The sequence below is a fragment of the Crinia signifera genome, chromosome 4, assembly GCF_055691185.1.
Source record: "Crinia signifera chromosome 4, ASM5569118v1, whole genome shotgun sequence".
Taxonomy (NCBI): domain Eukaryota; kingdom Metazoa; phylum Chordata; class Amphibia; order Anura; family Myobatrachidae; genus Crinia; species Crinia signifera.
The window spans coordinates 21,573,573-21,631,877 of NC_139220.1; the positions used below are offsets into that span (position 1 = coordinate 21,573,573).

General features: G+C 48.2%; 2 protein-coding genes across 3 annotated transcripts; one reads left to right on the forward strand and one right to left on the reverse strand.

Moving 5' to 3' along the window:
- Positions 1 to 3,795: 3,795 nt before the first annotated feature.
- C1QTNF2 (C1q and TNF related 2) lies at positions 3,796 to 34,170 on the reverse strand. Of its 2 annotated transcripts, none has more exons than XM_083181396.1 (3): positions 34,098 to 34,170; positions 6,426 to 6,687; positions 3,796 to 4,711 (listed from the first exon to the last, which is right to left on the reverse strand). In XM_083181396.1, exons 2-3 carry the CDS (start codon positions 6,667 to 6,669, stop codon positions 4,056 to 4,058), a joined length of 900 nt encoding a protein of 299 aa, XP_083037522.1. In that variant the 5' UTR covers positions 6,670 to 6,687; positions 34,098 to 34,170; the 3' UTR covers positions 3,796 to 4,055. The 2 variants fall into 2 exon arrangements, with proteins under 2 accessions (XP_083037522.1, XP_083037523.1); XM_083181397.1 differs by lacking the exon at positions 34,098 to 34,170 and adding an exon at positions 25,384 to 25,442.
- A 9-nt stretch (positions 34,171 to 34,179) lies between these two features.
- On the forward strand, positions 34,180 to 55,531 carry SLU7 (spliceosome associated SLU7). Its single transcript, XM_083181398.1, has 16 exons — positions 34,180 to 34,271; positions 36,282 to 36,461; positions 37,817 to 37,970; positions 39,526 to 39,606; positions 39,888 to 40,052; positions 40,393 to 40,461; positions 41,551 to 41,598; positions 42,633 to 42,758; positions 42,951 to 43,048; positions 43,815 to 43,882; positions 44,948 to 45,087; positions 45,197 to 45,358; positions 46,465 to 46,569; positions 46,670 to 46,720; positions 53,431 to 53,529; positions 54,739 to 55,531. Exons 2-16 carry the CDS (start codon positions 36,295 to 36,297, stop codon positions 54,916 to 54,918), a joined length of 1,713 nt encoding a protein of 570 aa, XP_083037524.1. The 5' UTR covers positions 34,180 to 34,271; positions 36,282 to 36,294; the 3' UTR covers positions 54,919 to 55,531.
- Positions 55,532 to 58,305: the final 2,774 nt, after the last annotated feature.

The window sequence follows — 58,305 nt, forward strand, 5'->3', positions numbered from 1 at the left end:
TGGAGGCGGGGCGGGAAGCGCTGCTGAATTTGAAAACCTAATCAAAATACTGACCAGACGCTCTCAGCCAATCAGCATCCGGGTAGTCTTTTAAAAAAAATTCACATTCAGCGGCGCTTCCCGCGCTCCCGTCCGGCAAATAGCGCTACAAGCTCCCAGACGCCGCTGCTGCAAATAGTTGTGTGTGTTGGGAGGGGGGGGGGGGGGGGTCCAGGGACTGGCAGCAGCGGGATGCATGGGCACAGTGCCACAGGCACCCTCCCAGGGCTGTCTCTCCCCCCCTCACACCAGAAAATGCAGGGACTAGGCTGGTGTGAAACGGGCAAACCCGGTAATGTCCCTGCTTGATCCCTTGATTGTATTCCCGGGTAAGTTCCTGCATTTTCTGGTGTGAAAGGGGTATTACTTCAACAGAACTACTATATTAGTAAATTTATCCCATTCATTCTACCAATTATACACATTTTATTTATGACTATGACCTCTATGACCATGACCATTTATTATGCAGATTATTTATCTGCTAACCTTCACAGCTTGGGACATGATTAATATCGCCTACAGACATATTCAGTTGATGATTTTAAGTTGCTTTATCACGGGCTCTTCATTTGTTCGTTTACTCAACCCAAGATATGTAAATAATGAGCCAGTGATACGTGATTTCCTTCTCTAAGCTTTAAAAGTGATAAATTTGAGAGTGATAAACAGCCAGCCAATCAGCTCCTGTCTGACATTTTTCAAACAGTCTGTGACATGGCAGGTAGGAGCTGATTGGCTGGCTGTTTATCACTCTCCTTTTTATCACTTTTGAAGCTTAGAGAATCTGGCCCCTTAGATCTATCCATCTATTTCTTCTCTCCTTAAGTCTGGTCAGGAGAAGAAGTGCTGCAGCAGGCTGCTTCCTGTAGTAGCAATGGCTGCTGGGATCAGGGGTGTAGAGTGAAGGATAAGGTCGCTATTAGGCAATGTATAGGTGACATATTGGCCTCATTCAGCTGTGGTTGGAGAAGCTATCGTTGCTGCTACCTCTGTGTGGCAATGCAGCATGAGGCATCTATTACAAGTAGACCTGTCCTGCTTTAGTGATCTGAGTTAGGTCCCCAGGACACAGCACTAAATTACTATTACTGCCCCCAAACAGCATCAGACTGACAATAATGGACATGCAGGCATGCCTTTGGGAGGTACGGATGGTGTAGTGATTGGCATTACTGCCTCACAGCACTGACGTCATGGGTTTGATTCCCACCATGGCCCTAACTGTGCGGAGTTTGTATATTCTCCCCGTGCTTGCGTGGGTTTCCTCCGGGTACTCCGGTTTCCTCCCACAATCCAAAAATATACTGGTAGGTCAATTGGCTCCTAACAAATTAACCCCAGAATGTCTGTGTGTGCGTGTACATGTGGTGGGGAATATAGATTGTAAGCTCCACTGGGCCAGGGACTAATGTGAATGTTCAAATATTCTCTACAGCGCTGCGGAATATGTGTGCGTTACTGTATATAAGAAACTGGTAATAAATAAATAATCGGCAAACTGCATGTGGTATTATCGCATTGCACATGTGCCGCTTTAATCCCACTCACAATGAGGTTTTCAGTTAAAGCGATCGTCAGGAAGTGACCGCTTGGAGGGTAAACAGGGAGTTTACAATAAGTGGTTTGAAAAACGCAGGTGTTTTGGGGATGTGTATCTGCCCACAGCTGAGAGTTTGTACAAAAACATGGCACCTGCGTCGCTACTGCTGTGTCCAATCTGTGTAGCCATACACCAACTCTTAGGCCTGATGTTCCTTTCTATTTCAAATAGGCTGACAACAGTGGCATAATCCCCCGCAGACCCCAAGGTGCCTCACAGCAGAAAGTTATTGATGCTAGAGGAGGCGGTGGTCTCCTCTAGCATCTTTCATAATGGTCTGCCGTGAGGCGGCGGCCATTGTGTGAGAGACCTTTGTAATGCGAGCAGGTCTGCAGATTGCGGTCAGAGAGGAAACAACAAGCAGGTAGGGAGGAGGTGGCAAACTTTTTTGGGCAGGGGCGCAGTCTGGGTGGGAATGTGTACGCATCCCCTTACCACCTCTTCCTGTCTCACAATCTCTCATCTGTCTCCGTGTATTTCATTTCTGTCCCCCTTGCTACCTCTTCTCCACCTATCATCTCTGCCCCTCACCTTCTTTCCCTTAACTCAATACCCCTACCACCTTATGTCTGCCAGCTTCTGATCTATGCTCCAATCACCATCTCCCTGTCTCTCATCTCTGTCCCCATCAACATTTTATCTCCGTCTCTCATCGCTTTCCCTCCACCCCATCTCCCCCCTCTGTACTCCTCTCCGTCCCAGTCTTTTTTCATAGTCTGCCTGCCTCCCCCCGTTCTTTCCTTCAGCAACTGTGGGTGGTGGAAGGGAGGAAAAGGGGACTTCCGGTGGGGTGGAGCAGTTGCAAATGCTGACAGAATGGAAGAGTCCTGTCCAAACAGAGGGCCTTATCACTCGTTCCAGAGGGCCTTATCACTCGTTCCAGAGGGCCTTATCACTCGTTCCAGAGGGCCTTATCACTCGTTCCAGAGGGCCTTATCGAGGGTTCACTCATTCGTATGTGCGTTAATTTGGATAGGACTGGGCGCACCACACATCCATGCGATGAGCCTACAAGGCCACCGCGTCTGTACAGATGGACGATCTCGTAAGAGGGAGTGGCGAGGTTCTGCATCAACACCACCGTGTGCGGATGGAACTCACCAACTTCACATGGTCTTTCTGCGACCAAGCGGCCGGACAGCCGACCGAACGCCCTCTGTTGTATTTTTTACAAATCCGAACGGAACTCATGCTTCAAACCCATTAAACAACTAGCCAAACTCTATGGTCTCAATTCCTTTCAATTAAATGCTTGTACACCCAAATTTCACTTTACATTAACCCTTACAACATTACAATGTATTTTGTAAGAATGTGGCAGTTTCCAAACTATACCTGCGTTTATGTGTCCCAAAATTTTGCATTCTGCAATGACTGGGTTAATGCATGAAATCTCAGTAGAGGAATGGGGTAATTAAAAGAAATTGACCAGAGGACTCAGTTAATATTGTGTTCAGCGGAAAGTAAATTTGGGGCTGTGCGTACTGATTGCCCCACCGAACGCGGTGCACATGAACTACTGCCCTCCGAGACGTGGAAACTACTTGTTTGGTCCGAAGATCTTGTGAGTGTTGTGTGACGGCCGCTCGGTGAAACCGCACCCATATATACGCCCACATTACGCCCATATTGTCCGAGAGTGTTCGGTGGACATTTTTTGTGTGTAGCGATCCGTCCGAGTGCGGAGTGCCACCATTGCACATGCGCATTGCGTAGTTTACGCACGCGCAATTAGCAGGAATACGTAATCCGAACTAATGTGTACCTGTCAGTCAATCAGAATAACCCCCAGAGTGTACATCTCACACTGTGGAAATATACACCTGACCTGTGCTGCTAATGGTAATCAAAGATCTTGAGGACAGATTGAAGAGGGAATGGAACCTTTGACCTTGCAGGTAATAGTAACATATTGCATAATTGTGGGAAGTATACTTAGCATTATTTATTACTATTACAGTACAATGTAAACAACACCCTTCTTTTCTGTTATCAGCACGCATTCATCAAGGCCAGGCCTGGCCAACCTGTGTCTCTCCAGATGTTGTGAAACTACAAATCCAATGCTTTGCCACAGTTTTAACACTACTTTATAGGAAAACTGTGGTAAGGCATGATGGGATTTGTCGTTTCACAACATCTGGAGAGCCACAGGTTGACCAGGCCTGATCTAGGCACAACGTGGATTTACGTGGGAGGAAAGGGTCCACTTTCCATTTATGGAAGGCCCAAAGTTGTCCTTGAACTACAAGAGCATGGTGGACCTTGTGAACATCTGGAGATCCACAGGTGTCCTAGACATGCCATACAGATTTACAAAATATCATATTATTCTCATTTGTTTTTTAATAGGAGGTAAGTGTGAGCACACGTCCAGAGTTCTAGAGGACAACGAATGTCCAAGGTACTCTTCTCAACTCACATCTGTTGTTTCCTTGGCCTTGACCATCTTCTCCTTCGTTTCATCGATATACTCTTGCTCAGGGTAGATAAGAAAGCCGGTAAAGATACTGTCCGTCCAGTACGGATCATAAAAAAGTCCATTCTGTTCCGAGTAAAAGATCTGCAACCACACTTCGTCTCCTGCTTTCAGAGGAAGGATGGTGGAGCCGGAGGCGATGTCATGGTTCCCCGTGTTAGCGTCAAAAGTCTTTATCCTGTACTGGCCGTTGTGAACCAGGCCGATGGCCAAGTGCTTGTTGGCCAACGTAATGTCATACGTGAAGAAATAAATACCCGGTATGCTACATACGTATTTCCCGCTTGACGTATTGTAATGTCTTCCTTCATTCATCAGGACTTTGTCAAATTTGATGGGCAAGCGCTCTTTGGGGTAACTCTTTGTGACCGCGACAGAAAATGCGGACTTTGCTTTCTTTGTGCCGCAGCTGCATGGGCCTGCCATTCCTGTGTCGCCTTTCTTTCCCTTTGGTCCCTTAGTTCCTCCTTCTCCTGCCTTGCCAGTGTCACCACGAATACCTTTTGGACCCCTTGGCCCAGCTCTTCCTATTGCGCCTTGCTTCCCCTTGAATCCTTGTTTTCCAGGATTTCCAACTCTGCCAGGTGTACCTATGGGAGAAGTATATTCACATGTTTGGTGTGTACTTATACAAAAGATATATCATCGATGTAACGAGGACCATTCATGTATAACTCAACTTTTGGCGATATGCCACTGGACATAACCACATCATCTAACTGGGCATGAGACCATTCAATAAGGAAGGTGACAATTTGCTCATTTTCCTGCGAGGTGCAAGGGAAAATGAATGAGGATATTGTTTGCAATTCCATTGGCACACCGCGCACATAACAAACAAGGGAGTTGCTATTGCATTTATGTAAGAATGGATTGACTGACAAACTTCACCATATTATTTATACATCTGCCAATGCGTCTGCTGATACCAAAGACAACACCCATATAAGATTGGGTAAATCGCTACTTAATTGTATCAGTTTGGCCCTTTGAAAGTAATGGTTATTGCAAGCAAAGGCTTCAGAGGTGGTGCTGCAGCACAGTTCAAAATTCAAATAGTGGAACTGCACCAACTCATTCCAAACTGGCAGTGGGTGTGGCTCCCCTATTTGAATTGTGCTGCAGCCCCCCCTCTGGAGCCGCCAATGGTTATTACTGTATAAGTGATATCACTGGTATTTTTGCACATGCGGACTTATTCTGAATCACACAAAACTGTGGATCCATGTTATATTAATGGTGTAGCTGATTTTATTGATACTGATGCACCCATTCACTAGTTGATTTGAGCCCTTTTCATCCGATTCTGAGGCAGAAATTGAAATTGAATTAAAAGGACCCAAATCGCAATTCTGATCTGATGCGCGGTCCTGTGCGCATTGGATCGGAGACGGGAATTGGCACTGCTGCACCAAGGATCCATTGGACCCCGCAGCCAGGAAAAGGATTACAAACTATACATTGTATGCAAAGGACCGCATACTCCATCCTAAACTCATACCTCCCAACAGTCCCGATTTTATCGGGACAGTCCCGATTGTCAGGGCCTGTCCCGCTGTCCCACCCGCGGGCAGCAGTGTCCCGCGGTGTGGGGGGGCTGTTGGGATTCCCCCCTGTCAGCTGCTAAGCAGCGGGGAATAAACGCTGTGCGCATGCGCACAGCGTCTATTCCCGCAGCCAGGGGGCTGGGGGCATGGCTAAAGGCTCACAGAGCCTCTGGGTCATGCCCCCATAGCGGCAAAATGGGGGCGTGGCCTCGCGGGGAGCCGTGAGTATAGGCCACGCCCCAACTTAGGCCACGCCCCCGAAAATTTCGACGCGCCTGCGGCGCGCAGCAGCAGCATCCCGCCTGCTGGGCATCCAAAGTTGGAAGGTATGTAAACTGAAGGAACTTGGATGGATCTGCGTTTCTGAGTGCCACCAATGCAGGCTCAAATGAGAACGCCCTGACTTTTCCGGAGTAGTGCGTATGCGGAAGGGAAGACTGTTTATGACAGATCTCCTGCTCTTGTAATTTGGTAAAATAAATGGGGGTCATAGCATCCCACTTGCAGCAACATCAGCCACTGCGTGTGACACAGAATCAGCCCGTTTGCTGTTACCCATGCCTGTTCCAAATTTTGGCGGCAGAACAGTTTGTGTGAACAAATTGCCTGATGTCTCACAGATATCATTTTTTCAGCTGACAAAATGGCTGCCACCACCTCATGCAAGTCAAAACCACAGTTCAGACAACCTCTGGATGGAAGTTCTACAGTACCTCCCAAGGTTCACATATCCATGCTTCTGGAACAGATCAGTTACCTTCCTCTCCTTGTTCTCCTTTATCCCCGTCTTTTCCATCTTTCCCGTCTTTTCCCGGAAAACCCATCCTTCCTATGGTGCCAGTATTTCCAGGGTGTCCTGGAATTCCCGGTGGTCCCGGAGGACCGGGTAAGCTGCAGAAAAGCTGTGAGGTGTCTTTGTGGGACTCTCCCTTAGCGGCACTGGTGAGCAGGTTATCAGCGGCGCACTGGGCGGCCCAAACTAGGAGCATCAGAGCGATCATCGCTGAACCTATAGTGAGCTGATAGGGGAAAAAATATTTTTAGAATATGTACGAGTTAAAAAAAAAAGGTTAAAAAAAGGAAAACAACCTTAATGCATCTGACAAAATAAGCTTTCCTGCACTATATTGCTTACTTGTCCAAAACTGATTTGTCTGTCAAAATTAGGGGGTGTGGTCTCGCAGCTAGTGGAAATGCCACTTTCGTGAGACACGCCCCCAAGTTCCATCACTGTGGGGGGATATTCACAGCTCTGGGTCCCTCTCCCATGAAGAAATACTGTGCGCAGGTATGCATGCGGTGGGGGGGTCTGGACTCCTGTGTCACTTGACCCTGCCCTTTACCCAGGGTTGCCTACCCGGAATGACCCGGGAGTCTCCCAAAATTGGGTCCCCCTCCAAGCCCCCCAGAAAAGTGGGCAACACTCCCAAATACTACAAATTGCATCATTTAGCCCCGCCCCTTCCCCGAAGACTCGTGAATTGCTGGATTTTCAGTGCCGGGGGGTGGGGCTTGACATCTCCATCAGGCCACGCCCCCAAAGTGCTGCTGACAGTCTCCTCTCCAGCCGGCTTCTCCCGGAGAGGAGACTTTAAAATGAGGGGGCGGGGCTATAAAGGATGCAATTCACCACATTATCTCCCACATCAAGTCTGCTTCACTAGGAAGCATATGGGATGTGGGAGATCCAGATACTGTTTTGGGGGTGTAGGGCTCAGGTCTCCGAGAACATGGCGCATGCATCGCGTTTCTGGGAACACCTCTATTGTGCATATGCGAACCACCGGAAAATAGTTGCGGTGGCCATTTTACCAGTGTTAGTTGCCGTGGTGCTGCTGGCATCGGACGGAGAGAGAGAGTTGAGTATGACTAAATGAGTGCAGGATGTGCGTTGAGTCGGCCCTCATGGGCAGTGCCGTCTTTCCCATTGGGCACGATGGGCAGTTGCCCAGGGGCCCTAGGACCTAGGGGCCCAGCCCAATGGGAAAGATGGTGGCCGGGGTCCGAGAATCCGCTCACCCTCGCTGGGGGATCCGGGCAGGGGGATCAGGGCGGTGGCGGTAGCTAGAAGCCTGATTCGGCGAAGCTCTATTTGCCGGCGGGGCGGGAAGCGCTGTTGCATTTGAATAGACTGGACGCTGATTGGCTGAATTCAGAAAATCAGCATCCGGCCAGTCTTTGAAAAGGCAACAGCGCTTCCCACCCCGCCGGCAAATAGCGCTTCACCTCCTAGCTAGCAGTGAATTTAATTTCGGAGGTCCGTGTGCCGGGGTTCTGATCACCCTCACTGGGTGATCCGGCAGGGGGATCAGGGCATCGGTGGCGGTAGCTAGGAGCCCGAAGCGGCGAAGCGCTATTTGCCAGCAGGGGGGGCGAGAAGCGCTGCTGCATTTAAAATGACTGGCTGAATGCTGATTGGCTGAATTCAGCCAATCAGCATCCGGCCAGTCTTTTCAAATTCAACAGCGCTTCCCGCCCCCGCCGACAAATAGTGCTTTGCCGCTTCGGGCTCCTAGCTACCGCCACCCTGATCCCCTTCCCCAGCGAGGATGGTCGGATCCCCGCCACCCGGCCACCATCTTTCCCATTAGTGCTATTTGCCGGTGGGGCGGGAAGCGCTGCTGCATTTGAAAAGACTGGCCGAATGCTGATTGGCTGAATTCAGCCAATCAGCGTCTGGCCAGTCTTTTCAAATGCAACAGCGCTTCCCGCCCCGCCAGTTAATAGCGCCTTGCCACTTCAGGGCAGGCTCCTAGCTACCGCCGCTGCCCTGATCCCGCTGCCCGGATCCCCCAGCGAAGATGATCGGATCCCCGGCCGCCGGAAGCTGACTGGCTGCCGCACGGAGCCAGAGAGGTGAGGGTTGGGGAGGTGACTGTGGGCTCCTGGGCAAACTAATTGGGGGGGGGGGTCCAGTGAACTAGGTTGCCCAGGGGCCCTTCCTAATGTTAAGACGGCCCTGCTCATGGACTGCTGTAACTAGATTTCTAACTATATTTAAGCTTTCCTGCTTCCAGTGAAAACGTTATGATATAAGTCCGTTTCCAGACGACCTAGACTTGTCTTATTCCGCAAGTTATTATTGTATTTCCGTTTCCTGAAATATATGGGAACATTCCATCATGAATTCCTCTATCTCTTTATTTGCTTACAGCTTTTAGAATTTGTAATTTCCTGTGGCCGATGTTGTGTCTCTGTCTGTGAGTAGCATCAGTGATGGCTTGCTCGTAGCGACCCAGATGTGCTGTGACTGGCTGCAGCCTTTTTCTACTTAACTCTCATTGGAGTAAATTTACTAACACAGGAATTCTATTGTGGATGGTATGTTGCTACGGGCAACCAATCAGATTCTATTATCTTCTAGATCAGGGATGGGCAACCTTCGGCCCTCCAGCTGTTGTTGAACTACACATCCCAGTTTTAGCGTAGCCAAATAGCAAACCTGTAGCAGGGCATGCTGGGATGTGTAGTTCAACAACAGCTGGAGGACCAAAGGTTCCCCATCCCTGTTCTAGATGGTGCTAAATAAATAAAAATGGCTTGAGGGCTGCAGTCAATTTTCAAATAGGGGAGCCACGCCCACTGCCAGTGAGTCAGTTTGATGGCAGTGGGTGTGGCTCCCCAGGAAGGGGAGGGAGGACAGGCTGCCGCTGTAGCTGCCTCTCTCCCCAGCTCAGCACACAGTACTGAGCTGCTTGTGCTGAGCTGGGGGAGAGAGGCTGTGCTGCACCAGCAGCCTGTCCTCTCTCTCTCCCACTGCTCAGCTCTACAACTGGGGAGGAGGGAGCAGGATCCGACACCCTCCATTAGACCCGGACCCAGGCAAAAAGTACCTGCTCCTCCCCCCCCCCCCGCCTATCCTCCCTTCATGACTTCATCAAACCCGTTTCCAAAGGTAACAGTAGACAGCACAGTGTCTCTATGATTAATGTAATGCCAGCACTAGGCATGGAATAGGTTAAACATACCAGGCTGTGTGTGTGACCCTTGGGGAGCATGTGACTCCGGGATCCAATATCGTGCTTGGGAATGGCAGAGTTAGCTGAATATTGGGTCAGGAAAGGGAGGAGTCTTCCCTCTTTCCTGCTGAAATTTTGGTGAGTGGACGTTTTTCCCTTGAGCTCCCACTTTAGCACCTTTCCCTGCTAGACATGTCCTCGCGGTCCCCGCGCCCACGGCGTTCTGCCAGGCTGCCTGCCCGCTTTGCGGCAGAGGACGCCCAGCTGCCCGCCGCCACGCCGACCGCGCGGCGCCTCACGCAGGTCGGCGTGTGAGGAGGGCCGTGTCTGCTAGACCCAGCCCCCGGGTCGGCTGGTGGGTGGCGTGGAGCCGCGTCGCGGCATGTGTCTGCGGGGGGGGCCTAATGCTGCCTCTGCATCCCCGGCCTCTCCTAGGAGTCGGCGGGGGGGTCCCGGGAGGGGTGACGCAGCGAGGTCACAGAGGAGCGCGTCTCCTCTGTCTGATAGGGGCCTCATTCAAAACCCCCAACCTGCTGCTGGGGCTCAGAGGGCACCGCTTATGCACACGCCAGCCAGGGCATGGGGAGGTGAGGGGGCACGTCAATACCTGGGGATAGCGAGGGATTCCCCGCCGGGGTCCCCGAGGCCACTTCTGCCCACCTTGCTGGGCAATAGGTCCCGGCTTGCCGGGGGTGACGCTGCGGGTGGGGGGCCCAGGGGTTCAGGACATGCTCGGGGCAGAAGCTCTTCCCGCGGGGGTCGACACGGTCGGAGGACTAGTCGTGGCCCTGCGGCGGGATCTGCCGACGTGGCCTTTGACCCCGAGGTGCTCTCTGCTGCTTTGTCCTCGGTTGCTGGGGCTCTGGCTCCCCTGGTGCTGGCAATGCCACGGGACGCGGGTGGTGACGGTGCTAGTGGGAGGTCACCGGCCTCGGCCAGAGGGGTGTCACCCGGGGTTGCTCCCAATTCATGCGGGCCATCCAAGATATGGGCGACGCAGTAGCGGTGATGGAGGGGAGGTCTCCCCGAAACCCTGACACCGTTGAACCCACCCCATGGCGGGCCAGTAGGTGGGGTCCCTCACGCCGGGCCTCGGGCCGCTCAGTCCCCGTCCCTGACGAGTATGATACTGCCATGGCAGAGGATTTCCCTGATGCCGACGGTGTCGACGGTGAGGAGGTCGACACGGCTGACGGTGCTGACACGGACAATGCCACATGGGCTGCTCAGCCAGAGTCGTCAGGTGAGGCCTCTGATGAGGAGGGGGCAGGGTCTGCTTCTGGGGGGTCTTCAGGTAGCTCCCAGGGCACCCGATCTACTTCTTCCTCTTCTTCTGCCAGTGGGTCTGACCACGGCAGCGCGGCAAAGGCCCGCAAGCGGGCTGCTAAGTATGCTAAAAAGGCCGCTGGGCGATTGGCACAGGGGACCAAATGGAGGAAGAAGGCGGCCTTATCGCGTAGGGAACGCAAGAGGCGTAACCTTCCCGGGGTGGTTCACTGCGACTACACGGCAGTGTTGAGGGGCCTTAGAGAGAGCTGTAGGGTTAAAATTCAAAAGGGGGATTTTGTGGATGTATTCAGCCTAACAGAGGAGTCCAAGAAGGCGTTCAAAGAAGCCAAGGGTAAAGGGGGGATAGGCGCGGAGGCATACCGCTCCTATGATAACTGGCTGGCAGGTTTGTGCGTTTTCGCAGCCTGCTACCTTGAGGACAGACCTGAGGAGCATATGAATGTCATAAGGAACATCCATATGGTCCATGACATGCACCTCAAATATGGTGGCACTGCTTGGCGTACCTACGACGAGCAGTTACGATGCAAGCAGGATTGCTTGCACATATTAGATCTGGGGTGTAAGGATGTCGAGGTGTGGATGGAAGTGGTCAGGGTCCATCTGAGCGCAGTCGAGGGTGTAGCTATGGCGGCTGCGGCGGCTGCGGCCCCCTCCACTGTGCCCAGGGTTTCACCGGGCACCCCGCAGGCATAACGCCCTACGCCTGGGCAGGGCCAGCGCCACCACTAGGCAGCTCTAGGCATTTGCCTAGGGCGCCGGCACCTGGAGGGCGGCAGTTCGCCCTCACCCCCAGCATTTAGCGAACGGTACCTGTGAAAAAACGTGCGTCCCCGGCGTCCCTGCTGAGCGCTGGTGCGTGCAGGGGTGTCCGTGCCGCCGGGGGAACCTGCGGCGCTGTTATTGTGTGTAAGCTGGCCGCGGCCGGCGGGGTCCCTACAGTGAATAGGAAATAACTAGCGCGGGTAGCGATAGTTATTTTCTATTCACTGTAGGGACCCCGCCGGCCGCGGCCAGCTTACACACAATAACAGCGCCGCAGGTTCCCCCGGCGGCACGGACACCCCTGCACGCACCAGCGCTCAGCAGGGACGCCGGGGACGCACGTTTTTTCACAGGTACCACCCCCCCCCGGCACCGGGGCGCCCCCACCCCGACTCGCCTGGGGCGCTCCGGTGCCTTGCACCGGCCCTGCGCCTGGGGCCCGGCCTGCTGGTACAGGACAAGCGAAAGGGAAATGTTTTGCCTATAACAAGTCCTCTTGCCAGCTGGGAAAGAAGTGCAGGTTTAAACATGTCTGCATCAATTGTTCAGGGAACCATCCTGCCTCCAACTGCTTTCGGGGCGGCCGCCCCGGCAGAGGGGCAGGCGCAGGTTCCTCCTCCAAGGCGGGTCCCTACGGGAATCCTCGATAGGGCTCATACACCGGTTAGGGTTGAGGCGATGGCCGGCTGGCTTAGCCGATACCCAGATAGGGCGACTGCAGAGTTTTTGTTTCAGGGTTTTAGTCAGGGGTTCCAGTTGCCAGTTCAGGGCGTAGTTAGAGTGGGCTCCTTCAGAAACCTGCAGTCTGCTCGTTCACTCCCTGAGGGAAAAAGTGGACAAGGAATTACAGTTGGGGGGGTATGGCCGGCCCCTTTGCCCAGCCCCCGGTAGATGGCTTGGTTATCTCCCTGGTAGGAGTCGTGCCCAAGAAGGTCCCTGGCAAATTCCGTCTAATTCAACATCTGTCTTACCCTGCGGGTTTCTCTGTCAATGACGCCATCCCGGAGGCATGCTGTTCAGTGGCTTATCAGTCATTTGTCGATGCTCTGGCTATGGTTAGGTCATACGGTACAGGGGCCCATATGGCTAAGATCGATGTTGAATCTGCATTCAGGCTGCTTCCATTACACCCCAATGCTTTCAGGTTAATGGGCTTTCGCATAGGAGAGGAATATTTAATCGACAAATGCTTACCGATGGGGTGTTCGGTATCCTGTGCCTTTTTCGAGAGGTTCAGTACCTTTTTGCTTTGGTGTGTGGAGCAGTCGTCGGGGGAGAGCGGGATCGCTCATTACCTTGACGACTTTCTGTGTGTAGGGCCGGCTAGGTCCACTCGTTGTGCGGCCATCCTGGATTGTATCCGTTTTCTTTTCCGTCACTTCGGGGTCCCGATTGCGGAAGAAAAGACGGAGGGCCCTGTCTGTGCAGGGGCTTTGCTCGCTACCGCGGGATAAGGTCACGAAGCTCGAGGCCATAGACGTTTGTCGCCGAGCCAGGAAAGTCCCATTACGTCAAGCTCAGTCTTTGCTGGGGCAGCTGAATTTTGCTTGTAAAGTTAACCCTATGGGCAGGTTATTTTGTAGAAAGTTGGAACGCGCCACTGCTGGGGTGGCCAGAGCGCATCACCTAGTCCGCCTGTCGAGCGAGATCAGGCGAGACCTGGAGGTTTGGGCGGCATTCCTCCAGCATTTCAATGGTGTGCGGATCTGGTTGGCCCCGGTTGTGGACAATCTCCAGTTGCAGTTGTTCACTGATGCCGCAGGTTCCACTGGTTTTGGTTGTTTTTTAGCGAGTAGCTGGTGTGTTGCTCCTTGGCCCCCTGGTTGGTTTGAGTCGGGCCTGACACGAGACTTGCTGCTGTTGGAGTTGTTCCCCATTATGGTTTCCATGGAGATCTGGGGACCTCGTCTGGCGAACAGGAGTCTGCTTTTCTGGTGTGATAATTTAGGGGCGGTGCACGCCATTAACAACCAGAGGGCCAAATCGCTTGTTGTGTTGCGCGTGTTGAGTCACCTGTTTCTCCAATGTTTGCACTTCAACATATTGTTCAGGGCGCGGCACGTGCCCGGGGTCGAGAACGAGGTGGCTGATGCCCTTTCTCGCTTACAGTGGCAACGCTTTCGGGAACTGGCTCCCGATGCTGACTCTGTGGGGGTTCCCTGCCCCTCTTCTGTTTGGCAGGTGATCGGGCCGGAATGGAGGGGTTAGCCGAGTCCTCCCTGACGCCTGCTACCCTTAGGACATATCGGCAGGCTTGGACGGAGTGGGAGGAGTTCTCTGGAGGGGCCGTGCGTTCAGGTAGGCAGGGGTACAAGCGCTTGTCGTCCTTCTTGTGGCATTTGTACAGCTCTTGCAGGTCCAGGGCAGTGGCGTCCCGCTGTTTAGCAGGGATTTCCTTTTTCTGTAGACTTAAGGGCTATCCTGACTACACAAAAAGTTTCTTAGTTACCAGAGCAATGAAAGGATGGTCCCGTGTTTACCCAGTCCCCCTGGACGTCCGGCGTCCTATAGATGCTTTCATGCTCCCGGCCCTGATGGATGGGGTGGGTCGCTGCGCTGACTCAGAGTACGAGACCCTCCTATTCCGCCTGGCTTTTTCTTTGGCATTCCACGGGGCTTTCCGGGTATCTGAAATTGTAGCGCCAGCTAAGTCCAGAGAAGCAGTCCTTCTGTTGTCCGATGTGCGGTTAGATTCTGGGTCACTATGGGTGCGGCTTAGGCGGTCCAAAACAGATCAGGCGGCTAGGGGAAGATGGGTATCATTAGCGCCCGTGAGTCCGGTGGGGTCTGCCCGGTGGCTCTTGCCTCGCAGTATGAATTGGTGCGGCCGCCCCGCGAGGGCTCTTGCATTATGACAAGTCTCCGGTGACTCTTTATCAGTTTCGCTGGATGTTGCGTCACTGTTTGGCGGGAATGGGTCTCTCCCCTAGGGAGTTCGGTACCCATTCCTTTCGCATTGGGGCGGCCACATCTGCTGCTGTGGCCGGGCAATCGATTGGGGACATTAAGGCCTTAGGGAGGTGGCGCTCTGCTAGCTATAAGAAATATATTAGGCCTCACCTCCTGCCCTGAGCGCGCTGTGCTGTCTTGTTTGTTTTGTTTGGATGCTGAATGATCCTTTGTTACCCCTACACTTGTCCTTCCTACTCGGGGATTAGCTACGCTCTGCTGTTGGGCCATCGTCCGGAGTTTTCTCACTTTTTGCCTGACCTGACGGACTGAATTGACCTTTTAATTCGGCTATAGTCTTAATTAAGAGTCCCTCAGCAGGTCCTGTCCCTTCATATCAATACAACCTTACTAATGGCTTCTTTTTTCTTCTCCTTTTTATAGGTGTGGGGTACGATAGGTTAAAGGTGTGGGTAGTGGGTCACTCCTTTATCTATTGGGCTGCTAGGTTGGTTGCCTCTGGGGAGGGGCCTGAGTTTCCTTGCTCTCAATCCATTAGGTGGTTGGGGGTTAGGGGAATGACTTGGGGCACCTTGAAGTCATTCCTTATGGTGAGTGTTCACAGGTTCGGTGTGCCCGAAGTCCTGGTGCTTCATCTCGGTGGCAACGACCTTGGGAAAATGTCACAATTGAGATTGCGGGCCCGGATCTTGAGTGACTTGGAGGCCATTGGTGCAGCCTGGCCACACTGTAGGTTAGTGTGGTCTTTTATTGTGCCTCCTATTTGTTGGAGAGGGGCCAGAGATGCTAAGGCGGTTGACGAGGCCAGACAGAAGCTTAATTCGGCTGTTGCAAGGTGGGTTTTAGCGGCCGGCGGTGCTGTTATACCTCATGCACGGATTAGGTTTAGGTGCCGTCACCTGTTTAGGCCTGATGGGGTTCATTTAGTACCAGAGGGGCTGTTTATGTTTCTGGAGGATCTGCTTCTGGTTGTTGCTAGGCTGGTGGCGGGGCTGTACCCTGGGATCTGGGTTCATGCCTTGGCGGGAAAGAACGGCAGGTTAATAGTTTTTTAGCCTTCATTACCCGTTTATGCAACGTATATAGATTGTTTTCGGTGCGCTCGCCTATTCATTGACTTAGGCCTTTCGCTCGATCACCCGCTCGGGGGCAGCGAGACCACCTGGCTGGGTGGTAGTCAATGTAGTAGGTCGAGTGGATACCGCTTGGTAGGGTAGTTTGATTACGTATGCTGTGTTTGGGGGTGGAGTTTAGTTTAGTAGCCGTTCTTTCTTGGCCACCATTTATTTAAATTAGTTTAATCAATTCAAAACTAGCTTAAATATTTCAAATAATAAATCAGCTAACAATTTCTGCCAAACCTATGTCTCCGAGTCTTTATTTCAGGTTTAATGTTAAGATAAGTTAAGGTTTAACATGCTAGAGGTACACACACATGAGGTGCTAGGATGTTTAACTGCTACGCCAGGAAATAGGTTTCAATCCATGCGCTGAGTGGCCCATCTTAATAAATTGACCCCTTACAGTCTCAGAATCTCTTGCTTCACTTGATGACCAGTGTTAGCAGGTTACAAACACTTGACACAGAGCATAGAGCACTTGGGCTGAGCTATTCCACAGAGAGCGTGGTAGGGTTTTTCATCCAAAACTATAAAAATAAAATTCTTGCTTAAGTTTCATGAACTGGACACAATAACGGAACACATGTTTCCACTAAGTTCCAGAAAGTAAATTAAAAGCAGCGGCTCCGACGTGTCCTCGCCGTACAATGTATGAGAGCACTCATGGAGTTTATAGAGAAAATAAAATGTTACATATTTCTGGATCTGCACACATGTACAACAGTCTTGGCAGGATACCACCGCCGGAAATAACGTTCTGCAGAACAGTGAAAATAGCAACAGTTATGGAGGATGAAGCTCCTTAAATAACCGGAATATTATTGAAGACCGACTTCCTCCCAAAAAAGACATTTCTACCAGTGCCAGATTAAGGGGGGGCAGTACCCTATCTAGGGGCCCCCTGTGGTTAGCATGTATTTTTCCCACAAAATAATGCATTACTGGGAGTTGATTAAGTCCCATGAGACTTTGCACAAGAGGGCAGAGGCTGAGAGGCTTGTGCTGAGCTCTGATTGGTGGAGCTCATTACATGCTTCTCAAGCCCATGGAGGACAGCAGCAGCGGCCTCGTCATGGGAGGGTTTTTAATTAGAGGCAGCGCAGAGCTTGTCAGCCTGTACAGAGTAAGGTCCAGAGGGACAAACACAGGATTTTCATGTGGTATTTCATATATATATATTTATGTTTATATTAATCCTCCCCTGCAGTTACCCATCGACCAAGTTTATACTGCTTTTACTCTGTGTTTTGACAGTGTAATATTCTCCCGTGCAGTTTGCGGCCAGTAATGACAAGTGGGAGGGGGACCCCCTGTCTAAAGTGGCCACGGGACCCCCGAAGGCTCAATCCGGCCCTGATCTCTACTGATGAAGTGTAATTATAATTTTATTTACTCAGTCTATACGTAAAATAAATAAGGAAATAATCAGCGGTGGTTTTTACCTATGGGCTGCAGCCTCGACATGAGTTTTTCATGATTTTCTTTAAAACAAAACAACAACTTGGTTCATACTTTACCACCCAAGTGGACATAGCATTATATTATAATAGTGTGCCAATCGCAGCGAGCCATGCGACACAGACAACAAAAACCATGAAAAACTCTTGTTGAGCTTATGAGTGTCAGCCATGTACGTGCTGCCGACATTTAGCTTGTCTCAACCTCCTGCATACCTCCCAACAGTCCCGAAAACCGTGGGAATGTCCCGGTTTTCGGGGAAATTCCCGCATCCCTTCTGCGGTCGGCAGTGTCCCACGACGAGGGGTGGGGGCTGTTGGGAGTCCCCCATGTCGGCTGCTGAGCATCGGTGAATAAACGCTGTGCACACAGCTGGGGGCATGGCTAGAGCCTCTGCGTCATGCCCCCATAGCGTCAAAACGGGGGCGTGGCCTCGTGGGAGAGCTGTGAGTATAGACCATGCCACTTTAATTAGGCCACACCACCTGGCATTTTTCGGCGCGCATCCCTCTGTCCCACCTCCCTGAAAGTTGGGAGGTATGCATTGTCTATCTAGGGTATGTTGACCATTCTTAGTTATCGATCTTGTCACTGTTGAACTAGACATTGTCGACCCAGGGACCTGAAACCCTTTGTGACAGATCTAATTGGTTGGAACAGGAATACGACCAGAAGGTCCTTACAAATATATAATAATAGGTGTCGACCTAGTCACTGTCGACCACTAGCGGTCAACCTAGTGACTGTCGACCTAGATATTGTCAATCATCTATATTAGAACCATCACAAAGGGTTCCATTAGCTAATCCTCGGAAAGCGATAAAGTGGCGAGACATAAAATACCTGCCAATCAGCTTCTGTCGTTTTTCAACAAAGCCTGTAACAGGGCAATAAGGAGCTGATTGGCTGATACTTTAACCACACATGATGTCATGGACACATGACATCATGATGTCATGCGCTCAGAGGGCCTCGCCAGCACAAGGCGCACTGCTACTATGTTACGGAACTGGTGTTCGATCTGGGCCACAATGACATTAATCTGTTCCTAATTGCTTCAGTCTAGTCAGCTCAGTTAAGCCTGGACCTGTCCTCCATTTTGTACACAGTCTATTAATGTGCAGCTCTGTTTTTACAAGTTGGAGGTTCCTGAATATATTAAGCAGCAACTCACTCCCAGAATACTTGTTTCTGACAGTTATTAGGATCCGTGGCTTTCACTGCCTGGAATTAATGTGACATTTTCCGTGAGCGATGCCAAGTCTGACAGCAGTAGGAGCGTCTCAGGAGAAATTAAAATGGCCACCAAGAAGAACTCAAAAAAGGGCAGCAACAAATGTGGGCAATGTGTATGTTTCGTTGCATTTAAGGAAATTGTAACTTCAGTGATGAGCTACTGTACGTGTTTTTTGGACCAACACCCGATCATTGAGGGCCTGATTAAGATCACATCCTCCAAGCATGTGGCTGAAGGGAAGAGAAATCGCCGACCATCAAATTATTTTTCTCCCCTTCGGAAATAAAAGTCAGTGAAAGTCCAGGGCCGGCGCTACCCACTCAGCAGCTCCTGCAAAGCAGGGAGGCGCCATGCTGAAAAGGCGCTGTCTCCCTCCCTGCTCTGCTAAAGCTGCCTCAGCCCTCACTGTCCCTGCCTCCTGCACGCTGCCCGCAGCGCCTATCTGACATCGGGCAGGCGGCAGTATAAAGAGCTGCTCCCTGCACCGCGAGTGCACACAGCCTGCACGCCACCCGCAGTGCCTGTCTGACAGCAGGTGGCAGTATGGAGAGGCTGAGCAGCTCCCTGCACCGCGCACACACTGTCCTCCTCCTGTGACCTGCCCCCTCTTACTCACGGACACTTATGCTGAGGCATGTAGCGCGGTCTATGAATGCCTGGATGACATGTCATGTCCGGATCTGCCCCCTACCCATTGCTCCCTGTACCTGTCAGCTATCAATCAAATGATGAACAGGCAGCAGCGCCGCATCACCTTCCTTCCCTCTTCTCAATTGTGCTGTGCCAGTGCCGCTGTCAGTCCTCAACACTCCGCCCCCTCTATCTCCTCCCCTCTTCTTCCATCTCTCCCCTCCTTTCCCCCTCAGTCACGAGAGGGGTGGCCATACACGCTGAAATAGCAGCGTGTGATGCGATGTGCACTCCTGCGGGCATCGCATTGCACAGTACAAAAAGTATGTGCTGCACATACTTTTTGTACTGCTTTCGGATCGCATCGCACACACATTGCATGCATGCCGTGCGATGTGATCTAGCCCTTAACGTATGCGTATTGTGGACACAGCACTGAGATGGTGTATGCTTACATGTACATGCACCCGAGATCCTTTGTAGGATCGCATGTTGCATATGCTACCACAATCGGGCTGCAGCTTGTTGCAATGGCAATGTGAAAGGGCGCAAAATATACAGTTTGCAGGAGGGCGCCGGACACCCTAGCACCGGCCCTGAGTGAAACGCCCTTTTATTTCCATCGCTGCTCGCCGAAACGGGGAAAAAGGCTGCGCCAGCCAATCACCTCCTAACTGTCAGCTATCACATTTCAGATGCTGATTGGCTGGTGCACCACTTAAAACTTGTAAATGAGTGGTAACAAGAATATCGCTCATTGTTAAATCTGCCTCGTAGCGTGGTCATTGCATACTTGCCTACTTTTGAAAAGTAATTTCAGGGAGATTATAGCAGGTAATAGAATTTTGAGCAGCGTCCCATTGAGGGGGCGTGTCATGGTCCACCCAGAGGGCGTGTCTAGTTCCATATATGGAGAGATTGTGAAAAGAGATTGTGAACATGGCACCTAGAAGCGTAGGTGTGTACTGCTACATCTGAGAGGAATCTTTTAAAATGACTTATATCCAAATGTAGATGATCCCCAAAGCAGTTAGTAAGAGCTACTATACTTGGTAAAGTGCTGGGAAATGGTGCTGATGATTCAGTGTAAATGTATCTATCTCTCATTCTCCTTTTTTCCCCAAACATGTAACAGTGTAATGTGGGATAGGTGACATGAGGGAGATTGCTAGACTAATGAGGGAGAGAGGGAGATTGCTGCTGTGTCAGGGAGTCTCCTGCAGAATGCAGGAGGGGAGGTAACTATGGTGTAACAGTGTAATGTGGGCTAGGTGACATGAGGGAGATTGCTAGACTAATGAGGGAGATTGCTGTTATTTCAGGGAGTCTCCTGCAGAATGCAGGAGGGGAGGTAACTATGATGTAACAGTGTAATGTGGGCTAGGTGACATGAGGGAGATTGCTAGACTAATGTGGGAGAGAGGGAGATTGCTGTTATTTCAGGGAGACTCCTGCATAATGCAGGAGGGGAGGTAACTATGATGTAACAGTGTAATGTGGGCTAGGTGACATGAGGGAGATTGCTAGACTAATGAGGGAGAGAGGGAGATTGCTGTTATTTCAGGGAGACTCCTGCAGAATGCAGGCGGGGAGGTAACTATGGGTCATTGTGCGGCGTACATATATCTCTACAGAGAAAGTGTCACTGGAGTATAGAGGTTTATTACTTAGTTTGCACAGATGTTACATCTGTGAAATAACCTCGAGTGTTACCGTTGCAAAGGGGTAATTCCAGGTCATCCATCTTTTATTTAGAGGCCTGGGCCAATATTATCAGAAAGGCAGAAAAATAACAGATTTTTTTTTCCCATCTCCAAAATGTGGAAAACATATTTTGTCCTCAGTCTCTCAGCAAATAAATGCGGGGATATTATCCTATGTAATAAAAGGCTAAAGGCTGCCATCCACATGGCTGAGACGTGACACATTGCATGTCATTTTCCTGCAGTTGCGATGCGAGGCGCGTTTCCGTGCCCCGTGCATCGCAGTCCCTGATCCTACGGGCTGCTATGAATATTTATCACAGCCTGCAGCCTTGACTGGGATCGTATACGATATGATGTATTGTATGCGATCCTGTCATCTGCAGCTGCCGGGTGACTTGGCGGAGTATGCAGAATGGACTTTGATTAAAGTCCAATCTGCATTGTCGAAAACTGTTGCTGGATTGTGGGATCCGCGGCCGTATTCGACTATAGGTGGCCATTTTCACCATTCCATGGACTTTCCGACTGTTGGAATAGATTTGACCTAATCTTGTTGGAAAAGGAAGATACTCCCCTCAAGCTGCTCCTCACCTTTATGGGGGGGGGGGATTCAAATATTTTGCGCACTGGCGGCCACTGGATGGAGCCCAATGGAGCAATTAAAGTGTTGTTCCATTCAGCCACGCACAACTGCCCAAGCTGACATTGCAATGTTCCATCATTTTGGCATCCTGGTAACTAGTTGCATAATAAATTGTTACAACCTGCCTAAATCCCTTGTGAATTATTCCTCCCCACTGTGTGGCATAATGTGAATAAGATGCACTACGGTGTGGAATAATGTGAATAAGAGGCACTACTGTGTATCAGAATTAGAATAAGGGGCACTACTGTGTGACAGTATGTGAAAAGAGGCACTATGATGGCATTATCTGACTAAGGGGCACTACTGTGAGACATAATGTGAACAAGGGGTACAACTGTGTAGCATAATGTGAATAAGGGGCACTACTATGTGGCATAATGTGAAAAATGGGCACCACTGTGTGTCAACATGTGAATAAGGTGCACTACAGTGGCATATAGTGAATAATGGGGCACTACAGAGTGGCTTAACCCCTTCAGTGGCAATCCTGAGAATTTTCCGGGCTGTGCCTCAGTGCCCAGTCTGGCAAGCCCGGAAAATTCTCAGAGATTGCCACTGTTTACAGCCGGGCAGCGCTGCTGAATTCAATCGCTGAACTGAGGCAGCTTCAGCGCTGCCCGACTCCCTCCTCCTCCCCTCCAGCCTTTCTATACAAGTCTCCAGCGCCGGCTGCCGGGGACGGGATGCAGGGCTGTGCAGCGGCTGATTGACAGTTCAGCTGCGCTGCCCGGACCCGGGGAGGTAGTGGTGGTTTTTTTTAAGGGAGCGCTCAATGGGCGGTGATCCCGGGGGGAGCAGTGCCTAGCGATCAGGTCTGAATCAGGCCCATGAATCAAACACCCTTTGATGACATAATACCAACCAATAAAAGGTGTAACAATCATAAGTATGTACATAACATACAAAGATGAACGTCCTGGCACGTTGTACTATTAAATGGACCCATGCGGTTTCTCCATACATTACATGGACCCATGCGGTAACCTACAGAGCATTAAAGAGAGTATTGATGATTTAAAATAACTGCCAATGGACAGAACAGAACTGAACTATGTTTTCAATAACTAGGGATAATTTGTTGCTGCTGCGGCAGCACAGTACTCACGCGTTTAACATACATCAATGCATCCCCAACACAACAAGAACACGGAACATGATGTGCTATCAATCTTCCTTCTGACAGTTTGTACATTCTTTATAAGTTTACCACTAACTGACTACAGACCTAAGATCTGTACAGCTGACATAGGAATGTACAGTAGTATTTCTTAGTGATTGTATTGTTGAAGACTAGTTGGTCTGTATAACATTTATTTTAATTGTAAAGAACTTTCCTGATTCAATTGGAGAGAGTGAGGAGAGAGATAACGTATCAGCCAATCAGATCCTCGCTGCCGTGTTACAAGTGTATGAAAATGAGTTAGGTGCTGACTTTATCTCGCTCCGTATTCATTTTCTATAAGGGACCTGATTGCTGGGCAGCATTTTCGCAGGCCGGGATATTATCGAAGGACTGCGCAGGCGTATGGATTGTAGCGTGCATGCACGAGGACATCCAGCATTTTTTTTTTGGTACTTGTTTCCTATCTGGGCGCCCGCTACGTTAATTGCGCACCATGCTATTCTCCGTATAAAAATCGGATCGATTTAATTTTTAGTGGACTGATAATGGCAATTTACCGCCCCATTACCAACGACACCACCACTATCCACGTGATCCCGAAGCGTGGCGAGCGGTACGCGTCCTCCAACTTTTTCATACCCCCACTATCCACGTCGGCGTGGAGTTGAGAATAGAAAGTGTGGCGAGCGCAGCGAGCCACCGAGCCCGAAGCGTGGCGAGCGCAGCGAGCCCCGCGAGGGGCCGCGGATACCTGTGAAGCCCGCGAGGGGACACGGATACCTGTGAAGCCCGCGAGGGGACACGGATACCTGTGAAGGTATCCGTGTCCCCTTGCAGGCTTCACAGGTATCCGCGTCCCCTCGCGGGGCTCGCTGCGCTCGCCACGCTTCGGGCTCGGTGGCTCGCTGCGCTCGCCACACTTTCTATTCTCAACTCCACGCCGACGTGGATAGTGGGGGTATGAAAAAGTCGGAGGACGCGTACCGCCGCCCCTCGCGGGGCTCGCTGCGCTCGCCACGCTTCGGGATAAAATTGTGAATTTTCCCTTGGGTACCAAAGTGTCTTCCCTTGATTCCCAAGTGCCACCCTTCCATCCACTCCGATCCGATACAAAATGTAGTCGGATCGGACGCCATCGTACAGCATTGTGCACCGCATGCGATGCGATCCGATTTAAAATGAAATCGGATCGGATAGCATCGTATGCCATCGTACATCATCGAGTACCGAATCCGATGCGATCCGATTTCATTACGGTGCCGTACGTAGAAAACCTGGGCGCCCAGATAGGAAACAAGTACCTTTTTTTTTATCGCAAGCGGTTTGCAAGTTGACTGACAGGAAGCCGGTGTTTGTGGGTGTTAACTGGCCGCATACTGGGAGTGTCGGGGGGGAACGCAGGTGTGTCCAAGCATTTTCAGGCAGGGGGCCAGATTCTCTAAGCTTCAAAAGTGATAAAATAGAGAGTGATAAACAGCCAGCCAATCAGCTCCTACCTGCCATGTCACAGACTGTGTTTGAAAAATGTCAGGCAGGAGCTGATTGGCTGGCTGTTTATCACTCTCTATTTTATCACTTTTGAAGCTTAGAGAATCTGGCCCAGGGTCTGTGACGTCAGCTCCGGCCCCGATCAGCCTGATTCTGTCACACCAGCCGCTTAGGTCCTGGGTTACGTACAGACTGCACACACTGGGAAAATCTTTTGATGGTGTTTGCGAAGGGATTTGCAGCTAATCACAGGGCCGTGATATTTTTGCAATCATTTGCAGGCTTGTGGGTTGTTCCTCTGGTGGGTGACGGCTATCTGACCGCAGGGCTCTGCAAATTAGCAGCGATCAGGGTGTACAGTGGCACCCTGGGGTGCCTCAGGACACTAGAAGGGGTGCCTTTTATTAGTGGTCCAGGACCAGGTCACATTTTTTTATGGTCAATGTACAACAGGGCTGGTGGCTTCCAATCGTAATAGAGGTGGACAAACAGAGGCAAATCTTGGGGTGATTCTGGTTGACTTGCTAAGCAGCGGTCCACACATCCCCGCCGCTTTGTGAATGTTGCATAAACATCCATGGTTGCCCCCACGACCGCCTTCACCCCCCCCCATGTGAACGCCACGACGGCTATGCAAGTCATCGAAGACGTCCGCACAGCAGCCTCGCACATGCGCATATGCGAATAGCACAAACAACGGTGCAAATACGCCAGGGACCGATCAAATTAGAATGAGGGCCCTTATCCCTCGCCACATAACTGGCCCTAAGGATGACATATATAAACACAATCTATTTTTTTTTCGACATTTTTCAATAAGCCTCTTTTGTCCTAGGGCCCAGGTACCGCGAAAGAAAATTCTGATACTCTACTGCGCCGCGATTCAAAAAAGTTTGGGAACCTCCACTCTAAGGTTTGATACATCTCCCCCACAGAGTATAAGTCACATCAATACTGTAATATAGTACGGGATAAATAAATCAAGGTGGACACTTCCAGGCAACAAATAATACAGGGCAACAGTAGGATGGAATCGGGGAGATCAGCATTGCACATTTTTGCATTTTTTTTAAACAGATGTTTTTACTTAACAAAAAAAAACTTAAAGAAATCTTCTTATAGAACATTCTACACTAATAATGATTTCTTTCATAAAAAAGTAACTTTATATGTAAGATTTTCATTCCATGATTTGTGACCTCACGACTACATCTACCCAAATACAGTACAGAATAAGTCTAATGTTAGTATGATTATATAACTGCTTGCTGCCTGATAGTACAGCACTGGTCACTCTCCCACCAGCTCCCCTCTAGTCCTCTCGGCAGGGTCCCCGGCTGTTGGAACGGTTCACAAGGGGTGCAGAATCAGGTCGTACTTACGTTTACCAGCGTTGCAGGAGTCCCAGATGGGCAGCCCGACAGCCACTCACTGGTGTAGTTGCTGGGATTCCAGCATTGTCAGTCTCAGCTCTGTGTGAGAGCCAGTCCCATCCGCTCGGCTTCTCCGTTAACTCAGCCTGAACTCATTTTTTTTTTGTTATATTTGCCTCTGCCAAAGCATATTTTACTAATGTTGTAATTGGCTTTGGGTTCTTTATACACGTTACGTCACAAAGGAATCAATCTAACGTCTAAACAGATGGTTGGAGAGTATGCTGAATCCTTCCATGCTATAGAAATGTAATACATCCCAAAATAATATAATTTCATTGGTTGTGGGGGGTTGCTAATTTCTTTATCAGCCACTCTGCTAACAGGTTGGGTTCCTCCATGATATCACTTCATTGACCAGTGTTATTAATCTTTTTACACGGGCTGATGTATCGGCATTTGATTGAATGGCTGATATATATCGGTGCACCATCAGCCAGTGTGTACCATCGATATATCTGTGAACAGCGTTGTGCACAGATATAACGCGTCAGCTGTGCAACACAGCCGATGCCCGATATATCTAAGGATATATCAGCTCATTGTGCTATGTGTGCGGGCGATCCGCCGATTGCCCATACAGCTGCGCCGGGAGCCGACGGAGATTGACAGCTCCGTGGGTGGGATGCTTGCAAATATGGCCGCCAGTTTGGGATGTCAGTCCCGACGGATTGGGCATCGTGTATGGAGAAGACGCTGCCCAATCCGTCTGTAGATATATATATATATATATATATATATATATATATATATATTAGTATGGAAAAAAGAATTCAAGAACCCGGCGACTGAGTGGACAAGGATATACAAAATGGTACTGTATGAAAAATTTATTTTCACATATAAGACATATATAAAACGTACACAATATCTAAAAAAAAAAAAAGGGGGGGATGTATCACTATGGGACGATAGGGAACAATGTGTATGGTAGCACAATAGAAAAAAGATGACACAATAAAAAAGCTTATTGACTATGTAGGTAAAAAACTATAGCGTTAAAAACCACATAAAAGTCATAAGAAAAGATGAAATGAGGTTCCGTAAAACAAGTGTTATAAAAAAATGATATAAAAAGAGGCTTAAAAAAAAATAATTAATTAATTAAAAAATAATAGAAATATACAGTTAAACCAACCAAAGGCACAAGATTGTGCACACAACTATTCACGTGTATTATATCTTTAATTGGAAAGGACTGTATCTACAATCAAAGACTATTAGGGTCTATATGAAAATTATGACCCGTCCAGTTCAGTCTTTCTTCAGAAAATATATTCTCTGTCCAGAATTCTAGATACATGGACTGAGTCTACAGCTTTCGTTATCCTAGGGCTATAAATTACAAAGTATAACACTGTATATTTCTATTATTTTTTAATTAATTAATTTTTTTTATATATATATATATATATATATATATATATATATATGTGATTAATTTTTATCAATTGTATGGTATATGAAATGGCTACGCAGTTGCTATAATATTATCTTATATATCTGTAGGTGGCCGCCTATAAAATTGTACTGTATTTTATATGATTAATTCTTTTTTATACAAATAAATGAAAATCATTATTTATTTATTTACTTCATCCATGGTGCAAATAGATATTTAAAAACAGCGCAGACACTCCATTTTTGTTCTTATATTGTCTTTATTTGTATCTGTCTAGAACCTGTACCCTAAAAAGTCGGGCAATAGACAGATCAGGTGTATCCACACTGATACACATGGGAGAACTGCAAGCTAAAATATAGATTGACTAGATTCTAAAACATTATAAGATAAATAATATTTTTTCTGTATTTGATACTAATTAGCGCCCAATCTTCCACTAATTTAGTGGTACCCCCTTTTTCTGTGGATTATATTTGGATGTTAATGAACAGATATAAAATGACTGTACATATATACAGTATATATATATATATATATATATATATATATATATATATATATATATATACCATATATACTCGAGTATAAGCCTACTTTTTCCGACCATTTTTTATGCTGAAAAAGCCCCCCTCGGCTTATACTCGAGTGAGAGTCACACTTGAGTCAATGCGTTTTCCCAGTTTTTTGTTGTAAAATTAGGTGCCTCGGCTTATATTCGGGTCGACTTATACTCAAGTATATACGGTATATATATATATATATATATATATATATATACTGTTGCACTATACTTTCAGTTCTTTTAGAACACAGCATGAATAGAAAAGCTGTGCATGGGAACACAAAGCGATGATAAAGAAATAAAAACATATATCGGAAATCTTTTCCAGAGCTTGATTAAAAGTTGGATGGAGAATCGCACAAATGACATCAGCCTAAATGATGGTGGATCGGAAATGAACCTGGTTTAGATGGACTCCAGAACACCCAATAAACAAATATCAATGACTGTTGTAAATCATTCTGATGTTGACGAGAAGCAGCATAGTTCCCTGTCCACGAGTCTTGAAAGTTCCTCAATTGAGTGACTGTTTTGATTTTGATGGGATCCAGTTTATCACTGTTAAAATAATGGTGGTATACACCAACACAGGCAAATGATTTGCCCCCATTCTGAGGATATTTGGTTCATTGGGCTGATCCAAATGAAGTTGACAGTCTTTACGTTGACCCCATATGGTTGACAGGTCAAAAGATCTACATCAGGGCTGGCCAGAGAGGTCTTCGAGATCTACCAACGGTCCACATTTTCCAAATCATCTAGCTGGTGCACAGCTGTAGTCATTACTAACTGTCACATTCCCCAGACCATCTAGCTGGTGCACAGCTGTAGTCATTACTAACTGTCACATTCCCCAGATCACCTAGCTGGTGCACAGCTGTAGTCATTACTAACTCACATTCCCCAGATCACCTAGATGGTGCGCAGCTGTAGTCATTACTAACTGTCACATTCCCCAGATCACCTAGCTGGTGCACAGCTGTAGTCATTACTAACTGTCACATTCCCCAGACCCCCTAGCTGGTGCACAGCTGTAGTCATTACTGTCACATTCCCCAGACCCCCTATCTGGTGCACAGCTGTAGTTATTACTAACTGTCACATTTTCAAACCTGCTGCATTCATTCCTACTATAGACCCACAGGTTGCCTGAGATGCATGAACTGTAGGTAGATCTTGAGGACAGGTTTGGCCACCCCTGGTCTACAGGGTCGTTAGATTGAAATGTGAAAGGTAGGCAGATGAATGGGTCAACAGGTAAAAAAAGGTTGACACAAGCAAAGGATCAGCCTGGAAAAGGTTGACACAAAAAAGGTCAACACAAGGTTTTCTCTTAGTTATTTGTGTCGATTTGTTTGTTTAACCAGATGTGCCCCCGATTGATGTACTGGGTCTCCTCAGAGAGCTAGCTCACCCAGCTAGCTCTCAAAGCCCCATGGGAAATGCCAGGGTAGAGATACGCAGGGCTGGGTACTGGGGTAGGGGGATCTGGTGTACAGGTTACAGGGGGTGCATCACCACCTGCTGTGGAAAAGGGGTATCAAGCATTACTGCTTGCAGCTTCAAGTTAGGTGAGGAGGAGTTTGGGCATTACCACCCAGGCCCTTAGGATATTGAACCCATTTGGAGCGACACCCCTGACTGTACAGTATATGAGCACCAGTGGCTAGACATTGCCCGGTAGATCAGACACATTGGTTATGCTTTAACTGAATGTCACCAAACATATAACAAATATAATTTCCGATCTATTGTAATATACTGGGTAGGTATTGAATATGCATTGATTCAGACCTCATTTTTTGGGTCTATGTACTAAGATTTGGAGAGAGATAAGGTGGACGGAGAAAAAATACACCAGCCATTCAGCTCCTAAATGCCATGTTACAGGTTGTGTTTGAAAAATGACAGGAACTGGTTTGATGGTACTTTATCCCCGTCCACTTTATCTCTCTTCAAGGCTTAGTACATAGACCGGTTAGAACCTGTTACAGAGGCGGGCGAAGTGAATGCTAAAAAAAAAGTCTTGTCTCAATAGCAAATGCAACACCTCTGATTCAGGTCATTAATGATGGGTAATTGGGAATAGTATTGTTGCTGGATTGAGGCGTCAGATGGTAGGGATGGTCATAGAACATCAAAGATGGACCACCGATGGTCAATGGTTTTCCCACTGATGGCAGAAATCTGATGGTTTTCCGCCACTATCAGGAAGCATTGTTTTTTTTTCCGCTGGTGGCACGGACCTTGGTCCCACCCCCTATGGGCTGCTTAATGGTCACATCTCAAATCTGATTGGCTTGCGCTGAGTGCAAAACCATTCATGGTCCACAGTCGGTGGAAAATGGCATCAATATTATAGATCACCATCTGTGGCACCACTATTTATTAACTTTGATGGTATGAAACCATTGACAGTGGAACCATCAATGGTTACAACCACCAAACCCTGATCTATCAATCACCAGGCCGATCAGGGGTGGGAGGCAGAGCTTTGTGGCTAGGCTCCATGTTCAGTACCAAGGAGTGGAAGAAACATATTAGGGGGCCTTGTGCAATTGATGGCATACACCTATGAGAACCCCATCATTGATGTTAAAATGCCATACATGCCTACCCCCGGGAAGGCCTGGGAGGCTCCCGAAAGTCGGAGACCCCTGCTGACCCCCTGGAAAGGTGGGAAAGTACCTTGCAAACCCCCCCCCCTATATTACACGCTTCATGCCGAATTGCATCATTGTGGCCCTGTCCCCACTGTGCACTGCCTGTAATATCGGCATTGTGCAGTGGGGGAAATAGCCACAATGACACTATTGAGTGCCACAACCCCTGCACAGCCTCCTCACGTGAATCCTGCCCACTTCTGCTTTGCCAACCTGGCTGCCTCCTCTCTTGGAGAAGGAAGCCAGAAAGGACAGCAACCCTGCAAAACAGTTAGGTCTAGATCCTAGTTGGAGAAAACCTCTCCGATGTCACAGAGGGAGGAGCAAAGTCCAAACATGGGAGCTCGAATGGAACCTTGCAGGCTCACTTCACTTGCCATCTGGTTAATAAATTCAATAGCTAGTAGCGTAGCTAGTAGTGTAGATAGTGTGGGGACACCGGCCATGCTCCGCCCCTGGGTGTGAAAGGTCCTTTTTCCAACTTTGATTTAGCAACTATCATGACAAAACCATCTATCATCAGGGGAAGGGGGTGGAAACAATGGATAGTTGACCATCGATAGATATTCTAGCACCCTCCAACTTTGTAAACCCACACAGTTCGTCTTCCCTGCCTGGGGTGTCGTTGTCTGCTGTAGTGTTTGTAGCACAGTGTGGTCTGTATATCAGCACTAATATGCAAACCAGACCTGTGCTAGAAAACACAACAGCAGACAGCGACACCCCAGGCAGGGAAGAGGAACTGCATGGGTTTTTAAAGTTGGCGAGTGCTAGAATGAACACTTGGTGACCTGATCGATCTTTCAGACAGGGTTGTGGTTGCCATCGATAGCAGTCCCTGCGATGACCATTCCCATTAGAAGGTGGGTGTGGCAGACCATGCATGGTTAAGGCCCCATTCACTACTGCGTATTGCATGTGATACTGTGCCAACTACATGACCTCCATTTATTGTCCCAATGGGTCAAAAACATGGAAAAGGGGCCATATTGTATAAGTGCATGGGGGCCTTTACTGTACAGATCAGGAGTTCCCAATTTTTTTTTAAATCATGGCACCGTTGAGTATCAAAATTTATTTCTCGGCAACCTCAGCCAAAACTTTCTTTTTTTTTTTTTAATTTATAAGTAAAATATTAAATTAAGTGGTACTTGTTGCCTAGCACGGCGCCCATTGCATAGCGTATTTAGTGGTATGCGATGCATGCGATGCGATATTCCCATTAAATAAACAGGAGTGCTTGTACAATGAAATATCGCATAGCATCGCATGCCAGAAAATGGCATGCGATGCGATTTTTAATTGTACAAGCACCCTGATGGGTGCTTACAATGTTAAATGCACCCCCATTGTCAACGACACCCCCACTATCAACGCCAACCCGAAGCGTGGCGAGCCCACAAGGGGCCGCGGTACACGTCCTCTGACCTTTTCATACTCCCACTATCCACGTCGGTGTGTAGTTGATTTTAGATAAAGTAGTATTATCCTTCCTGGATGCCTCTGTGCTCTGCACACCAACATTGCTGTTACCCTGTGCTACCAAGGCACTCGCTGGATTTGGGTAATACCGAAACTGTCACAGCTGAAACTCTTGCTTTAAGTAAACACAGGGTGCATAGCTGAGAGCAACTCTAGTACCTGGCTGCACTTGTCCCGGAGGTCTGAGTACACCTGCATGGTCTCCCAGTTGCAGCATAGCCATGCAGTAGACCGCATGAGCCGGACGGACGGAGGACCGGGAGACGGATACGCCGCATAACATCAAGACGAGCACCGCACTGAACCTGCTAGAAGGAGAGGTATTGGTAGGGACAGTGTAGGTGGTTAGTCTCAAGCGTGATTTTATTACTAATCGCCCCTTTTTCCTTACAGGCAAGCACAGTATTTTATTTTACATTTATATCTTAACCCCTATCCTGTCACAAGTGCCTTAAATACCCTAATTAACTTGATTTTAGATAAAGTGGCGAGCGCAGAAAGCCACCGAGGCCGAAGCGTGGCGAGCGGACGTGGAATATGAGCCCGAAGCGTGGCGAGGGGACGCGGAATACACGTAAAGTAATCCGTGTCACCATCTAAAATCAACTCCACGCCGACGTGGATAGTGGGGTATGAAAAAGTCGGAGGACGCGTACCGCCGCCCATCGCGGCCTCGCTGCGCTCACCACGCTTCGGGTTGGCGTTGATACTGGGGGTGGTGTTGACAATGGGGGGGTGCATTTAACATTGTAAGCACCCATTAGGGTGCTTGTACAATTAAAAATTGCATCGCATCGCATGCCGCTATATTGCATGCGATGCGATTGCATAAGATGCAGTACAATCAAAATCGTGGGTGCCGTGCTAGGAAACAAGTACCAATTAAGTTAATTATGTTTATATGTCATCCTTAGCTTAAATTTTGTGGCAAGGGATAAGATTCACTTCTGCTTTTTTAAATTGGTAGGCTCCAGCACTGGTTTTGCCTATGGGCCAGTGACCCAGTCAGTCAAAGAGAAAGGATGACCATCGATAGCTAAAACTATCTATGTTTGTCAATCACATACTTTTTAGCTATCAATGGCTGGTTGCAGAATTGCCATCGATGGCAACTGCACCGATGGCCATCCCTAAGCGAAAGCACATCTACTAGCTTTGGAAACATTTGCTTCGAGCAGGCTTAAGGCCTCCATACACTATGCGATTTGGGCCCGATTTGACCCAATTCGGAGGAATCGGGCTGTGAAATCTGGCCAAATCGCATGTGCAGACATCCCATCCGACCCGATGCGCATCGGCTCGGATTCGGGAGGTTGGACGGGCTGCACATAAGATTTGTTATGTGCAGCCCGTCCATAAGATTTGCAAGGGGATCAGAGACAGAGACTGGGTAGCGTAGGGGAAGCCTGGCACATAGAAATTAATGGACAGCCAGTAATTGGCTGAGAGCTCTCTGACTGAGAGAGCTCTCAGCCAATCACTGACTGTTAATTAATTTCTATGTCTGCCTGCTGCTGCCCGGCTTCCCCTTTGCTACCCGGTCTCTGCTCTCTGGTCCCCTCGCGGAGTTCACCGCCTGCATACCTCCCAACTTCTGGCCGGAGGAAATAGGGACACTCGCGCGGCATAGCCGCGTGAGCGCCCGAAAAGGGGGCGGGGCGTATGCAAATGAGGGCGCGGCTTATGCTAATTAGCCGCGACCTCATTTTCATACGAGAATAGACGCTGTGCGCATAGCGTCTATTCTACTAGATTGGGGGTCTCCCAACTGTCACCCCCCCCCCCCGCAGCGGGACAATGCCTGCCGCGGGTGGGACAGGACCCGAAAATCGGGACTGTCCCTCTAAAATCGTGACAGTTGGGAGGTATGCGCCTGGACCAGTGCGCCCACTGCCTCCCCTGCCTGGCTCCCTGCTTGCAGTCCCCCGCTCGGCATCTGGCTCCCTCCACCGCAGGTACTACAGGCTGCATCCGCTGCCTGCTTGCAGCCCCCATGCCCTGCTCAGCTCCCGGCTCCCGCTGACAGCAGCTCCCCGGGGGGACTGCATGTGATAAATCGCATGCGATTTATCACATGCAAAACCTGGCACATCAAGTGCCAAATCGTATGTGACCCCCCCAGGGGAGTTGTCAGTAGATTAGGTCCGACTTGTCCTTTGGACAAGTCGGCCTAATGTATGGGGGCCTTTACACTGCCATATGTTGGAAGCAAGTGAAACTTCATCTACTAGCTTTCGAAGCATTTGCTTTCGAGCGGGCTTACTAGTATTAAATATAAATAATTTGATTTGGTTTTGGACCACCAATCCAAGGCACCCTTGCAAGTGTACCGAGGGTGCCACAGCACACAGTTTTGGAACCACTGGTATGACTATAAGTGGAGTTAGTATAGGCAGGCGGCCATTCCTACAGGCCTGTGTCAGTACCATGCTTGCAGCAGCTGCATGCTACCCAGTGGCAGAGGAGGCATGCTGGGACCTGCAGTGCAGCATGTGTGCCATACTTTTACCATAGGAGCTATGCAGCCTGTGTAATTGCCATAGCAACCAACCTGCAGTCCCTGACTCCCGCCCCTAGCAACCGGGCAGTATCCGGCGGAGCGTGGGTTACCGGCTCACGTAGCGTGACGTCCATCGTCACTTCCGGCACTGCGCTCTACTTCCTGCTGCGCAGTCCCGGATGTTTGTGTGTGTCCCAGCCTAACAGCCCGGTGTCCGGGACACAAGTGAGTCCGGTAACAGCGTCTGTGGTGGGGGCAAGCTGGGGGTGTGTTAATTTGTTGTAAGGGCAGGCTGACAGTGTGTGGTGGTAGTGTTGGAGTGTGTCTATATATGTACTGCATGTATGTACTATATGTATGTATGGTGAGGGTCAGGCTGGCTGTGTGTTGAGGTGCAGGCTTGTGGTGTGTGTTAGATGGCATGTTAGAGGGCATGCTGGTGGGGAGTATGTGTGTGTGTTAGAAGGCATGCTGGCGTGTGTGGGGCATGGTGGTGGGGTGTGGTATAGGGTTCCGACAGTCGAGATCCCGACTGGCTGGACTCAGACAGCATGGCGAGTGCAACAAAGCCCCTTGCGGGCTCGCTGCACTCGCCACGCTGCGGGCACGGTGGCTCGCCACCTATTCTATTCTCCCTCTACGAGGGTCGTGGACCCCCACGAGGGAGAATAGCCGGTGGCCGTCGGGAACCCGTCTGTCAGTGTTTTAACAGTCGGGATCCTGATGTTGGGTAAATGACTGTTGGGACCCCATCCGGCACCCGTTTGTGACGTGTGTAAGAGTCCGGGGTGTGCCTATGTTAGGGGGCAGGCTGGTGTGTGTGTGTGTGTGTGTTAGGGGACTGGCTGGCTGTGTGTGTGTTAGGGGACAGGCTGCCTGGCTGGGGTGTGTGTGTGTGTGTGTGTTACGGGACAGGCTGGCTTGGGGGGGTGGTGGAGGGGTTGCATTAGGGGACAGGTTGGCTGACGGGATGTGTGTGTAAGGTGACAGGTGGTAGAGTTAGATATTTTGGTGCATATAGCAAAAGAAGAAAGAGATACCAACATAGGCTGTAATAAAGAGTTGTTTTTTTCTCACTTTCAACAATTTATTGCTTAAAAATATGCGCATACAGTAAACAAACTAAAAACATATAATAAAAAAAAAATATATTGAGACAAATATATTTCATGGAGGCAATAGCCCAGGATATCGTTCCAAGTTGCGTTTCCCTGTTAAGTACCAGCTTTCTTACCAGGGAACCTTGTCAAACCTGTTTGAGACATCACACACCTTGACCACTGGAACATCCACCATAGGGTAATCTACCAATTTGGAAGGATACCCTGGGCTATTGCCTCCATGAATGCAGCACTTTTCCACCTGAGAAGTAACCTATGTACCATTTCCATTGGTACGGCAGCCGTGTTGCTAAGACACTCCAGGATTGGCTAGAGTCGATCAACCACAAATGCACCATTCTCTTTAAGCTGATTCCATTTGAGAGCGATCTTGTACCATCTTCCACTGGGACTACAGCCGTGTTCCTAAGGCACCACAGGATTGGACAAGTTGACTGTCTGTAATTGGTAACAGAGCTGCCCCACAATGGGAAAAGTCCTTTTAGCAAGTTAAATGCCCCTTATCCCAGTGCTCCCAAATTAAGTCTCTGAACTCTTTGGAATATATTCAGATATATTTATGTGAGTGTGTGTGTTCATTCTAGCACCCGCTATCTTTGAAAAACCATGCAGTTCCTCTTCCCTGCCTGTGGTGTTACTGTCTGCTGTAGTGTTTCTAGCACAGTGTGGTCTGTATATCAGCACTGATATGCAAACCAGACATGTGCTAGAAACACCACAGCAGACCGTGACACCCTAGGCAGGGAAGAGGAACTGCATGGGTTTTCAAAGATGTGGGTGCTAGAATGAGCTCTGTTTATCTATCTATATATATATATAATTTTTTTTTATGTATGTGTTTATGTGCATATTTTTCAGTAATAAATTGTTGTAAGTGAGAAAAACTGTTCTGGTATCTTTTATCTATAATGGGGCAGATGTATTAAGCCTGGCGAGAGATTAACTGGAGATAAAGAGGAAGGCGGTAATGCACCAGCCAATCAGATATGTTTGAAATATGACAGTTGGGAGTTGATTGGCTGGTGAGTTATCTCCTTCTAATGTTTCTTATCACCATTTATTTCACCCATATCCCTGATGTTATTACTGAACTTCCTTGGTATTTGTTTTACAGTTTAACCGTTACAATGTCGGCAGCCACCGATCTAATGGCAGTTACACCAGCAGTTGGGGGAGATCCCTCTGGCCTGGATGAACCAAAAAAGATGACCAGGGAAGATTGGAGAAAGAAAAAGGAGTTGGAAGAACAAAGAAAATTGGGTAACGCCCCTGCAGAAGTGGATGAAGAAGGAAAGTAAGTGCTATCAGTGCGCCACAAAAAGCCCTAATTTCTGTAAGGTGATTATTCAATTACTAGTAACCTGCCCTTCAAAATGACGGAACAAGGAACTGTCTCCTATATAGCGCAGCCTATTCCATTGTGCTCTTATAATTGTAAACAAGTGATAAAACAAAACTGGTTAATGACAGTTGGAGGTAGGTAGGAAGGCCCTGCTCGCAAGCTTAATATTTATAGGGAAATGGGCATTGATGTGCAAGGACAGGTCCAGTAAGATTGCATAAGTTCTTGTTGGGGCTATATAATGTATAATCATGTAGCATTGTTGGCGTGGGGTCAGAGGGGATGTAATTGGATAGTAAGTAGAAACAGGAGGGGGGAAAAAGGGTAATGGGAGAGGGGAAGGATGAGGAGTATAACCGCACTGGTATTTATAGAGAAAAAGTTACTGAATAGTGATGATTCTGATCTATGAGTACTGACTATTATCCTATCCTATTAACAGGAACAGTGAGTCCCAGAACACTCAGACAATGTGTGTCTTGTGGTGCCTCTGTGTGGGACAGTCAGTGGTGCACCCCAGAGTAACAAATTGTAATGAAACAATGCCAAGGGAGGAGGAGAAAAAAGAAAAACTCTGGGTGGGGGCACCCTTATATCACAGATCAAGGTTTATGAAATTAAATCTTAAATCTTAAATTAATTTCATAAGCCTTGATCTGTGATATAAGGGTGCCCCCACCCAGAGTTTTTCATTGTTCTCCTCCTCCCTTGGCATTGTTTCATGTAATTGGATAGGAAAGGTTGTGTAGGGTGTTCCGGTAATACTGGAAATGTAGTTTGACAATGGGGAAAATTGACAAAATCAGATGATATTTGAATATAATGTGCAATTGACTAAAAAAAAACCTCATAATCCCTCATTTGTGATTTATTATGTAAAAAATGTGGAATAATCGCCTTCTAATGGGAAAGTCTTCTGATCTTGCAAACCAGAGGGTGGACCCCCCCCCCGTAAAATCCCATACAAGAGCTTGCTACAAGTGCCCGCCGTTGATTGGCTGATTGACAAATGGTCAATTCAAATCAGCTGTGCTTCCTGTATACGATGAGTTAGTCGTGTCACATTTAATAAAACAAAAATAATCAAGTGTTAATACGAAAAAATTTATATATTTTTTTTTATTTCCTTCAATTGGATTTCAAACAATGAAAGATGATTTTATTTAGTAATTAAGCGTTGAAAAAAAAAAAGGTTTGGGGAGTTGTAGTTGTGAGATTTCCGACACTCCGTGAGCCGGTCTGACTGCAAGGTCCGGAATTTACATTCAAGAACTAAAACTAAACTGTATTTTGTTGACTTTTTCCAGGGACATCAACCCTCACATCCCTCAGTACATCTCCTCCGTTCCATGGTACGTGGATCCTTCTAAACGGCCCACTTTAAAGCACCAGAGGCCACAAGATGAGAAGCAAACTGTGTACACCCCCATGGTCGACTGGTACAGAAAAGGTGTCAAAGAGGTGAGCTTATAATGTATTGTTAGAATATTACAGAACGCTTAATTATGGTATCTAATATTTTGCCTAATTTAGTCACTTGAATTATTTTATTACATTAATACATGCTCTAAGCAGGGCAGTGAAGAGCTCTGACCGGCCCGGGTACTGGTGAGGAAAGCGGCCAAATCTGGGGCATTGTAGCCATTCCCTCTTTAAAAAATTAATTAAAAAATAATCTACTATTTGCCAATATGTTAAGAGTGGAATATTCATGCATGAAGCTTTTAGTTTTGTGCAGATCTTCCAGAAATACCTGGGTCCTGCTTATCTCACGCTTGCATCAGTCCTCCACCCCCAGCACCCCTGAAGTGTGTCTAGATGTGTGACCGGCAAAAATCGTGCAATATTATTAAGTTATCCGAAAGACTTTCAGAGTGTTCTAGGCCTTACGTTGGACAACTTTGTCAATATTTGATAATGACTTCCGGTGGGGCCGGGGGTGGTCGCGTGCAGGACAGCTCCGGTGTTCCATCCACTGAGCTCCCATCCCCGGCCCATGGAGAAGGTGCTGGTGGCGGCGGGGGAACGGAGGAGTCAGAGAGTGAAGGAGCACTGTGCCCCCCGGCGCGGAGAACATGGAGGGGGAGACGGACAGACTGGGAAGCAGGAAGGGGGAGACGGACGGCGCCCAGATGATGCTGCAGTGAGGACCCGCTGCTGTCCCTAGTGCCAACGGGACTCCCGGCCGCCGCAGCAGAGATGGAGCCCCGGCCCCAGTGATGGAGGATCCGGGACTACTGAGGAGAACCCTGGCCTGCAGCAGATGACCCCGGCACTTGCGGAGGAGACTCCAGGCAGGCAGGCCCTGGCTGGGAACCCTGGGAAGCCCGACTGGCCCCTCGGATCTCTGGATGAACGTGGTGCCCGTAGCCTCACTGACTGAACCAGCCCCCCAGCCTCATGGACTCCAAGCCTGACTGTCTCACCCCTCGGCCACTGCCTGTGCTGTCCACGCTGCCTGCGCTGGCACTCCATACAGGAGGATGGCCTGGTGAGGCCTTTAAGATGGCGCCGCAAATGGCTGCCTAGGAACTGTGCACCCAGCAATATGTATCCCGTGTCTCCTGTGTGATAACTGTACTGTCCCTGATTTAATCTGTGCTGTCTTTGCTCCTGCTGTCACCTGCCCGGCTGCTGCAATGACCAGTGGCGCCGCGGATGGCTGCCTAGGCGCTGTGCAGCTTGGCGGGTGTGTGTTCCCTGTGTGATAAGTGTACTGTCCCTGCTTATATTGTCACCTACCTGGCTGCTGCAACGACCAGTGGCGCCGCTGATGGCTGCCTAGGTGCTGTGCAGCTCGGTGGGCATGTGATCCCCGCAAGTGATGTCTAAATGCTCTCAATGTAATGTGTATAATGTCTCAATGGAATATATGTAATGTCGTCCGTCGTCCGTCCCCTTCATCCCCGCTTGATGCTGCACTGTAATTCCACAAAAAATTCCTAGTGTGCACACATGGCCAATAAAGTTGATTCTGATTTAAAGATTTTTTTTTATATATATTTTTGTTCTGTAGGGAACAGTCGCAACAAAATTTCGCCAAGGAGCTTGTGAAAACTGCGGTGCGATGAGTCATAAAAGGAAAGATTGTTTTGAGGTAAGATTTAGCTATTGTCATGTGATACATTGAGAATACAGGAATGGCAGGTATAGGCCACGCTTTCTCCAGGAACATTTTGCTTTTACTATGTAGTGCCAATGTTGCTGGGAGAGATCGCTAAAAGTGTCCCTCACAGCGACTGTTCTGCTGGCATATTTAGCGGATATTCCGAGGGTCGTTTACAGCAATGTTGGCAATCAAAGGGTTAATATATGACAAAAACCGTGGATCTCTCCAGGGTAAACCGCCTTGATACCACTTTAGTGTTCTCTTTCCAGAGACCCCGAAGAGTTGCAGCCAAGTTCAGCGGCATTCACCTAGCCCCAGATGAGTACGAACAGCCGCAACTTCTGTTGGACTACGATGGAAAGCGAGACCGGTGGAATGGCTACAACCCAGAAGAACACATGAGGATTGTCGAAGAACATTCCAAAGTTGACCTGGTACGTGCTCTGTGCTTAGAGGCATTCTCGGCTTTTGCCGTTGAAATTTACTTGTGTTTGTAGAGAATTTCACACATTTCCGTGCTCTGTAATGTTCGTGCAGCCGGTGTCAACATAAATGTTGGTACATTGTTCGGTCACGTAATCCTCTGCCAGGGCACTTACATATAGAACACTGTAGCCTTGTACTTGGTCCAAGCGTCGGGCTGCCATCGCAGTTAGTGGCCCATAATGCAGATATGGCTACTTCGCAGTAGTTGAGAACGCTAAGCAATAACTCCCGGTGTTTTACAAAGCATCCCTAGAACATCGGCTGAAGTTGTAGCCTTTCTTCTTCTAGGCGAAACGAACGTTGAAGGCTCAGAAGCTCCAAGAGGATTTGGCCTCTGGGAAACTTCTGGAACAAGTGGTAAGTTATGGAATACCTCTACCTTGGTGGATCTTGTTTGTCTCTGCATGCGGTGCCATGGATATGTCTTACCCTCCGTGCCTCTTTAATCCATTGGTTTATTTGATTTCCTTATTGCGGTGTGTTTCGTGTCATTTGAAAAAATATTTTAAATGGACATTCGTATAATCTGGAAAGAGTTTTTATTTTGTGCTATGCAATCCCTCCTTGCCATAAGAACGGCAATGCATGTATAGGTCCACGGTGATGGTGAAGGTATAGGTGCGGTTTTGCCTTTATAGCGAATTCTTGTTTCTAGAAGTAACAACTGGTTCAAATTTAGCCGGAATCACACTGGGTCCTCAAGCATTGGACCTATTCCATAACACCCTGATATCGCACACTGGGGAAAATGTATTAAACCTTTTAAAAAGTGGAGAACCAATCAACTTCTAGCTAGCATTTGCAAAATTCATTCTATGAAATTAATGGAAGCTGATTTGTTGCTCAGGGCAACTTGCCCATTCTGTACAAGATTTGATAAATTTCCCCCTATATGCAGCACAGCACAGCACAGCACAGCACAATGTCATTCGGTGTCTTGTCTCGATCTCATGAACCAGTGTTAGGACAGTAATCAGACGACTGTTGGTTTTAAAAGTGTCTGCTAATTTTCAAGAGAATATCTATGAATTACATAGTTTGCCTGGTTTAAAGGGATCGATTAAAGGGTATATTTACTAAAGTGTGTTTTTTGCCAAGAGCAACCATTCCAATTCTACTTCTGTATGAAGCACCTTCTAGAAGATCACTAAATCTGGTTGCTATCGGTAGTATCTCCACTTCTGCCCGTTGTCATAGTGCCTGAACGCTGGATGAATGTAGTTCATTGGCATAGTGACTGTGGCTTGTCACGATGTATGATGCTTGTTAAGGACATGAATATTGGAATTGCAGTGAAGGTAGTTGTGGTTCATAGTGGCAGTCTGGAGCATGTAATTATGCAGAAGATAAAGGAAAGGAGCGGAAATACTACTTGGGAAATAATTGAAACCAAAAATAATGTATACATTTTTTTTTTTGTCACCCATCTTCCTTTCTTTACCCCAGAGCTCCCCAAGACACCAGTGGGGAGAAGATGAACAGAATGCCCAGACGGTAAGACGATGTATTCTCCAGGGGATCTCTTAACTGCAAACAGTTTGTCCGGAAGCCTGCTGGGGATTACCAGGGTGCAGCGTTCGTACAAAAGCCTGCTGGGGATTACCTGGGCGCAGCGTTCATACAAAAGCCTGCTGGGGATTACTGGGGCACAGCGTTCGTACAAAAGCCTGCTGGAAATTACCAGGGCACAGCGTTCGTGCAAAGGCCTGCTGGGTATTACCAGGGCACAGCATTCGTTCAAAAGCCTGCTGGGGATTACCTGGGCGCAGCGTTCGTACAAAAGCCTGCTGGGGATTACCAGGGCGCAGCGTTCATACAAAAGCCTGCTGGGGATTACCATGGCACAGCGTTTGTAATAAAGCCTGCTGGGGATTACCGGGGCACGCGTTCGTGCAAAGGCCTGCTGGGTATTACCAGGGCACAGCATTCGTTCAAAAGCCTGCTGGGGATTACCATGGCACAGCGTTTGTAATAAAGCCTGCTAGAAATTACCAGGGCACGCGTTCGTGCAAAGGCCTGCTGGGTATTACCAGGGCACAGCATTCGTTCAAAAGCCTGCTGGGGATTACCAGGGCATGGCGTTTGTACAAAAGCCTGCTGGGGATTACCAGGGCACGGCGTTTGTACAAAAGTCTGCTGGGAATTACCGGGGCACAGCGTTTGTACAAAAGCCTGCTGGGGATTACCGGGGCACGCGTTCGTGCAAAAGCCTCAGGATTAGCAGGGTGCAGCATGCACACTAAGGCCTGCTCAAGATTAGCGGGGAGGAAGGTCGCAGTGTGCATGGAAATATTCCATTGAAATAGGAACCTACTGAAGGATTTAATTAATTTGAGGGTATTTACATCCAAATCAGGTGAACAGTGTAGGAATTACAACGGTTTCTGTATGTGCCTGTTAAAATTTAAAAACTTCCAGCTGTCAATCAAGAAATCAGAAATATCTTTTTGCTAATGAAATAGAAAGTTGTCTGCATTGTGGTGTGTTGTTGCATTTCCAGCCCTAAGCTTACTGTGCTTAATTTTCAGGATCGCAACAGCGAAGATGAGGATGAAGATAAATACGCAGATGATATTGATATGCCGGGGCAGAACTTTGACTCCAAGAGACGTATTACAGTCAGGAACCTGAGAATCCGAGAAGACACGGCCAAAGTAAGATACGTATTATTATTACTGTATGATGATTGGGCTGGGGGCTGGGCCTACTGAGGGTGGAGTGCTAGGGGTTTGTTCAGAAAACATTCCCATGTTCTAGTTACTTGCTCTAAGGCCATACTGTGAAAGGTCTTCCAAGGCGGGCGCAGTGGCATTGTGGTCTCACACTCCATTGCTTTCTCTTGACAGTACTTGCGGAATTTGAATCCAAACTCTGCTTACTACGATCCCAAAACGAGAGCCATGAGGGAGAATCCATATTCTGATGCAGGGAAGAATCCCGACGAGTAAGTAACAAGTATTCCATTGTGGAGTAAGACAGACTGTGCCATACTGTGACTCGGCAGGTGTCAGCCGTGACCCTGGCCTGTTTTCGTTTCGCTCGCCTGTATATCGGCAGGCGGGATCCAATGTCCCACCATCCGATCGGCGAAAAGGGGCTGTGTCCACATAAATGGCGGTGGATTGTCGAGATACGGCCGTGAGCAAGACAATCCACGCCCGTTCTCGGCAAAATGGGCCCCTCTTCTTTTAAAGTCGGGCCCGTTCTGTCGATCTGCCTCTTCAATGCTGTCAGAAAAGGCCGCATTGAATAGGCGCCGCCACTATTTCCCCCGGCGGAAATAGCGGCGGGGATTGAATATCCCCCTAAATCTGCCACATAGCCATGGAGTAGGCTTCATGTGGCATTGCCTGGAAAGTATCGATGGCTATCGATGATTCGTAACCATCAATGGTCTAAAAGCAATGGGTAACTGGTTCTAACATTAATATATGATCGCCAGTGGTGAACATCGGCTGCTGGTGTCCATTGCTGCTCTGCTGCCACAGTATGCACATATGCGCCAGCAGCCATCAGTGGTTCCCTCTGATGTAAACTAACCAATCTACGGCCTTTCCTACTGGTGGGTAGGCTCTAGTCTGTCCAATTCGTGTGCACCTTCTGCATAATGCAGCTTCACAAATGGCAGATTGTACTCATGTGGCTGTTTGTACTCATGTGGCTGTTTTTATGTAAGTCTGTACCCATCCTCACCTGGCTTTTCTCTGCAGGGTCAGCTACGCTGGAGATAATTTTGTACGATATAGCGGGGACACAATCACCATGGCACAGACACAGTGTAAGTACAAAGGGCATTATTTGGTAATGAGTGTCTCTGTCAGTGAGTCGCACACAAATGCCTTTTTCATATCAGATTATGGACAGCTGCATGAAAAGGGGACACGTGTCCTTGTGGCATCTCTAACTTCAGGGTGAGCTGGGCCTTATGGGACGGTGGGGTAGATGTATGAAGCAGTGATAAGGGAGAAGAAGTGGCCCATGGCAACCAATCAGCTGCTCTGTGTAATTTTATATGCAAATTATAGATGTTACTTCAGTGCTGATTGGTTGCCATGGACCATTTCTCCTCTCGCTCACTTCTCCCTTATCACTGCTTCATACATTAAGGCATGTGTGATCATTATCTGAGTTGTACCTTGATGGAATCTGATTGGACTCAGTTTTCCTCGATGTTCTTTGCGTTAACACAACAGTGCAGAGGCTAAAAATGTGACCTAGCGCCTTTATTTAATCAATTAATAGAATAACGTTGTATTCCATATCATTAGAGGAATATAAGTTGGGCATGACGAGGTGGTGTAAGGATCTCTATATTCTCTAAAGATCAGTAGAACATCTATAGCCTCCTACGTCACACGGAGACCGCAAGTACAAGCATTGTATTGAGGGGAACGGCAGTGGTACGTGTTCTAGAAACGCCCACATTGTATTGAGGGGAACGGCAGTGGTACGTGTTCTAGAAACGCCCACATTGTATTGAGGGGAACGGCAGTGGTACGTGTTCTAGAGACGCCCACATTGTATAGAGGGGAACGGCAGTGGTACGTGTTCTAGAGACGCCCACATTGTATAGAGGGGAACGGCAGTGGTACGTGTTCTAGAGACGCCCACATTGTATAGAGGGGAACGGCAGTGGTACGTGTTCTAGAGACGCCCACATTGTATAGAGGGGAACGGCAGTGGTACGTGTTCTAGAGACGCCCACATTGTATAGAGGGGAACGGCAGTGGTACGTGTTCTAGAGACGCCCACATTGTATAGAGGGGAACGGCAGTGGTACGTGTTCTAGAAACGCCCATTGTTTGCTGGACTGTGCCTGAGAACCGCTTTCTCCCCGCTTCAGTGTTTGCCTGGGAAGCCTATGAGAAGGGCTCCGATGTCCACCTGCAGGCGGACCCCACCAAGCTGGAAGTCTTGTGTAAATCGTTTAAAGTAAAGAAAGAGGACTTTAAGGAAGATCAGAAAAAGAGCATCCTGGAAAGAGTAAGTTATTCATTTATTGCAAACAAAAGCCATGTAAAAATGTGTATAGTTATTATAGCGCCAAGGTGTGTAGATCTTGCGATTTTGACGCGTTTTGTGTCTTCCGCAGTACGGGGGAGAAGAGCACTTGGACACTCCGCCTGTGGAGCTGCTTCTAGCTCAGACCGAGGACTACGTGGAGTATTCCCGACACGGCACGGTCATTAAGGGCCAGGAAAAGGTGGCTGCACGGTCTAAATACGAGGAAGATGTTCTCATTAATAATCACACAGTAAGTGGTGGGCACTGCGGTATAGATAGTGTGGGGGATACGGTCGGTTGGTCGACCTAAAGATTGTTGACAGTCATTAGGTCGACACCACTGGGTCGACATACTGCAAGGTCGAAATGGGTCTAGGTCGACATGGGACAATGTCGACAGGTCATAAGGTCGACATGGGGTTTTTCACTGTTTTTTGACCCGACATCTGCCGACAGGCAGTATTTCATGCCCTACCTTCCACTAGGGCGTGGTGGGAGAATAAAATAGTGTGCCGAGTGCAGCGGTGCACTTAAAACTGGTGAAAAAACCCATGTCAACCTTTTGACTGTCGACTTAATGCTTTTGTTGACCTAATCGCCTGTCGACCTTGTCCCATGTCGACCTTGCAGTATGTTGACCAAATGACTGTTGACCATCTTTAGGTTGACCAAACAATCCATACCTATAGCGTGGAACCTGGCACCTATAATACCCAATTCGTCTTGCATTGGGCTCTTCTTCTGTACCCCGACTACCTCTCAGCATTCTGACCCGGATGCTGGTTTTTTTGCTTGTTTACAGTCTCCTGACTCTGGCCACAGCAATCACATGTCGTGGAGTACCATGTTTTACTGGCAATAACTTATGCTAGGAAGGAACGTGGGTCTCCTGTCCTGCCATTCTCCTTTTCTGGGTATTTCACGGGGATAGGGCGGACCCCAGGTCTCTCCAGCTATAAGTGGTCTGTAGGTTCCACATCAACCAGCAGATTCCGGCCATGAGCCTTTGTCATTTGGCGGAAGGAGTAGACGCTCTTCATATATCGGACTTCTTACATACAAGCACATTCGATAATCTCTGTGTCCCGGAGAGGGCAGTGATCCGTGGTTCCTCCCAGTATTGGATCTGTCTAAAGATGCGAGTTTTGGCCGTAAGCTGCTACCACCCAAGATTGTTCCCTCCCTTGAGGACAATGCTGGGATGACTATGGTGGTCTACTGGAAAATGCTGTGTATCTGTTTTGTCTTTTGCATGCAAATAATAACTTTGTACGTATATATAAACCTTTTTGCCTTATATATACCTATCCTGCCAGCCGGCTCAGTGAAGTAACACTCCCTGCCTCCTCTCCTCAGTGTATATGGGGCTCGTATTGGAAAGATGGAAGATGGGGCTACAAATGCTGCCACTCCTTCGTGAAGATGTCTTACTGCACCGGGGAAGCTGGTAAAATCGTTGACGTGAGTTATGGCTGCCTATAGAACATTCCACGCCGTTTTCTATTCCTTCCATGTATTATTTACATCTAGATGCTCATGATTGGGTTCTATCTCTTTTTAGGATATTGAACTTTGTGAAGAGGAGCTGGCCAGACCGAAGACCTTAGTGGAGGTACGTGAAATGTGGTGTTACCCCCTGAGATCTGATCTCACCGCCGGCCTTAGAACCAAAAAGTTAGATGGATTAGACGACGCCACAAACGATGCGTTTCGGTAACGATTTCCCTTGAACTGTCTGTAACTCACTGACAATCCCCCTCCTTCCAAAAGATACCGAATGGCCATGGTTGCTCTTCTCTCCTAGTATTTTCGGTCTGTTTTAATAAAGGCCGTAGCATCCTATGGGCCCTCCACCATTTGGGAAGATCAGAGGTTTTGTATAGAAGAGCTGCACAGTCTAGATAACCAATATCTTGACAGCATATAGCCGACATGAATCAGACCTACTTTTTTTTATTTTTGTTGCTTTTTGGCTACACCTTGTATATTTCATGTTCTGTCACCACCATCCATACAGACATAGACTCTCGCCACGTTCCTGACAATGGTCTACACCAAGGGTTCTCAAACTCGGTCTTCAAGACCCCACACAGTTCACTTTCTTCCTCGCTCTCCATGGCAGCCATTACTCTGGGTATTCCCTCTCTATCTCCAGGTTTAGACAGGTATATTTTAAACTCCTCCCACCTTGGGTATATGTCTGCCTCCTCCCCTTCCTCTCCAGTCTTTTCTCCTGTCTCTAGTTAGACTAGGTAGGATAAGGTTTGTTATTTTGTGTGTTCATGCTCACCTCAGTATATACAGCCAGACGTCCCTGCGTGGCCGGGCTGATATGGGTGTTTTACCCAGGGAGAAGAGGGTGCTCATCAGGCAGCGTCCTGCTCTGAGTTACCTGCAGGATGGCCGGCGGCACATGGCAGCAGTATGTGGACTCCGTCATCCTCCTGGAGGTCCGGCACACGGGCGTCTGTTGGAAGCCGGCTATCGGGTCAGGGCTGACGGACGCGTGCGCGGTGACAAGGCGGAAGTGACGCGAGGGTCCCTCCGCCGAAGGGAACAGTAGCTGGCAGCCGGAAGACGGGCTGAATCCACTTCAGCTAAGGGCGGAAGTGATCACACGGCGTCCGGAAGGACGCAATGCGCAGCTGCAGCCGGCGGGCGCTGGATTTAAAGCCACTGAGACTTGAACGCTGTACTCACCAGAGCAGCGATACCTGCAGTCATGGACCTGGAAGCTGATCCTTCTCCCCTAATACCTGAAACTGCCATGGAGAGGTAAGACCTCACTGAGGTGCGATTCAGTAGCATGTCGTTAGAGCAGTTAGTGATAGGTTTCTCTCTACTTAAATTCCATAGTGTGTCTAAAGCCCCTGCAAAAAAAGAAAGCGAAGACTAAGAATATCATGAGTAACTGCATGTCATGTGATACAGAGTTCACCACAGAGAAAGGCATTAATCTCTGCAAACAATGCAGACAAACTGCAGTACCACCGGCTGTGGATCTAACCCAGCTATTACTGTGGATGAAGAGTTCGCTGGTCACTAAGGAGGACCTTAAGGAGATTCAGGGAACTAAGAGGTCCAGGGCCCAAGCTAGCCTGGAGGGTGATGCGGATTCGGATCAGCCCATACTAAACGTGGATGACACGGACACATCGGAACCAGAGTCAGGTGAAATACCTGAAAAGGAGAGGTCATTCAATCTAGATCTGGTAGAAAGCCTATTAAAATACATTTACAAGGCTATGGATTATAAGGAGAAGGAGGAAGAGGCACCTGATTCCTTATTCGAGGATAGAGCCTCTAAAAGCAGAAGCTTTCCTGTGCACAAGGTGCTTAAGGATTTGATGCTGGATCAATGGCAGAATATCGACAAAAAATTTAGTAATTACAAGAGAGTGGAGAGGATGTTCCCCTTTAAAGATGAGCTACTGGAGAAGTACTGCAAGTTGCCCAAGGTGGATGCAGCAGTATCCGAAGTGGTCTCCAAGACTACGATATTGTTAGAGGACGGAGCTAATTTAAGAGACAGCATGGATAAGAAGATGGAGATGGGCCTAAAGAAGTTGCATAATACTTCTACGGTTTCCCTAAAAGCAGGAGTCGCGATGGCCTCAACCTCAAGAGCGCTTAGAGTCTGGGGCACTAACATGGCGACAGATATAGATGAGAAGATATCACGGCAATATCTGATCAAGAATCTTAATATTATGATGAAGGCTATAGACTTCCTCTGCGAGGCATCGCTTGATGTGGTGGAGTACTCAGCCAAGTCCATGGCAGCGGGGATAGCAGCCAGAAGGGCCATATGGCTGCGAAGCTGGGCCGCAGACGCTAATTCGAAAAACCGGCTTATAGCCCTGCCCTATGAGGGTAACCTATTATTCGGGAGTAAGTTAGACTCCATTATTCATAGGATGTCAGGGGGAAAGTCTGCAAAACTACCGCAGGATAGAAGACAGAAGTTTCGAGGTCAATCTCCCAAGCAACACTTCAGGGAGGCTAAAAGCTACAGACCTGGAAGACAGTATGGGAGGTTCAACTCTGGCAGTACAAGACAGTCCTTTCGCCAGTCCGCGAGAAGGGGCTACCGAAGGTTCTGACAACTACTGCTTAGAAGAGTCTGTTGCGGTAGGAGGGAGACTGACCAAGTTCGTGGACAGATGGAAGCTATCAACTCAGGACAGATGGGTTCTGTCAATTCTTACCCAGGGCTACAGCCTGGAGTTCCTAAAGATTCCGTTAGGAATAAAATTCATAAAATCAAGAACGCCTACGACAACGGAAGAAATAGAAGCATTAGAGCTTATAATACAAGAAATGCTGGAATCAAGAGCAATAGAAAGAGTTCCAGTGGGCGAAAGAGGGAGAGGCTTCTACTCCAAGCTATTTCTAGTAAAGAAATCATCAGGGAAGTACCGTGCAATACTAGATCTAAGGGATCTGAACCTAAACATGCAAGCAAAGAAGTTCCATATGGATACCCTACAGGTCATCCTCCTAGGAATAAACCGCACGGACTTCATGTGTTCGATAGATCTGAAGGATGCTTACTTCCATGTCCCGATAGCTGTAAGAGATCGAAAGTTCCTCAGACTGATGGTTCTAAAACAACACCTCCAATTCCGGTGTCTCCCATTCGGGTTATCAGCCTCCCCAAGAGTGTTCACGAAGATACTAACAAGTCTAATAGCATTCATAAGAATACAAGGGGTTGCAATATGGTCCTACCTGGACGATTTACTCATTTGCGGAAGAACAGAAGAAGAAGTGAGACAAGCAGCCCAGACTACAATTACTATACTTCAGAATCACGGGTGGCTGATAAACGAAGGGAAAAGCCAACTGGAACCTCGTCAAATAATTCAATTCCTAGGGGTTACTATAGATACAGTAGAGCACGCGGTATACTTGTCAGAAGAAAGATGCGAAAGAATTCTGAACCTAGCCTTACAAATACAGTCCCAGAAGAAGACAGCATTAAGGCAAATCCTCCGGATGCTGGGGATGATGTCATCTACCATAGGGGTGATACCCTGGGCGAGGTGGCATATGAGGATTCTGCAGAGAGAAGTAAGACCCCTCACGAGAAGAGAAGTAGATCTGGAGTACGAGGTAGAGCTAAGTCAGAGAAGCAGACGGTCACTAGATTGGTGGCTGGATCCTCAACTAAACCTGAGAAGTACATCGTTAAGTCAGCCCCTGTACCAGGTCATAACCACAGACGCAAGTGCGACAGGATGGGGGGCTCACTGTCAGGACGCAAGGTGCCAAGGCCTGTGGTCCCAAGAGGAGAGAGCAATGTCCTCAAATCAGAGGGAGATGAGAGCTGTAGTGAGGGCGCTAAGATTCTTTCAAGAACACATCAGAAACACCCATGTCAAGATCAGATCAGACAACATGACGGTGGTAGCATACGTGAACCGACAAGGAGGGACCAGGAGTGTAAGACTCTGGGAAGAAGTGTCCAACATTATACCGTGGGCAGAAAGAAACTTATGCTCCATATCCGCGCTTCATGTCCCAGGGAAGGAGAACGGCCTTGCGGACTTCCTAAGCAGAAGACAAGTGGTACCAGGCGAGTGGGAGTTAAACCAGGGAGTGTTTCTAGAAGTCACAAGGAGGTTCGGTTACCCACAAATCGACCTCATGGCAGCAAGGCACAACAGAAAAGTGAAGAGGTTCATGTCAAGAGAAGAGGTGACAGGGACAGAAGGAGTAGACGTGTTTGCACAAAGATGGAAGTTCAATCTCGGGTATGTGTTCCCCCCTTTCCCCATGATTGCAAGAATTCTGAGGAAGATCAGGGAGGAGAAGGCCTCAGTTATCATCATACTCCCATTCTGGCCAAGAAGAAGCTGGTTCCCTACAGTTCTGAGGATGGCAGCCAAACAACCTTGGAGACTACCTCTCATACCGAATCTTCTCCAGCAGGGACCAGTGGTACACCCAGACATCAAGACCCTGAGTCTGTCGGCATGGATGCTGAACGGTTAATCTTAGTGCGAAAGGGGTTATCCCACCAGGTGGCGCAATTCCTGCTGAAGGCAAGAAAAAGGGTCTCATCCAGAATTTACTATAGGGTATGGAGTAAGTTCACGGAGTGGTCAAAATCATATCCAGAGAGTATAAGGACTGGGATCCCCTGCGTACTTCAATTTCTATACGAAGGATTCTCCAAGGGCCTGGCGGCGTCAACTCTGAGGGTGCAAATCTCAGCCCTGTCAGTCATGCTGGACAGCAGATTGTCTGATGACCCACTCATAAAGAAGTTCTATCAAGCAATTAAGAGAGAGCGTCCTAGAATTAAAGAACCAGTGGCCCCGTGGGACTTAAATTTGGTCCTTAATGCCCTCACGAGGGCCCCCTTCGAACCTTTGGAAGAAGTGCATATGAAGTTTGTTACGTGGAAGGTAGTCTTCCTTACAGCAATTACGTCCGCACGTAGGGTGAGTGAGCTACAAGCCCTCTGGGCGGAGCAACCGTACCTTAACATCCTGCACGATAGGGTCGTGCTCAGAACGAACTCTAAATTCCTTCCTAAAGTGGTTTCCAACACTACTCTCAATCAGGAAATCATTCTACCAGCCTTTTACCCAGAGCCAAGGACTGAGGAGGAGAAGAGATTGCACACGCTCGATATGCCTAGGGCTATTACCCTATACCTGAAGAGAACAGAAGGGAATAGAAAGTCCAAGCAGCTATTCGTCCTACACTAAGGTGCAAGGAAAGGCGGAGCAGCCTCCAGAGTGACTATAGCGCGCTGGATAACAGAGACCATAGCGTTCACCTATAAAGACGGAGGTTTGGAGGTTCCCAAGGAGCTGAGGGCACACTCTACCAGGGCCATATCTACATCTTGGGCCAACAAGGTGAGACTCTCAGCAAAGGATATCTGTGCAGCAGCCACGTGGAATTCTCTACATACTTTTGTTAAACATTATAATGTTAACGTATCCTCTACCCATTTTGGGAAGGTGGTGCTAGAGCATGCTGTAATGCAATAATTCAATATATATATACTTAAGCATCATCTTGGTTATGTCTGTTTATTACTGATCCCCCCCATATTTTTATGCTTTGGTACATCCCAGAGTAATGGCTGCCATGGAGAGCGAGGAAGAAAGGATTCAATTATACTTACGATAATTCCGTTTCTTCTGAGCTTCTCCATGGCAGCCTATAGATTTCCCCCCCTGTTTATGATAGGTATTAGAGACACTCGAAAGACTGGAGAGGAAGGGGAGGAGGCAGACCTATACCCAAGGTGGGAGGAGTTTAAAATATACCTGTCTAAACCTGGAGATAGAGAGGGAATACCCAGAGTAATGGCTGCCATGGAGAAGCTCAGAAGAAACGGAATTATCGTAAGTATAATTGAATCCTTTTTGCAGGTCACCCGGCAGGTGCACAGGTGCATTCATTACTCATTTGCACATTTTTAAATATCCACAGGTGGAGCTAATCATTTCACTGTGATTCTGTGAGGAGTCCTGCAAAACATGCACTGTGTGGGGTCCTGAGGACCGACATTGAGATTCTGTGGTCTACACAGATAGAGTCGAATTTTTTTTTTTTACACTTTTCGTTGTTTGTATTTGGGCGTAATTTTTGTATGTGTAACCCTACTGAAGCACAATCAGTGAAAATGTGCACCCTCGTGTGCTTGCTGCGTTCCCCAGACAAGTTGACTCGCTGTGCTCACCACAGGTGACTATTCCCAATCAAAGCCCACATGGATAGTAAATGAAGCGAATGTTGGGAAAATCTGAAAATCACAAAAATGTGCACCACCAAACTGTCCATCATATGGGGTCGGATGTAATGCTTTGCGACGGTCGTGCGTGATGCCGGCTGAACTCGGAGGTGCAATCGTGTACGATGCATGGTTTGCCTTGTAAATGATTGCATCTTTCATATAAAGTTGGGCTGGCATCAGGCACGGCCGCAGGACTCGCACCGCATTATATCTGGCCCATGGTGTCCGTCTGTCTACTAGAGGATGTAACTGTAACATCCAGATGCCAATCGCATAGCTGAGGCTATGACTATATTGCTGGTTTTGAATTAAGTGACTGTTGGAAATCTACTGCCTGGATGTTTAAGTAGAAGTTCTATGAATTTGTGGTTATTCTCTCACAAGACCACTGCATTGAAGAACTGTTGCCAGGGCAGATGTAATCTAGTTGTGGGCATAGTATACCATGGGGGGGGTTGAAGAGGATGGGGACACGTCATCTTGTCTGTTTGGGTTATTGCTCTGTTTAAATGTCTCCTATTCCCGGCACAGGGATTAACCATCAGAGTTCTCCTCATTCACAGATTCATCAGAACAAGATGAAAAAGAAAAAGAAGAAGCACCGTAAGAGTGGCGATTCTGACAGCGACAGCGAGGAGAAGAAAAAGGATAAACTTAAGAAGGTACAGAACACGGCCTTGCTTTTCACTGACCCCCGCCAGCCGCTATTCTCACTTTTTCTACGACTGACCATAGCGTCACACTGATCTGGTCTGAGTTGTAAAGGTTTAAAGTCCGCGTTAGCAGAGATACACATGATGATGTGTTGTAATTCAATATACTTGTATGAATGAGCCTCAGCTGCCACCTGGTGGCTGCAGCAGGTATTTCAGTTTGCTGGTAAATTATGATACTGAACAAAACAAATGAGAGAAAATGTAATGTACACATAACAAAAGCACAATATTGCAGGGTTGCCGACTTTCATAAAATCCTCTCCGGGAGAAGCCCGGAGAGGATTCTTGCATTACGCGTTTTGGGGGCGGGGCTTAACGGTGATGTCATTAAGCCCCGCCCCCATTACAACAAATAGCCGAAATAACAGCTATCCATGGAGGGGGCGGGGCTAAAATGTCACGATTGTGCCGTTTTAGCTCCGCCCCCTCCCCTGAGACCCGCGGATTGCGGCATATAAATGCCGCGATCGGGGGGCTCAGTGGGGGTCCCCCTGATTCCGGGAGGGTTGCCCACCCTTCCGGGGGCCGGGAGGAAGGACCCGATTTTCGGGAGACTCCCGCAAATTCCGGGAGGGTCGGCAACCCTGCAATATTGTTTTTAATAATTGGATGTGTATTGAATCCCCAGCTAGCCTGGTGAGAATTCTGGTGTCCGCACGACTAAACCTCTACATCGCTGCATGAGACATGTGATCTTTGTTTATGACAAATTATACTTGATAGACTTCGCTCCTGGGCCCCCTTTCTGTCTGGGTCTAGGACTGGAGTTCTCGCAGTCCTGTTATCACTTTGTCCTGTACACCTTGGCCCTTTTTCCGGTTCACCTCCAAAGGCAAATTCCTTCTCAAATGGACAAAACCATGTGCACTGCAGGTGGGGCAGATGTAACTTGTGCAGAGAGAGTTAGATGTGGGTGGGGTTTTACATCAAAGTGAGATCTATATTGCAGTATAAAAATAAAGCAGTCAGTATTTACCCTGCACAGAAAAAAAATAACTCCCCCAAATATAACTCTCTGCACATGTTACATCTGCCCCACCTGCAGCGCACATGGTTTTGTCCATTTGAAAAGGAATTTACCTTTGCGAGTGAACCAGTCTGGGCCCTTACAATACATCTGTTGGTTTGTAACCAATATTTAATGTCTCCCTCCAGGCCCTGAATGCTGAAGAGGCCCGCCTTAAGCATGTACAAGAAATATTGCAGCTGGATGAGAGGAAGCGAGCATACAACAGTATGTACGAGAGCCGGGAACCCACAGAGGAAGAAATGGAGGCCTACAGGATGAAGAGGCAGAGGCCGGACGATCCTATGGCCTCATTTCTTGGACAGTGATTCTGTTCTGGGGACCCCACAGAGCGATCTGTCCAGCACACATCTGTGTATTCTACTCCAGAGCTTTGTGGAACCAGAAAACAAAGAGGATTTCTCTCTGACAGTCTCTCATTTATACCGTGTATAATAGTGCTCTGTTTTATCTCCTTCCATGAATTACTTGCAAATATTTAAATATATTTCTGACCCAGATAGAAACTATTTAGGTTATATTGCTTTATTCTACTCGTACAGTATAAGTGTTGTTCTAGCACCGTGCATCTTTCAAAACTTCTGAATTTTTCTTCTCTGCTCTGCTTCTAGCACATGTCTGGTCTGTATATCAGTGCTGAAATACAGGTCACGCTGTGCTAGAAGTAGCATAGCAGAGCGCGACACCGCAGGGGTTTTGAAAGATGCAGGCTCTTATCTAACAGTTCCTAATTACTGAAGCGGTAAAAACAGCTGGGATATATCTCCCAGGACTCATTGGGGTGCAGAATTCTTCTTTATACCCCTAACATTGACATTGTTGTTCATTAGATTTTTTTTTTATCTCAAATTCCGCATTTGCATAGTTGTTAAATATATTGTTCTATCTGACAATTGCAATAAATGTCATTATGTCCGGGTACGATTGGTAGCACCGTAATTCACATCATATGTACAGCACTCCCTCCTAAATATGGCGTGTGATAGGGCAAATCTGTAAGCTCCTGCAATTTGTATATTGAATCAGATCTTGACATCTGATAAGAACCACTTGTCCCAACCAGTCTGCCATAAACACATGTACGCACACACTGGGTAATTATTATCGGGAGCCAATGAACCTACCAATATATGTTTGGTATGTGGGAGGAAACCAGGGTACTCTAAGAAAGCAGTGCAGTCATAAATATATGAGCAGGACAAACAGGCAATGTGAATATGTGTAAGATGGGACAAAATAGCTTTTAAACTCAGAAGGCGCAATGCGGAACATAACCCTTTCATAAGGTCAAACTAGTTCGGACATAAGGAATAGATGGCAATGAACGCTAACGTACCAGAGGAGTGGACAGAAAAAATCAAGTATTGGTATACCCACTGGCGAGAGTGGATTAAAAACTTGCACCTTTAGGTGTCTTTGGTGACAAGAAGGTCAGAACTTAGTATCTGAAAAACTCAGAACACAAAAGAAAACCATGGTGCAATATTGTAAAAACACTTCCTGTTTTAAAGATTGGAACAATTTATTAATACACTCACAATTTAAAAGTAGATAAAAAGCATATCACCCATTCGGGTAACTTGAACACGGATCAGCAGCGGTCCCTCAGGTAAAGGTGATCCCCGGTGTCCGGTCCGTTTGGTGGTGATGAAATCTGCTTATTATAATAAATTGTTCCAATCTTTAAAACAACAGGATTGCACTATTGCATTTTTCATTTAGATCATCTAGGTCCTGATCAGCCGTCCAAACCTGCTATGAAAGACCTGTTACATGCGCTATTTGATCATATCCATGTGAGTGGCCTGTGAAAATTAAAAACGTTGGAAGTGTTTTTACAACATTGCACCATGGTTTTCTTTTGTGTTCTGAGTTTTTCAGATACTAAGTTCTGACCTTCTTGTCACCTAAAGGTTCAAGTTTTTAATCTCTTTAATCTTTAGTCTCGCCAGTGGGTATACCAATACTTGATTTTTTCTGTGTACTTTTAAAGCTACTTGTGGTGGAAGCTTTCTTTTGGTGTCACCCTGGGCTGAGACTTTGTGTGCGCTGTGGATATCAGATACCCCTTTTATCATGAGGTACTAGAGTGGAAAATAGATAATGGATGGGGATGGGGTAGGAGGTGACAGGAGCAGCGCAGCCGAAGTGTAAAGCTTCCCCAGCAGTGGAGAGCCTTCGGTACGGCCGGGCCTGCCCCTTTTCGTCACGGCATGTCCCGTGAAATATGTTACTATTGTATGGAGTATTCCCTAGTGTGTGGGTGGGTATGGCAGGTGGTGGATTGGCAGGTGCAGGGTTGCTGTGGTTGGGTGCAGGAGTATTGTGAGATGAGGAGGTCCGGGTGCGTGGGTGCATTAGTACCACAGGTTGTCTGAGTGGAAGGTGCTGGGTTGGGGGAGGGTGTCAGGTAGTGCTGTGTGGGTTTGCTGGTGTTGGAGTGCTGCAGGTGGGTGTGGGATTGTAAGTACCAGAGTGGGTTATGAAGGCACCCTGCTGCCCCTGGCATGCCTGCAAGGGATGAGCTTCCTCCTTGATATGGCGTGGCCCCCTGCCGTTAGCTCACCATTGCAGTATTGAGGTGGTGTTAAAGAAGCTGCTGCAGCTGGGGAACCAGTCCTCCATCACGCCTGTTCTCCAGCCCACTCACACAGACACCCTGGATACAGATTCTGTGTACAGGTTTCTGTCCTCCTGCTGGCTGGGGCTTGGGTGCTGCGGTGTTCGGCTTCCACCTGCTAAGCCTGGTTGCCATGACAATCAGCAGGCAGCAGCAGGGAGTTTTCCAGGCACACAGCAGGATGTGTCTCCTGCGCTGACACCGGCGTGGAGGTGCTGGGCCACGGGCGGGGAGTACTTGGGCTCGGAAAAGAAGATGGCGGCGGCTCCGGGATTTTGAAGGAGGAGTTTGAAGTTCCTCCATCCCCGCCCCCCAGTTGCAGGGAAGTAAGGCATGGCTGTGTTCTGTGCGCGGAGGCGGCAGCAGCAGCAAGGGTCTCATGGCTAAGTGATTGCTGTTAGTGGTGGGAGCTGCAGGAGACAAAGGCCTTCCCCTCTCTTCTGAGTGGCAAGGCCGGGACAAGTGTCCCCATAGCAACACCCTAATGGCAGCCCTGGCTAGGGTAACCGTATTAGCCAGATCTGGCTAAAGACACACACACACACACACACACACACACACACACACACAAAAGAGACACACTGTACCCTGGTAATAGAAGGAAAAGAGAAAGCGGAACTATTCAATGGATTTTTTACTTCAGTATTTACAAGGGAAGAATCTTCAGAAGATCTTCCACAGATCTAAATGCTCAGCTCTTGATTGCTCCAAAAACTGTATGTTTGGGTGAAGAAAGTCAAAAATAGATTACAGATCCTAAATAACAACAAATCTCCTGGGCCGGACACAATACACCCCCTAAGATACTAAAATAATTTAGTTCTGTCATAGTCAGCTGATATTTGAGGAATCCGAAATCTCAGGGACGGTATCAAGGGACTTGTGCATAGCTAACGTAGTACCAATATGGAAGAAAGGTAGCAAAACTAACCCTGAAAATTATAGACCGGTCACCCTTACATCCATTGTGGGGAAACTATTAGAAGGAATAAGAGATAGTATCCAAAATTTCTTAGAACAGGAGAAAGTTATAAGTAAGACTCAGCATGGGTTCGTCAAAAATAGATCATGTCAG

What these genes read in the sequence shown, in the direction of transcription:
- C1QTNF2 (XM_083181396.1), bottom strand. Translation starts at nt 6,669, where the DNA reads ATGATCGCTCTGATGCTCCTAGTTTGGGCCGCCCAGTGCGCCGCTGAT. An exon ending in AGGAGAACAAGGAGAGGAAG is followed by an intron (nt 4,712 to 6,425) that starts GTAACTGATCTG and finishes CTTCTCCCATAG; the next exon opens with GTACACCTGGCAGAGTTGGA.
- SLU7 (XM_083181398.1), top strand. Translation starts at nt 36,295, where the DNA reads ATGTCGGCAGCCACCGATCTAATGGCAGTTACACCAGCAGTTGGGGGA. An exon ending in TCCGAGAAGACACGGCCAAA is followed by an intron (nt 42,759 to 42,950) that starts GTAAGATACGTA and finishes TTCTCTTGACAG; the next exon opens with TACTTGCGGAATTTGAATCC. An exon ending in AAAAGAGCATCCTGGAAAGA is followed by an intron (nt 45,088 to 45,196) that starts GTAAGTTATTCA and finishes TGTCTTCCGCAG; the next exon opens with TACGGGGGAGAAGAGCACTT.